The sequence below is a fragment of the Hakea prostrata genome, chromosome 11 (genome assembly GCF_041222555.1).
Source record: "Hakea prostrata isolate BN-2017 chromosome 11, UWA_Hpros_2, whole genome shotgun sequence".
NCBI lineage: Eukaryota > Viridiplantae > Streptophyta > Magnoliopsida > Proteales > Proteaceae > Hakea > Hakea prostrata.
Genome location: NC_142610.1, coordinates 4,330,180 through 4,391,127, shown reverse-complemented (window position 1 = coordinate 4,391,127; position 60,948 = coordinate 4,330,180). Strand labels below are relative to the sequence as shown.

Below are 60,948 nucleotides of genomic sequence, written 5' to 3'. Positions count from 1 at the left end.
TATTCGAGAAGGTCTTCTTCTTGCCTTTTCTCTTGGAGTTTCTTATTTACAATTATATTTTAATTATCTTTCGACAATTTTTCTTATAGGGTTTTCCATCTCCTTTAGACTGCTTATGTTTGTGTTTTGTACATAATATTCTGAGTATTTCTTCTCCTTTTATTAGGATTAGTTTTTATTCTATCCTTAGAAAGGGAAATTGCTTTGCTAATTTTCTTGTAAATAACGTATTTTTTTTTTTCTATCATTGGTGAGATCTTGATGGAATGTTCCATCTATGTTTATAGTTATATTTTTTTTACTTTATCATGGGCCTTTGGCCTTTGCTCATGCATTTAATGAAAAAGCTTTTTATATTTTGAAAAAAAATATTCAAAGTTGTTGGAATATCTAGTCATCCGTTTTGTCTGTTTGCCTGTGACATGTGATTGAACCTGGAAAAGTAAATATGTAATCAAACAAAATTTTGCTACTTTTTAGGTTAGCAAATTCAGGGTTTCCATCAAATGCGTCAGTCATTTGGGACCCAGATATGCTTTTAACCTTTTATAGGTAAAAAAAGGCATCTAGAGATGTGGATGTCTTGAAACAATTAATTTGGGTAGGGTTCGTACTTCGTATAGAGTTAACTTATTCGAATATTGTTTTTGTTTTTTTAATAAACTGAATAAAGCTCCTGATTAATCAAGTTTTATAAAGTTCTAACGTGTTTAAAAAACAGAGCGGAGTTATTGTAGCTCTACAGATATAATTTGCTATGGAATACAGAAGGGTAAAAATGTCCAATGGCCACGGTTTAACTGGTAGTCTGGTATCAGTAAGTAAAGTTTTCATTTCAAAAAATTAAAAACCACATTTTCCGACGAGATATGTTGGATTAGAGCATTACCAGAATCTAAGAAACAACGGCACATTTAAAAAGTGAAAGTGGTGATGGTTAAGCAGCTACTCCTACAAGAAAAAAAACCATCATTCTTGATGTCCTTCTATCCGTTCATTTCCTGTAAAAATCAAAGTTGGTTCAATAATACATTTAGAGCCCAACAGGTTGTGTTAAATCTTCTAATATTGAAATCTTATGGGTCTAATCCTAACTATTCTGCCAATTCAGGGTTGGTAGAGTGGTAAGATCTATACTTCTTAGTGGAGAGGTCGTGAGTTTGACTCTAGCGGATGACATATTAATTATATTAAAGTCTCCTCCAAAAATGTAGTTTAGATGCATGCACACTCGCTCTAATGAACCTTGGATCCATTCACAAGTAAAAAACAGATGCATAGTAGATTAGTGATTTCTCACCAAACAAACAACAAGGATTGGAAAGGGACCACTCACTTATGACTTCCCCACCTATAGGTAAGCCATTATGCAATAATCTCCAAAAGAAAGTATGATACCTGGGGATATTCTTTAGATGCCAAAATAGGCTCCACCAGCATTTGATAATCCTCGGTGGAGATGATATGGATTTAACCATTAGTATTGTGGTGAAATTACCTTGTTTGGATGGAGTAAAACACCAAGTATCACGTCCTTGAAAAATAAGTACATCGACAAGTCTTTGAGCAAAGTGAGTTGGTAAAAATTGAAGAAGCTTACATTCATCCCACTTGTTCTCTCTTACAAATTCAGGAACTCTAAGGGCAATGGACTTACCAGAGAGAATAGCATTGAGCGAGGGAAAATTAAATCCCCTTAACCAACGATCTGACCATAAGTAGTTTCCTTGCCATTTCTAATATTCTTAGATATTCTTGTGGCAAGTAGGGGAGCTATAGAATTTAAACTATTCAAATTCGTGATCCTAAAACCTTCTTTACTTTGGGGTGGAAAAAAAAAAAGGAGTTAAGAAAATACTTCTCTTTCAAAACCGCCCAAAGACAATCAGGCCCAGACACAAGTCTTCAGACTTGTTTGATAGGAAGGGAATGACTATGAATACAAGGTAAAGGCATACAAACCTTATCCTAACAAACTAAGGAGTGATTATAAGACTCACCAAGTATTGCCATTCCAGAATTTGAAAAATAATAGAATAAAGTTTTGTAGAGACTTGTTTGGGCACCTGGAACAAGTTCACATAGAAGGAAGGCATATGCATGCGCTAGAACAGATTTAGCATGCACCTTCCTTCCAGCAAAGCTAAGGGCATTAACCTTCCAGTGATCCAATTTGGAGGGCATTCTATCAATAAGAAAACGAAAAACCTGAACTCTGGAGTTTGGAAAAAAAAAAAAAAAACAAATTAGTACCCAAATATTCAGTGTTAACTGCTATAATAGGAATGGATAAAAGTCTTGAGATATCAGATTTAGTGCTTTCAGGCACATTAATTAGCACGTAACCACAACCCATTCTTCTAGTAATTGATCTCTTGCCTCGATAAGTTGGAGAAAATTTCAAGAGCAGCTTTAATTGAGTGAACATTTTCCTCCAGTGCTTTGTGCAAAAAAAACGATGAGTAATTTCAAGAGTTCAACAAGCAACTTTAATCCCTTTAAAAGATGTCAATTCATGATAGGCATTAAGGATACGGGATAGCACCTCCATAGCACAAAAGAATAAACAACGGCTCAAAGGGCAGCCTTGTCTAATCCCTCGAGAAGGGGAAAAACACCCAAGAGGGAAACCCTTTAACTTAACATAAAAGGTGGATGAGGTGATCAGAGCCTGAATAAGATTGATCCAGTGGGCTATAGAAAATGCGAATAAGAATAAATTACATTCTCACGTGCAATTATACGCAGACTTAATTTTCACTTTTGTTATGATTAAAAGAAATAATGTGGCATATAAATTTTCATTACTAATGTGACGTGTAGATTTCGGAAGGTAATGAAGGTAAAGAATTGGTGATGGAGAGAGAAAGAGAGGTGCTCATGAATGTTTCTACTTTGATTTGCAGTGAGATGAGGTACAATGGCTGGAAACACACAATACATATTCTCACTCTAACTGCATTTCTACACATCATAAGTGACATACATAATATCCATACCTTTACATTTAGAATATTGATCCATCTTTCAATGTCCCTTTTTGATTGAAAATATTCAGTCGAAATTGTCTGTACAAGGGGTATTGTTAGGTATTGCTAGGACTAAGTGATCGAAAGAAGATATATAAAGTCCAACTAAGTGGATAAAGTTTGAAGAGCGTGATTATTTTTGGAGAAGAGAATTTCTAAGAATCTCAACTAAAAGGCATATAAGCTTTCAAGTTAGTTCTTATAAAGAAGAAACCTGATTTCCAGTTTTTACCAGTTTGTTGTGCTTCTTCAATTCTTCAAAGCTCTCAAATGATGGCCCCAAATTATTAAATGAGAACTTAACAGTCTTATATTCGTTAAATTCAATAACCAAAGCTTGTAACAAAACCCCAGAAAGAGCCATGGCTTTTTGATTTTTATTTGCCTCTTTGTAATTTCTTCTCCCCTTAAAAAGGAAATACTAAAGAGAAAATGAAAGAAGTGAAAATAAGAAATCGTTAACGAGACAGCCAGATGAGCCATAACATGACTGATTCTGTAATCATACATTTGTCCCTTATTATTGGTAAGTACTTACATTATCAATTAGGACATTTTCCTCCCAAGCTCTTGTAACAAAGCTCTAGTCAATGCAACTAGGGGTGTAAATGGACTGGATTCGGATTGGATAGTGGTATATCTATATCCGCATCCTATTGTATTCGGACGGATTCGGATAATATCATATCGATTTTTGGACGGATTCTGTCGGATTCGGATGATAATCGGAAAATTATTTTCTTAAGTAGATCATTTTAAACAGTCATGAATATAGATTGAATACAAGTTTTTGACTACCTGTTTACATCTTTGCATTTTTATTTGTGAGGGCTAGTTTTGAAATTTAAGAATTTAACAACTTTGGTAGCTATTTTAGTAGAAAATCTAGAAAAATAGTCACATATTATAGGCAAAAATTATAAAAATAAGAATAATAAATCTAAATAAGTAATTTAATCGGATAATTTTATTAGACAGATAATATTCGGTAAGAAAGGGGTAATACCATATCTGCATCCTATTAATAATCGGACGGATTCGAATACCCCTAAGCGGATGTAGATGCGGATGCGAATTCGGAAGCGGATTTCGGTTATCCATTTACACCCCTAAATGCAACTTTTCTAATCATTAGAATTAGAATTTGTTATTTTTTATGGAACCGGGGGTAAGTTATAATGATGAAAGAGAGACAGCAAAACAAATTTAAACTCACCAAGGTAGCTTGTGGACAATCTACAGGCTTTCAATCTCTGCTTGGAACCTTTCTCCATACTCATCATTCTCAATCTCTTTTGGATTTTCTTTGTGGCGCATTGCTTCAGTAATTCCATGAGTGAGTACCTCCATTAAAGAGAACTTATTTGGGAATGAGTAACAGAAATTTCGCCAGGAATATGAGTGGGAATGAGTAACATGGTTGGATGAATAGAGTAGAATGTTGGAAGAAGGGCATTGATGGCCTGGGGATGGGAAGTCTGGTAAGTGAGATCTTGTCCGACTCATGCCTTTTGGTGCTTTGATTTAAAAGAATATGTTCACTCAAGAAAAGGTATATTGTTATTACCAAAAAAAAAAAAAAAAAAAAGAGTATATTGCATTGAGGCACTACAACAAAAACCCCTTATAGCTACAGATAATTAACTACGCTTTTTTTAACCGAAGCTATTAGTCTCTTCTAACTACAGTTTTTCCATGTGTAGTAATATTAAATAATTATTGCTGCAACATGTAGCACCTGCACTAACAAATATATTTATAGATGTGCTTGTAAAATTATAACTAAAAAGTGTAGTAATATGAACAACCTTTTACTACAGAATTAAAAACCGCATTAATATATTACTTTTAATTGCAAAAATATAACTACAGTTATCTAATGTAGTAATTTAAAATATTTTTAACTACAATATTCAAAATCATAGTAATAAAAAGACACTATAACTACGGAAACAAAACTAACACTAAAGAGTGTAGTAATATATGAAACTTATTACTATGGAATTAAAAGTGTAACAATGTCAACTTCTTTGGCTAATAAAATACAACTACAATTATGTATTGTAGTAATTTAAAATATTTTTAACTACGATATTCAAAACCATAGTAATAAAAAGACACTGTAACTACAAAAACAAAACTACAACTAAAAAGTGTAGTAATATATGAAACTTATTACTACAGAATTAAAAGTGTAACAATGTCAACTTTTTTGGCTACTAAAATAGAACTGCAATTTGGAATTGTAGTAATACAATTTATATAATAGCTGTATTATTTAAAAATGTAGTAACAATTTATTTTTAGTTGCGGAAACAACTGCGGTTAAAAATCGTAGTAAACATATTCCCTCTAACTTTAGAAATATTATTAAAGTTATGTATTGTTGTAATTTAAGACATTTTAGATTATAGTATTTAAACCACAACAATTAAATAAAAAAATAATAATAACTATAGAAACAACACTAAAATTAGGAATTCTAGTAATATGAGAAACATATTGCTGTGGTAATTAAAAATGTAGCAACATCGTAGTTTTTTAACTTTATACTAAAATAAAACTGCAGGCTCGAGGGTGGAACCCAAGCCCAACCAGACCCTACCAAGGTCAAGTATTTTGTAATAGACCTGTAAATGGATAGCTAAATTTTGCCATTGAATTCACATTCATATTCGTTTAAGGGTGTCTGTATTTGAAAATTTTCTTACCGGAAAATATCAATATCCGTCCGTTAAGCAACTAGATTCGGATTCAAATAATTGCTTATCGGATCGGATAATATCCGGATAAGAAATAGAATAAAGTATTCAACATTTTTTTTATCGAAAAATGGATGATAATCGGATTTGGAAACCGATAATTAGTAATCAGATAATCGTAAATCAAAATTATCCTATCAGAGTAAAGTATTTAGCAATTTTCTCTAAAAAAGGGTTGATAATCAGATTCAGAAACTGGTAATCGATAACAGGAAATTTTAAATAAAAAAATAAAAAAAGAAGACAATCACCAATCAATAATCGGATAGTTTATCGGATCAGATTATTATCGAATATTCGATAAAGTTCTGGATTTGAATTCTGATGCCTTCTTTAAATTTCTGTCAGATTATTCGGATTGGATAGCGGTTTTGCTAACCGGATTCGGATACTTGTGTATCCAATCCATTTACAGATCTATTTTCTAACCCTAACTCGCCCTTAAGGTTGACTCTGCCCGAGCTCGGGGGGGTTAGGGCTGGGCCTGGTCATGCGGGCTTTATTGACACCCCTATATTTCATACATGGAAAGAGGGTCAAAAGGAAAATTTTAAAATTTTTATAAGGGAACGGAGGAATATTCAAAACATTGGGTTTTTTTTTTTTTTGGGGGGGGGGGGGGGAAATGGTCCTCTTGCCCCAATGTAGCTTCACCCATGGGAGATATAGAAATTTCTCCTTTTCCTAGACCTGTAAATGGATAGCCGAAATCCGCCTTCGAAATCGCATTCATATTTGTTTAAGGGTATCTATATCCGAAAAATATCGGTGTCCGTCTGCTAAGCAACCGGATTCGGATTCAGATAATTGCTTATCGGATTGGATAATATCCGGATAGAGTAAAGTATACAACATTTTTTTTCTCTGAAAATGGATGATAATCAAATTCGAAAATTAGAGTGTATAAGTATTCAGAGTCTCCTTTCTTTCTACATCAACTTTTATTTTTTTTGAATTATGGAATTGTATTAAATTAAATTTTTTATAATGACAAATGAAAGGAGGAAAACCATAAAACATCAAACGAATTAAACAAAAAAATAAACAATAATTTTCTAGAAACAATGTTTCCCCTAAAATGAAAATATTTGATGATTTAAATTATTTAACAAAAACCCCCCAAAATATTTAAACTTAAATCTTGCTAGTACGAAAGAAATTATAATAAAGAAACAAAACGTATTTATAAGGAAAAATTATTGAAACATTAAGGAAAGAAGAAAAACTTGGATTTTATGTAATATTTTGGATTTAAAGTGGTATATTTGGATTCTTCTACCCAATAAAAATGGAAGAAGTTATATTTGGATTCAGTTTCTAACCGATTTTTTTGGGGAGAAATCGTTTTCTTTGAAAAAGATCAACATTTTCACACCCAAAAACCCACGTTTCCCTCCTACAAAAAAGAAAAAAACCCCACGTTTCCTAGCAAACCCATTCCCTCCTAATATTCCCGCCATCTCTTCTCCTCTTTGTGAATAGAATGGCGCAATGAGACAAGTAAACAATAGTTCGGGAAACATAGGTTTGATGTGGACAGAGCAGCAAGATTAGTCTGAGGTGCTTTCTTTTGATCCCTTTTTGCATTGTTTTTTCGGTAAATTGATCCCTCTCTACATGTATTAAAACGAAACAATGTGTTCTAGATTTTTTTTCTGATTATTCTTGCTACCAAGAAAGGTTGGAAATGGGGGAGGTCGTGATTGTGACTTCCAAAGGTGAGAGAGTGAGATGAAGAAGAGAAAGAGAACAACCTCTCCTTCCCCCTCCTCTGTCTCACAATTTGCACACTCGCCCTCTCCAGTCCCTCTCTCTCTCTGTCTCTGTCTGTGTCTCTACTTAAATCCTATCTTTATGCTTGTTCCAAAAAGGGGGTTTAATCTGAGGTTTGGGTAAAACCCACAAAAGGAATAGGTTTTTTTTAATATGTAAAAATATAATATTGTTTTCCTGCCTTTACTTTGCCTTTATTATATTCTTTTCTGAGAGAACATGGAGATGTATGTATAATATGTTCTTAATCCCATTGAATCTCGACAAAATTCACTACATTGCTCACTTTCCAAGACCATTTATTTGCATTTACACTCTTTCTTAAATACGGTGATATTTAAGGTAAAATGGTCACTTTTTTGTTTTGCTTTTTGTTTGTGTTTCATTTCATGGAGTTTCAACCATACATATCCTCAATGTTTTCTGTTTCTAATCATTGGTATATGTGTCTGATTGCACCCACTTTTCATTTTCATTTATTTCATTTGTCATGGTAAGTAGTACCGTGCTTATTTTTGTATGTGTCTGATTGCACCACATACTGCAGGTCAGAAGAGTTTTGCATGAATTCGCCATGAAAAGGTAATATTTGAAAACGCTAACTATAGAACTCTTACATTTTATATATTTATAAATGTTATAGTATCAAATATTTAACTATGATATTTATAATGTTAAAACAGTTGAAAGAAACTGGAGTACAACTAGACCGTGCTGGTTTGTACATAATCACTCATGAACATGCAGATGGACGTCCAATTGATGAGATTGCACAAAAAACAATTGTATGTTTTCCTTTATTTTTTATTTATTTTTGAATCAAAATACCAGTCAGCTACTTTTTTGTTTCCAAATAAAATTAAGCATAATAAATATGTATGATATGTATATTTTATATGTTAATTGCAGGAAAAAATCAAGGAAAAGAAAGCAGAAATTGATGCCTCTCAAGGTAATGGTGAGAGTAATAATTGGGACACCGACATCTTTTCTCAGGTGTTAAAGAAAGATAAACGTAGACGCATTCAAGGGCTAGGATTGGGAGCTAGGCTTGCCTCTAAGGAAAACAGAAGAGAAGATGATCCTGAACAAGTTGCTTTCCTGAAAAATAAAGTTAATATGTTAGAAGCTCAAGTCACCAAGATTTTCTCGATTGTTAAGCAATCAAATCCAGATTGTCAGATAGAAGATTTTTCAACTGAGGAATAGGTAATGTTACTAAAATTTTATCAATCTCTAAAGCTTATTCTATTCCTAAATTTTATGATTCTTCTTGTTATTAATTTTGCAAATACTGTATCCCTGTGATAGGAGCTTAATCAATTTAATAGTCATGAAGGAAATCACTTTTCTAGGAGCAATGATGCATCTTGTTCTCATGAAGGTAATGTGATACTCTAAGCTATGGGCTTCTTATGAAATTTTGTTATAATATTGTTAATTGTTATTTATTTATTTAATTTTATATTGATTGCAGGATAATTTATTAAGAAGCTGATTCAAGCACTGCAGAGTTCCACATAACATAAAGCACAGAGGCTTGAATCGACTAGTTGATTCTAGTGTTTTTTTTTTTTCAAGTACACTTGGAACTTTAGCATAGACCTGTTATCTAAAATTAAGTTTTAATTTGCAATTATTCTAGTTTGAGTCAGTTGGATGACAAGTAACTTTCTTTTTATTTTTAATTGATGTGTATGGATTTCAGATAATACTGAATTCAGTAAATATATATTTTGTTTCTATATATTTGTTGCGAAGAAATGTATATTCAATAGATGACCTGTGAATACATTTGTAGAATAAAATCTGTAGCCACATCTTCATTGTGGATGAAATACCTAGAAATAAATTTCCACACCTAAAGCATTATAGCAGAAACATTCGTAGTTAATATATCGTAGCTATAGATTAGCCACGAAAATATCAGTCGCTACAATGTGTATACCAAAAAGTGAGATGCAAAAACATCCGCAGCTAAAAGATATATAGCCATGGAAACATCTGGCGCTACAATATGTGTAGTTAGAAGTTAGCTGCAGAATATCCACAGTTATAGTTTTCGTAGCTATAGGGTAGCCGCAGTAACATATGTAGTTATACTTTCCGCAGATAGAGGATTTATAATCATGGAATTATATGTCGTTATAATATGTGTAGCTAGAAGTTAGATGCGAAAATATCCACGGTTATATTTTTTCGTAGCTATAGGGTAGTCGCGGAAACATCCGCAGTTATTTTTTCCGCAGCTAGATGATATATAACCACAAAAATATCCATCGCTTCAATATGTGTAGCTAGAAGTTGGATGTGGAAACATCTGTAACTAACAATCCGTAGCTATATATATAGCTACAGAAATACCTGTAACTAAAAAACCATAGCTATGGACAACCTTGTACATGCAGTATTTTATGTGTAGCTACTGCGTTTCCGACGGAGCCTGTTGCGATAGATAATAAACCGCATGTAATCCATAGCTATAAGCTATTACTACGGATTTCAGTACATTTTACTACGGAAAATTCCGCGGTTATATGCCCTTTTTGTTGTAGGGGGGGGGGGCCTTTTTTTTCCCCATTTAAAAAAAAAAAAAAAAAAAAAAAAAAAAAAAATTTTTTTTTTTTTTTTTTTTTTTTTTTTTTTTTTTTTTTTTTTTTGTTTTTTTTTTTCCTCCCCCTCTCCCCGCCCCTCCCCCTTCCTTAACCTTTTTTTTGGGGGGTTTTTTTTTTTTTTTTTTTTTTTGGTGAAGAAACTAAATTTATTTAAAAGAAAAGCCCTTGGAATACAAAGTACCAATTACATCAAAATGCAATAGCCAAAGAACAAAAGGGAGGGGGGGGGAGAGAAAGAAAAAGAAGAAGCCTGAGAAGCTGCAGCATAAGAAGCTAATCTATCAGCTACAAAGTTTCATTCTCTATGTGTATGATTCACAATTAGTACATCAAACTGATTGGAAAGATTGAAGATATCATGTATGTAATGGCTGATCATCCAAGGTGGAGTCTCTGATTTGTTGTTAATTAGACTAACAACAGCTTCATTATCACTTTCAATAATGACTTTCTTTAAATTAAGGGAGATAGCTAGCTTCATTCCTTCTCGAATCGCAGCAACTTCCATTTGGATGGCTTTTGAGTTTCCTCCTTTACAGTAGAAAGTGAAGAGAGTGTGACCCAAGTGATCACGAGCAATACCACCAAATCCAGACTGGAAGTTGTTGGAACCCTTGCTGATTGCAGCTCCATCAACATTGATTTTAATGAAATTCAATGAAGGAGCTCTCCATTTGATACTTTTGAACTCCTTTTTTGATCTGCTATGCTGATGAAGGGCGAAGTGCTCTGCTGCTATTGATCGAGCGGATCTCCATATATGGTATGGATTACTCACTGGTCTAGAGTAAACAACATTATTGAAAGCTAACCAAATGTGCCACAACATAAGTAAGTGTTGTAGGAGTTCCTCTAATGCTGAGCTGTTTCTTCTTGCTGATTTCAACCAATGAGAAATCTGATCTATAAGATTTGTGGATCGATTCCACCAACAAATTCTGAGCTTTGACCATACCTGTTTGGCAAAGTGGCAATGGAGGAAGATATGATTAATAGTTGCTCTTTCTTGTGCACAAAGTGAGCAAGTATCACTAATTCTACATCCTCTTTCAGCTAAAAGAACAGGTGTGGGAAGCTTTCCATGCAGCAATTTCCAAACAAAGTGAATGCATTTGGGGGGCAATGGGAGGTGCCATAAAACAAGCCATGGTATTGAAGAATTTTGATTATGATTTTCCGAAAAAAATCTGGAAGTCAAGCAACCGTGTGAAAATACCAATGGATGTTTTCTCCCATATAATTTTATCTTGACAATTTGAAAGTGATAATGGGATGCTAAGAATTTTTTTGCCAGATCATTTGGCCACCAATCTCTAACTTTGGTCTCATCCCATTTGGCTGCTTCTGTATTTATAAAGAAAGATACTAAGTTAGGAGACTCACCTTGAAATGGTAGTGGAGCTTGAAGAGCAGGAGTACCTGGGATCCATCTATCCATCCATGGATTGATACTGTTGCCATTGCCAACCATATTAATAATGCCAGGTAGCATCAAGTCTTTTGCTTTGATGATGGATTTCCATCCCCATGATGCATTAACAGGGGCAGTGGCTTGCAGAAAGCTACAATTTCTGAAGTATTTTTCCTTCATTAATTTGTACGAAATTGACTGCTTACCAATAATAAGTTCCCAAGCTCTTTTAGCTATTAGTGCAAGATTCCACATTTCCATATTTTTGATGTTAAGACCTCCCAACCTCTTAGTATTACAAATTGTTTTCCAGTTAATGGTGTGAAAGTGAGATTTTTCCCCATTTGACCAAAAGAAATTTCTATTAGAAGAGTCCAACTCATTGAGGTTTTTTTTTGGTAAGATGAAGCATGACATATAGTGAGAGGGAAGAGCTTGTGTGACTGATTGAATAAGAACTTTTTTTCCAGCTGAGCTTAAGAGTTTTGCTTTCCAACCCTGAAGTCTGAGATTCACTCTTTGAATTAAATTCTGACAATGATGCTTCTTGATCTTTCCACTAAACAATGGGATGCCAAGATAGATGTCAAGATCAGAAGTAGGAATGATGTTGAACTTTTCAGCAAGAAGATTTCTAGAATGGTTTGGGGTGCTCTTGCTGTAGTGAGCTCTAGTTTTCTGCCGGTTCAGTTGCTGACCTGAAGCTAGACAGTATCTATCTATGATATTCAGAAATTGGTTAGCTTCAGAGACAGTTGCTTGACCAAAAAGAATGAGGTCATCAGCAAATGCTAAGTGTGAGATGCTTTCTCCTCCATTACAAAGTTTAATACCTCTGATCTTCCTGCTTAATCTGGTTTTTTCTAAGTGACTTGAGAGTAGCTCAGCACATAGAACAAAAACATAAGAAGACAAAGGGTCTCCTTGTCTAAGACCTCGAGAGGGGTGGAAGAATCTGGATGGTTTACCATTGATAAGGATGGAGAATTGAGGAGTGGTTATGCAGAACATGATCCACTTAATCCATTCTAAAGGAAATCCATAAGCTTTAAGAACTCTCTCCACAAATGACCATTCCATTCTATCAAAGGCTTTCTCATGTCAAGCTTGATAGCCATTAAACCTTTCTTCCCTTTTTTCCTTTGATTGATCTTGTGCATGATTTCATGGCCAATCAATATGTTGTCTTGAATATGCCGGCCTTTTATGAAACCATTTTGATTTAAAGAAATGAGTTGGGGCAGGATTAGTTTGATTCTACTTACCATTAGCTTAGAGATGATTTTATATGTAACATTACATAAGCTAATGGGTCTGAATTCATTGACAGAAGTTGGAACATCAACTTTGGGGATAAGAGAAATGAAGGTGTGATTGATTTGTGCTAAGAAGGAAGCTGTTTCAAAGAAATGATTTACATGCTCAATAAGATCATATTTGCACAAGTTCCAAGTGGATTGAAAGAAGCCACTGGAGAAGCCATCAGGGCCAAGTGATTTCAGACTAGAGATGCTGTTGAGGGCTTCAAATATTTCACTTTCAGTGAAAGGTTTGGACAGGAGCTGAATGTGATCTGAGGTGATTCTGTTTTGAATCGGTTCAAAGTAAGAGTCTTCAAATACAGGATTGGATGAAGAGTAGACTTCTTTGAAATGATTTATAAAGGCAATTTCATTCTGATCATGCAAAGAGCTTCTTCAAAGAAGTCTACTCTTCATCCAATCCTGTATCTTCAATTTCATTCTGATCATGCAAAGAGCTTCCTTGATAATTGAGACATTTGATTCTGTTTCTAGCTCTTCTTTTCATAGTTGTGAGGTGAAAGAAATGAGTATTTCTATCACCATAGAGGTTCCATTGAATTCTTGATTTTTGTTGCCATTTGGTGCTGATTTGATTAAGAGTTAATCGGAGAGCAGCCAAAAGATGATTTTCTCTAATTTCCCACGATGTATCTCTTAAATTAGGAGGATATTTCATAAGGGCTTCAATATCCATTCTAATTTGAGATTCTCTTTTATGTAAGTCCCCAACAGTAGATTTGTTCCATATTTGTAATTTCTGTTTGAGTGTATGAAGTTTTGTGACTAACCGAAATGAGGGAGAGCCTCTCAGCTGAATATTCCAAAGTTGATTGACAAGATCAAAGAAAGTGGGCTCAAGTAACCAAAATTTTTCAAATCTGAAAGGTTTCTTGAATTTTGTTTCAGGAGGATCAAAATGAAGGAGCAGGGCATGATGATCAGATTTAGTGAAGATGATATGTTGAACAAAAGCTTCGGGAAATTGGGAGATCCATGAGGGATTGGCTAGAAACCTGTCTATAAGGCCTTCCACTCTCCTTCTTCCTCTTTGTTTGTTACACCAAGTGGTTTTAGAACCATGAGCTTGAATGGGGATCAGATTTGAGTTATTTGTGAAGTTTTGAAAATCAAATAATCTATTATTTCTTAGTGTTAATCCCCCTACCTTGTCTTGTGAAGAAAGATAAGAATTCCAATCCCCACCAATCACCCATGCATCATCAATGAAGTTTGCAAGACTGTGAAGTGTGTGCCATTGTATTTTCTTCAAGTGGAAATATGGACTCATGTAAACAAAAGTAATATTCCATTTCATCAAGTTATTGCACACAAGAGTATGTATACAACAGTTTGAAGACCAAATGACATCTAAAGAGATGGCAGATTCCCAACACAAAAGAAGACCACTACAATCAGAAGAAGGAGGAACAAAGAAAAAGTGATCAAATCCAAACTGTCTACAAATAATTCTAGGACATAAAATAGTGCTTTTGACTTCAGATAGGAACACAAAAGATGGTCTAAATTTTCTAAGATTAGCTTTAATTTCCTTTTGAGTCGAGGGGTGACCAAGCCCTCGACAGTTGAGACAAAAGGCCCTCATTTTTTTCTCTGATGACTGTTATATACGTTAGCCTGGAATTTAGACTAAAATCTAACATCTTACTAATAAGAGTTGATTATTGCCAACTGTGCAGACCCTTTAGGGTGGTCTTGATAAACGTGCATGTATAGAAGAATAATATATAGTTGCATTAGGTTTATCTGCAAGTCACAAGTTGCACGTTACCTCCAACTAGTTGCAGGCTTAATCATATGAGCCTCAAATGTTCATACCAACATGGATTGATTAGTATCGACCATATTGGTACTTCTCAAGATGTACTGATTTGTATCAATATGTATTAATCTATTGTGCTATATGATGATGAATCACATCTATATATACGTATCAACAATTGTATAAAGTCTTTAACATGCGTATTGTAAGTATATATATACATAGATAAATACCTAGTCACGTATAATTAGTAGTACATGGCTTCAGCACTCAAACAAGAATGGGTCATTTTGTCTTTCTATAGGAAAATACGAGAATCATTTTAATGACCCTATGTCTAGGTGCAAGAATCATGTGCCACATGAGGAAGAGGAAAACTCTCACTCACTCTCTTGCTCTTATTATTATCTATTTATTTTAAGCAAAAAACAAAGTAACTTGTGAAAGTAAATTTTGGTTAAGGCTCTCTTTTCTTGTAAAGCTCTACATTAATGTTAGATCCCAAACAAATTGACCATAATGAACAACATGGCGTGATTCTAACCGATAACAGTAAAGTTGTCCAAAAGGATGATATTGATAATAATTTAAGTTTTCAACCAAAAAAGATAATAATAATTTAAGTTAATTCTCTCTTAGGATAGATATTTTTGTTGAATTTCAAATCCAAATATTGTGGAGTCCTAAAAGGTTACTACATTTTATTTTTTATTTAGTATGAGAGATGGAAGAAAACCCAAATTACATATTTGGTATCATAAAAAACAGAATAGCGAATTATGTATTTAATATCATACAAAAGAAAAAAAGACAGTATGATATTTTTGAAAATTCAGAAAAGAGAAACTATCTAAAAACAGAATCAGACAATTATTCATAAAAAGACATTGGCTACATTAAAGAGGTCTATCAATAAATTGATCCCTGCATAACTGTAATCCATTCTTTAATTCTACTCATTACCTCTCAGGGGGAAATGATTCCACAAGCGAGCAAAGGAATTGTATGGTGACAGTAGCTAATAACATAAAACTAAAGTCATTCTTTGCAGAAAACAAATGTGAATCTTCCGTCGAAATCAATTGTTTTGAGAGGGATCAATCGGCAATATTGGAACCCCATTAAAACAAAAGTCTTCTTTCCGTATTTTTTGATATCTAAGAATTGATTGGATTCACCTATAACTATAGTAATAGGAATGGGCTCACTACAATTCTCTCAGTTTTTGCGTCATAATTATTAGAAAAGGAGGGATTGCAAGATTAATATATGGATTGTATACAGAGTGGTGTTTTAGTCACATATACTCAAAACAATTTTATCTTCAAATGGTAACCAGGTTTATCATACCAGCCAAGTAACTGTTGAAGTCAATTTGACAGATAAATATCAGTCAATGACAAACAATATAGGAAAAAAGATTTCTGAATTTCAGTAACTGCAGCCAAGCACATCAATAAATAGAAGGAGAATTATTCATAACATGTGTACCAATATCCTAGGAAATTTCATTTTTTTGGGGGAATCACAGGTGTCATTTCATACAACATTTTGTATCTGGGCATAAGAATCATGCACCTAATATTGATACCATTAGCTAGACAATTCTGCTTTAGGATAGTAAGATCCATGAATCCTAATATTTCAATTTTAGTGTAAAAATAAAGCCTAGGCTTTCCAAACTTTATAAATATCAGTTTTAAGTCCACATTTCAAATTGCAATTATTGAAGTTGGCTTCTTACATGCTTGCTAAACCCATTGTCCAAAATACAAGACAAGATGTCAAGTTCAATCTCTTAAACTGTTATTGACTTTATACTATTCTGTAGAAATTCTAACTACAAAATGATGAAATATGAGCACAATTATAAAGTTGGAGAAATCTTGCCTAAATTCAAACTAGATTCTAGATTTTAGACTTTTTAAAACAAGGTTCAAATCCTCCTTCAGTTGCCACCGTAAAATTGCCACATTGAGCTACTGATTCTGTTCAACTTCTTTCGTTTTCCCCCCTCACAATGTGAATCAAATGTGAATGCAAATTAGTAAATTCTTCTTTCTATCATGTACAGTCAAGGAGCTATACAAAACCAGTTTGATTACTTGGTTTGGACAGTTAGGAACCACGATTGGTTCTATGTTCAAGAAAAAGTTAAATCAGAGCATATATAAGGTGAGAAAGCTAGAGACATGATATTTGAACCCAATGCAATATGAGTAAGTTAAATTCATGTACAATTTGTTGTACAACGACTCAATAACATGAACTTCTTACCTAAGACTCACAAACCTTACAAAACCATGCAAGAGAAGCGTGAATCTTCACCATAGAAATCACCAAAACACACAGAAGAAGAAAGAAGACACCCTAGAAACAACACCCTAAACCCTTCAGTGCACAATGACTTTTTCTCCCTAAGAGGAAAAGCCATGAAAATGAAAATGATCCAAACAACTGGGTACTATACTTTGTTCAATCAAAATAACTTGAAAAAGGAGACCCGGAAACGATGATCCAAACAACTGGGCACTATATACTATGGGAATTAGGTGAAGCAGCCAATATGCTTTTGTTAATTGGTTGCAGCTTCTGGTTCTGTGCACCAAACTTCCACGAGGAGTTTGTAATTTCTTGTGCCTTTTAATTTGTACTCTATATCCATGATTGCCATTACCATCGCTTTCGTTAGGAACCACGATTGGTTCTCGTTGCAAGAACAAGATATATCAGAGCATAAGAAGAGAAAAAGAGACAATAGATTTGTTGGCGGAATTTGACGAATTGACCTACGTCTCCAAGACTCATGATTGAACCCAATGCACTATAAACAAATTCAAACCTACACAACCTTGTTCTACAATGACTCAATACATAAACATCTCACCTGAGACTCATAAAGCTAACAAAACAATGCAAGAGAAGCCATAAATAATCACTACAAAAGACGGGAAAAATCCCTAGAAACAATACGTACCCAAACTGTGTAATGAAAATGAAAAGACCCAAACAACTCGATAATATTGTACTCCACACTGTTCAGTCAAAATAATTTGCACGGGTCCATGATAGAGTGAACTAAGACAACCCAAGAAATAATAGCCTTCTAACAGAGGGTGCATTTACAAACTAGCCTTCTCACTTACCGTACAAGCCACTAGCTCCAACCATGCTAGCATTGGCAAAGTCCCTGTAACTACAAAAGGTTTAAGAATTATTAAGCACATAATTAAGCACACAACTAATTAACATGATGCAAGAAGGAAGAAGCTATCCCTATCTTTTAAAAAAACTGTTTACCTTGGTATATCAAAATGGGCTAGCCACATGCCTACATCGTTCATGCACATTTCCACTCAAGCATCTCGATCCATAAGAATAAAAACCTCCATATGTATCCATTGTTAATTTGTTGCTGAGCTTTGAACGACTAGAGCAACATAAGAGATGGAAGGACCAACAGAAGAGAACACAAAGCTTTACTGAATTATGCAATTGCATTCTTTGACCCGATTATCCCCATCACTCTGTCACTGTGCATTCATGTCGTCATCATATAAATATCAAGATCCTTCAATTCTATTGTCCCCTCTACCCTTGTAACTTCCTCTCGAACATCCTCTGAAGCCTCTGTTTTCCTATCCAATAAATCAAAGACTGAAACCAAGATCTTTCACCCTTTTAGAAGGTCTGGTGCCAACACTAGTATCTCTCCCATCGCCAGTGTTGTTACAATTAAAACCATGAATGGTTTTATCACTTTAGTTTTTGGATATTTCTGGAAGGGAATCAAAAACAGAAATAGCTCCATATCCCTCCATCTGGTCCATCAACATCATGGTCATTATCACAGCTTTATAGCCGCATGATCTCAACGTATCTTCTTCTTCTTCTGCACTTTCATGAAAAACAGAATCCAGTGGTAAACCAATTTGTGGTTCGGTGGACCACACTTCTTCTTCTGAAAGATCTAATGTTATTTCTCCACCATCTTCTTCTTCTTCTTCTTCTTCTGACCTTTCATCAAAAACAGAGTCCGGTGGTAAGCTAATTTGTTGCTGGTTGGGCCAAGAATATAATGTTATTACTCCACCATCGTCATCCATGTACGACCACTTCAAGGTATTAGGATAATTTTGGTAAGGCTTTGGCGTGCCAGTTACATCCCTGTTCTTGAACAAGACCTCCCAGAAATTTACTCTGCAGCCAAATCCTCTGATATTTAAAATCTCAATAGCATCAGTTTCCTGCGGCAATGGAACTCCAAACCAGGTAAAGCCTTCGAAATGACTAATATGGATTACATGGCTATCCATACGATATGAGTAAATTTCTGACTTGTCAACCCCTACTCTCAGCGTATGAGTACGCCTGATTTTTTTACCCTTTTGGTGGATGGAAGCATAAATGTGTAAGAATGCTAGAATTGGAAAGGTGAATTCTAGAACAAGGCATAAAAGAATCCCACTATCATAGATCCGTTGATTTGCAGTCAAGGAATAACCTGTTGACCTCTTGCACGGTGAAAGTATTCCCTGCAAATGATAAGAGACAAAGAAGAAAAGAAGCAAGACATCATCAATAATAAATTCTACAGATTGAAACATGACAGTTGGATTGACCTGCACGCACCTCTATCCTCTTATGAGTTGGTGTTGTTAAGTTATAAGATCCTTCTGTATCCAATTCGTCCAAGGATTCTACTATTTCCTCAAGGCCTACAACTTCCTCCAGCTTTATGCAATATTGAAGCTTTAATGTTTTCAACATTTTTAGCTTTGACAAATCAGGAAGTCGTACCAATGATTGACAGCATACGCAATGAAGTTCAACTAAACATAAGGGAAGCGCTGGGAGGTATTCCAATTGGTCGCAACAAATCTTCAATAGGCTCAAGGTTTTCGAGGCTGACAAATCAGGAAGTACCAATGATCGACATCTTTCGCAACGAATATCAACCAAGGTTTTCGAGGCTAAAAAATCTGCTGGGAGGGACTGAAGCAGAGGCAGATCAAAGACATCTAGCCTTACTTGATATGGGGACACCGGAAAATCATCATCAAGTTCAATGGTATCCATTTGGCCGGTTCTATTCAAACATCTATTTGCCCCCATTGATCTTGGTAGCTTGTGTAGGTGGATTCGACCTCCAAAATCTAATACCCCCGAAAGCTTTTCTAATATTGCAACATTAGGCAACTTCTTGAGTGACACACATGGGTTAAACTTAAGCTTTTTGAGAGAACTCATTCTGGAAATGCTGTCTGGTAGTTCTTCTATCATTGTACCAGACAAATCAAGCTTGATTAAGGATCTTAAATTGCCAATTGAGTCAGGCAACTCTTTGAGTGAAGTGCACCATCGCAAAATAAGACTTTTAAGTTGATTCAATTGCCCAATGGACTCGTCTAACTCAACCAAGGGACATTCATCAAAGCACAATTGTTCCAATTTGGGAAACCATGAAAAGTCCGGGGACATCCTTAGGGAGCGACATCTTTCAAACTTGAGAATTTTCAAATTTCGAAACCACTGTAGAACAAAGATAAAACATACGTATATTATGACCTATGAAACTTCATATTATAAAGGAATAAATAAAAAGTCTAATAATATACCTTATATTCATTTGGAGGCTTGACGTTCCAAAATTGATTACAATCGTTGTCTGATACTCTGAGATAAACTAATCTCCTATGATATAAATTGGGACATGTAATCTTCAAATTTGAAACATTAAGTAACCTTAAATTGGGCATCATCTCCAAGGATTCTGTAGTCAAATTAATAGGTGGTCTTGAAGCATAGGAGCGATTACTCATGCATCTTATTGTGTTAGTTCCCTATAATAAAAAATAATTCAATTAAATAGAAATTTATGGATAACAGAACTATATATACAGATAAAGAAAAAAATGAATAGTAATAATAGTGTAAACATTGGAGTCTGGATCCTTGTACAATGAAGTACATACCACCCTATTCCTCCAAAAGAGAAAAGTAGACATCACTCTATTACAGATCCAATGATTGATTCAGTGTGATTTGGCTTCTAGAACGTCATGTACCTCATTGTATAAATAAAGGATTCTGACAATATCATAGTATAACTAGTCGAATAATGTTCTTATTGCCCTCGATTACTGAGCACTTTTGTTATAGTGTTTCCACACATGCAAGAGATGGGGAGGGGCAGAGAGAGAGAGAGTGAGAGATCTGTTACCTTACGTTCCTCGAATACTTCAACGATGTCTTCATAAGACCATAGCCTACTACGCTTACCTGGATCTATGCTGTTTTCTTCCTTGATAATTTCTCTTCCCATATCTCGAATACAATCATGCATTTGTAGCAATCCATAATCAAACTTTAGAAGAGATCTTTCTATTAAAGTAGGTACTATTGATTTTGGCTCAAAGCCACAAGCTTTCCATATGGAAATTACATCTATTTCTTTCCATCCAATGAAAAAGCAAGCTGCATCAAGAAATATTTCTTTTTGAAATTTATCTTCTAGAGTGTCATAGCTTATTCTCAGCCTTTCTTGAACTTTTTTTGGAGGAATTTCTATCAACTTGTTTAACCTACTTTCCCACACATCTTTTTCATCTACACGTAATAGAGAAGACCCAAATACCTCTAGAATTAAAGGTATCCCTCCAGAATGGCATACCACATTATGCGAGAGTTGCATATAATCTTTTGGAGGTTGGCTAGTTTTAAAGGCATGCCAACTAAATAGTTGAAGAGAGTTCGCATGATCTAGCAATGGAGTCCTGTATATTTTATCTTCATCAACATTAGCCAAGTTCAAAATACCCTCATCTCTAGTTGTAATTATGACCCTACTTCCACAACCAAACCAACTGAGTGAGCCAGCCAAAGCATCTATGTGTTCTTGACTATCCACGTCGTCAAGAACAAGAAAAACCTTTTCCTTGCAAACTCTTTCTTTTATCAAATTTTTTCCTATATCAGAATGTTTTATGCTAAAGTCTTGTTCGAAAACATCCTTTAGAAATTGGTTCTGCAAAGACTCTAGACCATTTTTTGTTGCTTTTTCTCTAATATCTGAAAGAAAAGAGTGTTACGAAAAGTAGAAAGGATGTCATTATAGATAGCCTTGGCAAGAGTCGTCTTTCCAATGCCACCGGAACCGCAAATCCCCACAAATTGAACATCATTGGAGCCAAAATCTAGTAATGATAATAGATCATTTACTCTGGAATCCATATCAATAGAGTACTTGCACTTAGCAAAGCCTGTGCTATCGACCAGTTCCTGTCGAACCCTTTCAACAACTGATTCAACTAACTTTGCTTCATCCCTGTAGTTAATTCACATAAAAAAAAATCGCAAGAATGATCATGGGGATGAAAATATCACAAAATTTTTTCCTTTCTTTTCTTTCTCTGTCACCCTATACACATGGGCCCACGTATTTTTTTCACCCATTTTTTTCCACCGTACTTTTGCAAACAAATGCGCCCTAAATGGTTTGAAAAAAATTTGTTCATGCAATAGATGGTCAGGATCGAAATTTCAACACCTGTTTCGATCTGACCGTCGGCTGAAATCCCATTTTTAATAGCCCACTTGAATTTTATAATCATTGATATGTGTTTTGAGGTAGAATTTCAAAATCATTGATCACCAATCATAGTTCTCACATGGTATTTGTGTTCTTCTTATCTTTTAATAGTTAGATGGGACAGTTCGATAGACACCTGTTGCATGATAAGCAATAAAATAATGAATAGAGCATCGTTTCTATGTGGACCAATTTAGAAAATTAAAACCATGTATTAATTTAGATCAAACCTATAGTTATCCAACCCAATAATGATTTATTCGATAACATTATCGAAGAATTAAGCAAAACCAATTACATAATAGAATTCTAAAGATGGGAAAGCTCAGAATTTCGATTTCATCAATTTATCTTTCAATTAGTTAATTCATTCAGACATACAATTTTCGATCTCTCTCTTATCAGCAGTAGAATTCCCTTCATTTAATCATAATTTTTGGTTTAGCATCACAATCCCTAATTCAATCAACCCGCTTGTACTTGGATTGACATGGATGCAAGGTCCAACATGTTGGTGCATGTGTGTTGGTGGTTAGTAACAACACCGACGCGGTGACAATTTGCCGCCATGTCGGCGACTTTTTGCAGGGTGTCCATGAAAATTCGACCTAGTTCGAAAAGTATTTAGAGTTATTCTGGCTTGAATTTTATTGTTTAACCTAATTTGACGCTAATAAATACACTGGAAACATTATTTTGGCTTGAAACATCATTTAATCTAAAGTTTTTGATTTGCACATGTCTGGCTATATGCAGGCAAAACTGAGAGTTTGAAAAATTCATATAAACTAATGTAAATATGCAAAAATAATACAAATACACAACTAGTGAAGATATGTATTAAAGTTTAAAATTCATTATACAATAATGTTGAGTATGGCTCATGCTTCACATTTTGTTGCCGACGGACACTGGGGTCCGAACAAAATTCTGTTATATGGCGAATTTGAAAATTGTGCGATATATCAACTTTTCAGCGATATATCGCCAACATATTGTATTTGTCGTGTCGCTGGGGGATTTTGTTCCTAGGAATTTTGTCTTTCTATAGAAAAAAATAAGAATCATTTCACATGAACATATGAGCCACATGAAGAAGAAGAAAACTTTCATTCACTATATTATTCTTATTATATTTTTTTTAATAAAAAAACAAAGCAACATATGGAAAAAAAACTTTGGTTAAAGCTCTGTTTTCTAGTAAAAATCTACATTAATAGGAGATCCCAAACAAATTGACTATAATGACTAATGTGGGGTAATTCTAACTAGTGACGGTAAAGTTGTTCTTAATTGATAATTTACCCTTAGCATTTTGTTGGCTGTGGTGGCCCAGATTACAATATTATGACTAGGGATATAATTTCGCCTTGATAACTCAAATCCGTCCTTAACCCATATAGGGCTTGGGTTTTTTTCAACCCTAGAAATGCATTAAGGGTTGATAAATGTAAGCCTTGAGTCATGATTGATAGGGTTTGGGTTGAGGCCTTGGCCCAATTCAACCTGACTCAATGTGTACCCGATTTTTTATTGAATTTTCACATTAGCTCTGTAAGTTGTTAGTGGGGTCCTTGAACCTATTTACCATTAGAAAGGGTGCATTTTTCTTTATTTTTACAGTGCATATAAGTCAAATAGGACACCAAATATGTAAAGTGAATAAAAAAAAAAAAAAACAAACTAGGTCAATCATGACCACCCTAGCATGGCTAGATTAGAGTTAATCAAGATGTGGCTGGATGGATTAAGATTTTTCAACCGTAAGTCAGGATTAAGGTGGACAAAAGCTAAGTTAAAGGGTGTTAGAATTAGACTAAGATTTGGCATAACCCACCCAAATCAGCCCTTTTTTTTCCCCTTAATTCTAATAATTTGGAGATTAAGTGCCTTCCCTAGGTTGATTTGAGCCTCAGAAGCTTTTCTAACCATGTAACATCAGGCAACGTTTTTGAGTAACTAACAAGAGTTAAAAATAAACTATCTGAGAGTAACTAATCCTAGAATGTTGTATGTTTGTTTATTCTATGCTTGTATAGGATAAGTAAAGCATGATTAAGAATTTTAGATTACCAATTGAGTCAATCAACTTCTTAGGTGACTTGCACCACACAAGAATAAGCACTTATCATATAATAATGTCTTGAAGTTCTTCTATGCTGGCATCTCCCAGTATTGGTTCAAACCTCACATCTGATTCTTCCAAAGTCTAAACTCTCACATCACTAATGTACCATGAAAAGTGACAAAGTGAATCGGAGTTGGGAAGCTCGGGCTCTCAAGAACGTCAGGGGTTGAGAAGATATAGGGTGTGGTTCGAGTGATTTGACTAAGTCAAATAATGTAAACCAACTCAACTAAAAAGAGAGAAACTAAGTAAGTTATAACTATAGAGGGATAAGATGGGAACTTAAACATCAAAAGAGAAAGAGAGATGAAAGTTTGGATTTTTTAGGAATCAGATTTAAAATATAGGGCGTCAGAAATTTGCTCTTATTTTTTCTTAAGGAAAAACAAAGTAATGCGTGGAAGAGAATTTTGGTTAAGGCTCTCTGTTCTTGTAACACTCTATATCAATAAAAGATCCCAAACAAATTGACCATAATGAAGAATGTGGTATAATATAACCGATGACAATAAAGTTGTCCTTAATTGCACAAAACATTGATATTATCAAAAAATATTTAAGTTAATTCCCCTTATGATAGATTCTTTTTATCAGATTTCAATCCAATTATTGTGGAGTTTTATGACGTTATTATAATTTATTTTAGTGAAATATGAGAGATGGAAGAAAACCCCAGTGGCAGTATAGCTAAGTCGGATCATGATTTCCTGTACAAGCCACTGGCTCCAACCATGTCCTTGTAACAGAAGGTTTTAGAATTATTAACCACGTAAGCATATTAAGTAATTAACATGGTTCAATAAGCTATCCCTATCTTTGAAGAAAACTGTTTACCTTGTTATAGAGAAATGGGCTAGCAACTGCGTTAATTTTTCTATGACAGTAAGAAACTTTTCCATTCATATCGTCTAGGAATGGAATCAAATTTCTCCACTGTTACAGCTTGGAAGAACATCCAGAGTATATTACTTTGCAGAACCAGCCTTTCTTGGATTCCACAGCAAACATCCATCAATATCTACTTTCACCCACCCTGGAATGGAGGAACCCAAAACACACCTTTACTTTTACTAAAAACTAAAAATGCAGCACCGGTGTGCAATATAGAAGGTTAGAATTTGTTCTTCCAATTTAGGTGATAAGAGCAAATCAGGACATAGACAGATTCAACTAACCTTAACGTTTGGGGTTAAAGTTCCTTTCAACCCAGAAAAAAAAAAAGAGAAAGTACCTGGGGTTGACCATTGACATTTTGCCATTAAGAATAAAAACCTCCATATATATATATATATATATATATATATATATATATATATATATATATATATCTATTGTTTGTTGCTGAGCTTAAGAGAGATTGAACTCCGGCAACGTAAGAGATGGAAGGACCAGCAGAAGTGCACAAGGAACTCGGCCTCACCACATAAATCTTCACTGAAAGAGTTGCCGTAGCAATTCCCCCAATGCAATGCAATTGCATCCTTTGAACCACACAAATTAGGAAACTGTGCATTCATGTCGTCTGAAGTGGATTAATTAGGATCTGAAAAGCAGGGAACAAAGAAACATAAAGGGATGGAAACAGAAACAGCGTCCTCTATCTGGTCCCTCATCATCATCATCATCATCATCATCACCATCATGATCGTTATCACTGCGATGACCATGTCTATAGCTCTGCCTCAACAAATCTTCTTCTTCTGCCATTTCATCAGAAACAGAGTCCAGTGGTAAACTACTTGAGAAATCCTCTGTAGGGACATTGTTTACCTCTTCTTCTTCCAATGCATTAGAAATGGAGCTCAATCCTACACGACTCAGGAAATCAACTGTACGGACATTGTTTGCCTCTTCTTCTTCTTCTTCTTCTACTTGTGTATATTCAGAGAGAAATGCTTTCCCTGTCTCCTGAACAAGTGATGGATGTTCTAGCAATTTCTGGTTGGCCCCATCATCATTTAAATCCACCAGTATCCTCCCACTACGAGGTGGTGCCAAATCCAAGGTAAGGAGGGATGGAGATGTTTCTGCGTCCTCAAGGTCCTCATCAACAAGAAAAGCTCCGTTTTTGTAACCAGCCCTTAACAACATTTTATTCCTCTCTTCTTCCTCTTCTTTTTCCTTATTAGGAAGAGACTTGGCTCTTAGAACCTCCGCTCCTGGCCGACATGTTAAGCTCAGGCTAAGAGAATAAGGAACCAATGCCTGATCATCCTTGTCATGAAGACGAGCTCTCTTGCTGGGCCTTAACATTTCTCCATCCTTTCGCACTGATTCTGATGTTATTTCTCCACCATCTTCTTCTTCTTCTTCTGCCCTTTCATTAAAAACAGAGTCCGGTGGTAAACGAATTTGTTGCTGGTTGGGCCAATAATCTAATGTTATTAGTCCACCATCGTCATCCATGTACGACCACTTCAAGGAATTCAAATAATTTTGGCAAGGCTTTCGCGTGCCAATTACATCCCCGTTCTTGAACAAGACCTCCCAAAATTTTACTCGGCAGCCAACTCCTTGGATTTCTAAAATCTCAATAGCATCAGTTTCCTGTTGCAACGGAACTCCAAACCAGGTAAAGCCTTTGAAATGACTAATGTGGATGACATCTCTGTCCATACAATACTCATCATCCGCTACTCTCAGCGTATGAGTACACCTAATTTTTTTATCCTTTTGGTGGATGGAAGCAGAAATTTCTACGTACGCTGGATTAAAGAAGATGCTACCTCGAACAAGGCAGAGAATAATCCCAGAGTCATAGATCCGTTGATTTGCAGTCAAGGAATAACCTGTTGACATGTTGCACGGTGAAAGTATTCCCTACAAATGATAAGAGACAGAAGAAAAGAAGCAAGCATATATCAATAATCAATCCAAATAATAAACTCTACAGATCGAAACATGACAGCTGGGTTGACCGGCCTGCTCGCACCTGGATCCTCTTGTGATCAGTACCTGTTGTTAAGTTATAAGACCCTTCCGTATCCAATTCATCCAAGGATTCTACTATTTCCTCAAGGCCCGAAACTTCCTCTAGCTTTTTGCAATATTGAAGCTTTAATGTTGTCAACATTTTCAGCTTTGACAAATCAGGAAGTCGTACCAATGAATCACAAAATTCACAATAAAGTTTAACCAAACATGAGGGAAGCTTTGGGAGGTATTCCAACTGGCCACAGAAACTAATCTCTAATCTCCTTAAGGTTTTTGAGGCTGACCAATCAGGAAGCAGTACCAGTGATTGACAGTCACGGCAACAAAGTTCCACCAAACATGAGGGAAGCTCTGGGAGGTATTCCAATTGGTTACAGTAACTAATCTCTAATATCTTCAAGGTTTTCAGGGCTGGCAAATCTTTTGGGAGGGATTGAAGCAGTGGCAGAACAAAGACATCCAGCCTTACTGGATAATGGGACACCAGAAAATCATCATTAAAATCAATGTTATCCATATGTCCGGTTTTGTCCAAACATGTCTTTACCCCCATTGAACTTGGTAGCTTGTGTAGGATGATGTTATTTCCAAAACCTGATTTCCCCAAAAGCTTTTCCAACAGTGCAACATCAGGCAACTTCTTGAGTGACACACATGGGTAAAAATTAAGCTCTTTGAGAGAACTCATCCTAGAAATGTTGTCTGGGAGTTCTTCTATACTTGAATCCGACAAGTCAAGCTTCACTAGAGATCTTAAATCACCAATTGAATCAGGCAACTTCTTGAGTGACTTGCACCGCACAAGAATAAGCTCATTGAGAGAACTCATCCTAGAAATATTGTCTGGGAGTTCTTCTATACTTGAATCCGATAAGTCAAGCCTCACTAGGGATCTTAAATTGCCAATTGAGTTAGGCAACTTCTTGAGTGACTTACACCACAAAAGAGTAGGCTCTTTGAGAGAACTCATTCTAAAAATATTGTCTGGGAGTTCTTCTATACTTGAATCCAATAAGTCAAGCTTCACTAGGGATCTTAATTCGCCAATTGAGTCAGGCAACTTCTTAAGTGACTTGCACCGCCCAAGAATAAGCTCTTTGAGAGAATTCATCTTAGAAATATTGTCTGGGAGTTCTTCTATACTTGAACCCATCAAGTCAAGCTTCATTAGGGATCTTAAATCGCCAATTGAGTCAGGCAACTTCTTGAGTGACTTGCACCGCACAAGAATAAGCTTTTTGAGAGAACTCATCCTAGAAATGCTAAATGGGAGTTCTTCTATCATTGTATAAGACAAGTCAAGCTTGATTAGGGATCTTAAATCGCCAATTGAGTCAGGCAACTTCTTGAGAGAAGTCATCCTAGAAATGTCGTCTCGAAGTATATTTCTGATTTCATAGAAAAAGTCACCAACTGAGTTAGGCTTGAAAATAAGACATTCAAGTTGATTCAATTGCCCAATGGACTCATCTAACTCAACCAAAGGACATCCAAAAAAGTGTAATTGTTTCAAGGAGGGAAACCATGAAAAGGTTGGGGACCAAGATAGGGAGTGACATCCTTCAAACTGCAGAATTTTCAAATTTTGAAACCGCTGGAGAACAAAGAGAAAACAAACGTATATTACGATCTATGAAACTTGATATTATAAAGGAATAAAGAAAAAGGTCTAATAAAATACCTTGTGTTCATTTGTAGGATCGACGTTCCAAAGTTGATTACAATCCTCATCTGATATGCTAAGATAAACTAATTTCCTATGATATAAATTGGGACATGTAAACTTCAATTTTGGAACATTAAGTAACCTTAAATTGGGCATCATCTCCAAGGATTCCGTAGTCAAATTAATAGGTGGTCTTGAATAATTTAAGGGACAAATCATGCCTCTTATTGTGTCAGTTTCCTGTAATAAAAAGTAATTTAATTAAATAGAAATTTATGGATAATAGAAATATATATATATATATATATATATAAAGAAAAAAAGAGTAGTCATAATGGTGTAAGCATTGAAGTCTGGATCCTTGTACAATGAAACATCACTCTATTACAAATCCAATGATTGATTCAGTGTGATTTGGCTTCTAAAATGTCATGTACCTCATTGTATAAATAAAGGATCCTGACAATATCATGGTATAACCAGTGGAATAAATGTTTCTATTGTACGTCCTTGGTCACTAGGCACTTTTGTTATAGTGTTTCCAAACATGCAAGAGAGGGGGAGGGGTAGAGAGAGAGAGAGAGAGAGAGAGAGAGAGAGAGAGAGAGTTGTTACCTTACGTTCCTCGAATACTTCAACGATGTCATTATAAGACCATAACCTACTACGCTTACCTTGATCATCGCGGCTCTCTTCCATGACAATTTCTCTTCCCATGTCTCGAATACAATCATGCATCTTTAGCAATCCATAATCAAACTTTAGAAGAGATCTTTTTATTAATCTAGGTACTGCTAATTTTGGATGAAAGCCAAAAGCTTCCCATATGGAAATTACATCTTCTTCTTTCCATCCAATGAAAAAGCAAGCAGCATCAAGAAATATTTCTTTTTGATAACCATTTTCTAGATTGTCATAGCTTATCCTCAGCCTTTTTTGAACTTTTTCTGGAGGAATCTCTCTCAACAAGTTTAGCATACTCTCCCACTCATCTTTGTTGTTTACACATGATAGAGAAGACCCAAATACCTCTAAAATTAAAGGTATCCCTCTAGAATGGTATACCACATCATGTGAGAGTTGCTTATAATCTTCTGGAGGTTGGCTAGTTTGAAAGGCATGCCAACTGAATAGTTGAAGAGAGTACGCATGACTTAACAGTGGAGGACTGTATATTTTACCTTCATCAACATTAGCCAAGTTCAAAATACGCTCGTCTCTAGTTGTAATTATGACCCTACTTCCATAACCAAACCAACTAAGTGAGCCAGCCAAAGCATCTATGTGTTCTTTATTATCCACATCGTCAAGAACAAGAAAGACCTTTTCCTTGCAAACTCTTTCTTCTATCAATTTTTTTCCTTTATCAGAATGACTTATGCCAAAGTCTTGTTTGAAAATCTCATTTAGAAATTGGTTCTGCAAAGACTCTAGACCGTTGCCTTGTGTTGCTTTTTCTCTAATATCTGAAAGAAAACAGTGCTTGGGGAATTTTAAAAGGATGTCATTATAGACAGCTTGGGCAAGAGTCGTTTTTCCAACTCCACCGGAACCGCAAATCCCCACAAATCGAACATCATTGGAGCCAATATCTAGTAAAGATAATAGATCATTTACTCTTGAATCCATGTCAATAGAGTACTTGCACTTAGCAAAGCCCGTGCTATCGACCAATTTCTGTCGAGCCCTTTCAACAACTGATTCAACTAACTTTGCTTGATCCCTGTAGTTAATTGATATATAAAAAAGTAAAATCACAAGAACGATCATGGGAATGAAAATATCAAGTAAAGCGAAGAATAAACAAATTTGAAGAGTTTCTGGATTGGAAATCCTAAATTTCTAATTTCTATTGAATGCAAAAAAAAAAAAAAAAAAAAAAAAAAAAAACATTATGAGATTAGCTTAAGAAAAAGTTTCTAAGTTGAAGACTTACTTAGTGTCGTCGAGAAGTACATCTCCTTTCAAGTTCCCTACCACACTCAAAGCTTTCCTCCAATCGTCTACTTCGTGGGGCTGAAACTTCTTCTCGTGTTCTAGGAATGCGTTCTTAAAGCTTCCAGTTTGATGCCGAACATCCGATGGATCAACATAGTAGAATATGGGGAGGATTAGTCGATTGTTGGATTTGTGGCATTCAACTATTTGAACAAGTTCCCTAAGGCACCATTTGCTATCTGCATAACCTTTAGAGAAGACAGGGATCCAGATCTTGGATCCCTTAATGGCTCTCTCAAGGGTTTCACCAATTTTTTCTCCGGTCCATAGTTTTTCACTATCAAGGAAGGCATTGTTGATTCCTGCATCTTTCAAAGCTTTATAAAGGAAGCTAACGAAGTTATAGCGAGTATTTTCGCCTCTAAAGCTGATAAACACATCGTAACTAGAAGAAGATATAGCATTGGATCCAGCAGAGGAGGAGGAGGAGGAAGCAAAATCTTGTGTCGCCATGATGTTGGCTGTTAAAGAAGTGTAGTTGCAGAAGAATAGCAGAGAAGATAATATGTTCAAATAAGTATTTTTTCAGGATGTATTATTGTGGAGTTATGGAGCAGACCCATGTGATAGAATATTTGAATCTAGAAAAGTAATTAAATATTATGAAATCTAACAAAATCTTACTCCTTTTTCCTTTTTAGAGTTTCCAAAATTTAAAGCCATGAGTCAGTCATTTGGGTAGGTAGGGTCGTATAGAGTTAAGTTTGTCGCCGTGTAATCATGGTTCTCACATATGTGATATGTCATATGTGTGTGGAATTGAAAAGGTCAATAAAAACCCATCTCCCTGTTTGTTTGTGTAGCTCCAGACCTCGTAGCTGTTTTAAAAGATGATAAAAACAAAAAGAAGCCAAAACCCTAGAAACAGGCAAGTTAATATATTTTTTTTTTTTTTTGGTAAACAACACTTCTTTTAAATAATTAAAAAAGTACAAGCTGCATGAGTACACAAAGTTCGACACGAACCAAGGAGCGGCATATGACCAAACTGTCGTACATGCAATTGACAGGGCCAGCCAGGGTAAGGGTTGGGTCAAGCCCAAAATGGATCGCGTCCACAATACCCTTAGAACAAACACCCACATAGGGGGAGATACATATAATACCCACATAGGGGAACCTACAAAACGCCGCAAGGGCGGACACAAAACTCCTACAGGTATGGCGATGGTAGCAACGAAAGTGCGGAGAAGGTGTAGACCTGCCATCCGACTCTGCCGTATAGGCGTACTAGTCAAGCTCGACGCAGAATAACTTGTACCCAAAGTTGGAGTTGTTCCGCGTGTGAACCAAAGAAAACGCTCCTCAGCTACGTGCACAAGGAAACGCTGTACGCCTGTAACCAAAGGAGCTGTTATGAAAAAAAGAAAAAGAAAAAGAAAACAAGAAACAAAAACAAAGCACTGCAACCACAGATCTAAGGGAAAACCCTAGATCTGGTTATTAACGGAGAAAGCGGGAAAGAGGGAGGCGGAGACGGGAAAGAGGAGTAGGAGATGTCGGGAGAGAGAAACCGATAGAAACAGAGAAAATGGGAGAGAGCAATAGAGAGGGCGGGAGAGAGAACAGAGAGAAATAGAAAACGGGAGAGAGAAAAACAGAGAGGGAAAACGGGAGAGAGAAACAGCGAGGGAAAACGAGAGAGAGAAACAGAGAGGGCGGGATACAGAAAACGGGAAAGAGAAACAGAGAGGGTGGGAGAGAGAAACAGAGAGAGCAGGGGAGAGAAAGGGAGAGAGAAACGGGAAGGAGAAACAGAAAACCAAAGTAACCCTCGTCGCCGCTCTGCAACCCTCGTCGCCGCTCTGCAACTCCTCCCGATCGAGCAGCTTGAGGCGGAGAGACTCGCCTGAGTAGTCTCTCCGCCTCCCCCTGAAATCTAACAAAATAATGTTATATTTTTATGTAAGCAAATTCAGAATTCCCAGGATACCCGTTAATCATTTCGAACTCAAGTATGCTGGTCTTGAAGACCGACCGAGTAATTTCTTATTTTTCATGACATTTTTGAAACAGTTAATTTGGGAAGGTCGATTAAAAGTAAAATTATTCATATTTTTCTTAATTCTCTTGAATTTTCTAAAATAATAAAAACATTGATCACCATGTAATCATGGTGTTCTCGCATGAAATTGAACCCTTTCCCCATATTTAAATATAGTTATTCCTCAAAACCACCAAAAAAACCTATCATGGCACACAGAGCTAACAAGGCTTTACATGACCAAGCTATCGATTTCAATTGGTCAAGTTATGGCTTTGTCTAAGACATCCTTTGGTGTTCTCGTTCCCCTCAATTTGTCTATTTTCATTATATTTTGGGGTTCTAACAATCATACTGACTTCCTAACCCAAGGTGTAAAGAAATTTCAGCTAAATTATGTCTGATAGTAGTTTCTACCAGCTGGTTTTGTACTTTCTACTTTACTCGCTACTACTTATTACACTAGAGAATTTAATATAAAATTCCATGCTTCCCAACACAAAACAAAATAAAAATAAAAATAAAAATACCAATGTGCCAACCCCCCCCCCCCCTCCTCCCAACCATATCATTTAAATATTTCTTTTTGTGATGGATTATATATTCTCTCCTCTGTTTTTTTTTTTTTTTCCTTTTTTTTTTTTTCACCACCCCCCCCCCCCCCTTTTTTAGAAACGACACATTTTTTTTATTTTTTATGGGTGGGTTTTTTTTCCCCCCCTTTCCCTTCCCCCCTTGGGGGGGGTTGTGATGCTGGGATTTTGCTTGGGAGCAGTGCTTATGTGGCACTGCTCCAAGCAGTGAACGGTTGGATCTTATTTTTTAAGCTTGGATTAAATCTTCACCTTTGATTATCATCATGTGCAATAAAAGTCATTTTAAATGGTTTTGACTTGGTTTAAGTGACTTTAACTACGAACCGTAGGATCATCTAGTTCTGAACCAAAATGAACCAGATGATTATAGATTTGATTGATCCACCGTCTTTCCCAAGAGCTCCTGGAAGAAAGAGACAATAACTAGTTCATTAAGAAACAGAGCGTAGTTCCTTAAGAACAAAGGGGTGCAAGGATTTTCTTCAACCCTGTTCTTATAATACTCCTCAATTTGGGATCCTTCCTTGCGATCACCCTCGCCGAATCGATATGGACTAAGTCCTTCTAAGTTGCTATCAGAACGAGCCCTTTGAAAGCTTCTCGAGTTAGCACTTCCGGGTTCACGGTCGAGGTCAGAGAAGGTCACAACAGGGTGAGAAATTGGAGATGAGTTGCAGGTGAAGGCGCTGAAGTGGGGGGTGCCCACCATGATAGAGTGAGATTTCTCAGCTCTCCCATGCAGATGCATGTACAAATAAATTCTCCCAGCATGACGCACCTTAAATATGATTCTCGAGTGGTCTCTCTTTTATCTTTGGGTATAAAAATCTCGAGTGATTCAATATCTATTTCCATGGCTTCAGGTTTCTTATTTTCTGATGGCGATGCATGAAACCATGCGATAATCAGAATCATTGCCTTATACTTTGCGCTTGGGGTTGTCAGCGTAGTCCTCGTTTATCTGTGGAGTATTTACAGACACCGCATAAGAGAATATGCTGCTGCTGCTCCTCAATCAATATCTTCCATTAATGAAGTATTATCGCCTACAGGCTCACAAATGCTGCAACTTCGGCTAAAATCGCCTGTGGACAATGGTCTCGATCTGTTGGTCATCGCTTCATTACCCACACTCGTTTTCAAAATAGCCCATCAGACCCATACGGGCCACACCAGCATTGAAACAGTAGCCTGTCCGATTTGGTTAACAAGCTTTGAGGAAGGCGATATGACCAAACTAATACCCAACTGCAACCATGTATTTCACTTGGAATAAATATATATGCCCTTCAACGCCTCCCAGTTTCCCTTCGCTTATTTTGTTTCTCTTCCATTTTTCATTTTCTTCCTTTGTTTCTAGCAAACAGATCTTCAAGTCATCGGAGCAGACGGGCCAATGGTGGTTTAATCGAAAAACTGCAGATTATGTGAGGTTGAAAACAGGGTATGCGCCTTCAAATTGGGGAAAACTGGGGAAGGAAAAACGGTGGATCAATGCAATGTTGAAGTCCACCTAATCATCTGGTTCGTTGTGGTTCAGAACTAGCTGATCCAACAGTTCGAGTTAAAGCCACTTAAACCGAGTCAAAGTCACTTAAAATGACTTTTATTGCACATGTTGAAAATTAACGGTAAAGGTTTAATCCAAGCTTAAAAAATAAGATCCCACCGTTCACTGCTTGGGGCAGTGCCACATCAGCACTGCTCCCAAGCAAAAAAAAAAACCCAAAAAAAAGAAAAAAAAAAAAAAAAAAAAAAAATAAATTAAAATATAAAAAAAAAAAAAAATTTTTTTTTTTTTTTTTTTATTAAATTTTTTTTAAAAAAAAATACCTTGTTTTTTTATTTATTAATCCCGATCTTTATTTTTTTAACCCCCCCCCCCCCCTTCCCCCCCCCACCAGAGGGCCCCCCCCCCTAATAATAATATTGTGTGATAAGTAGTAGTCTCCCCGGGCTAGGGCGGTGGTCCTGCCTATTATATAACTCTATTTTTAAATTACCTCTTATAAAAGAAAATAATAAATAAAATATCATTTCTTAAGAAGGCCAATTCACAGAAATAAACCATGTACTAACCTGAATCAAACTTATGTTAGTGATCCAATCCAATAATAACTGAATCAATAACATTATCTAAGAATTAAGCAAGCCCAATTAATAAACTGACCAAAATAGAATTTTAAAGATAATCAAGAAAGGTTAGATTTGGTTTCACCAATTACCTCTCAACTCTTGTTCAAACATTAAATTTGCTCGATCTCTCTCTCTAGTAGAATTCCCTCAATTAGGTCACAACTTTTGGTCTAGCATCACAATTCCTAATTCGTTCAAGTCACATGTCTATGGATTGACATGGATGTAGATCGGCAAAGAGCATTAAGGTCCCTAGAACCCCTGGCAAATTTCTCTTTTGAAAAAAAAAAAAAAAAAAAAAACTGGCAAAACCGAATGGGCTACCGTTCAATGTAGAATAACCCACCGTGTATTACCTGTTTACACACACACACGTGAACTTAGACATACAACCCACAAGTCATGTTAGATGGATTTTGATGAACTCACAAGTTGCTAAAAAATAACTCAGATGCTAAGCTGATAAACTTTTTTGACATCTTTCATTCTTATTATTTATTCAATATGAAAAATAGAAAAATGAAGAGATCATCTGATTCAAAATCTCTTGGAGAAATATGAATTTCTCCCACCTCAAACCTAAATGAAGAGATCATCTTATTCAAAATCTCTTGGAGAAATATGAATTTCTCCCACCTCAAACCTCAGAACATGCATTTTCTCTATAAGAACGGCGCATTTATATCTTCCTAACCCAAAATGACTGAAAAGAGGAAATGTTCTTTTATGAGGACACTCTCTAAAATAGATCCAATAGAGACAGAGTGAGGCCAGTAACTCAGAATATTAGAGTATGTGGCTACGAACTACAGTGTTGGGAGTTCAAATCCCCTCCTCGTCTACAATAGGTTCAAAAGGAAATGGGAAGTACCTTTCCTTAACCTGTGGGATAGAAAAATCAAAATCACCATGTAAATCTTGCTCCTTTTTACGTTAGAAAATTCAGAATTATCATCAAATGCGTCAGTTTTTTTTTTTTTTTTTAGGGCAAAAGGAGGCAGAGATGTGGATGTCTTGAAACAATTAATTTGGGTAGGGGTCGTATAGAGTTAACTTATTCGAATATTGTTTTTGGTTTTTTTGTTGATAAACTGAATAAAGCTCCTGATTACAAGTTATATAAAGTTCTAAAGTGTTTAAAAAACAGAGCGGAGTTGTTGTAGCTCAACAGATACAATTTGCTATGGAATATAGAAGGGTAAAAATGTCCAATGACCACGGTTTAACTGGTAGTCTGGTATCAATAAGTAAAGTTTTCATTTCAAAAAATTAGAAACCACATTCTCCAGCGAGATATGTTGGATTAGAGCATTACTAGAATCTAAAATAACAACGCCACATTGAAAAGGTGAAAGTGGTTATAGTTAGCAGCTGCTCCTATCCGTAGGCTAATAACCTTACTTTTATGTACAACACAAAAATTCCATTCAAAGTTGGTTCAATAATACATTTAGGCTGCGTTTGTTTGCTGGAATAAAGGTGGAGTGAGAAAAAAACGTGAGAAAATTCTTGAAAAGAGTATATATTTTTTACTTTTCCCTTAAATCCCAAAATGTTAATTGTTTGGTTGCTTGGGGTGGGAAAGTGAGAGACAAGTTTTCTTGAATCAAAAAAACTTGTCTTGATGTGGCACCACAACTTTCCCACCCCAAGCCATTTTAAAACCCCATATATTTGGAAGGACTTTGTGGGAAAGTTGGAAAAAGTAAAAACTGGAACCCACCACCATTACTTTTCCGCAAAACCCTTGCATTTCTTTTTCTTCTCATTCACCCTACTACACATGGGACCCACATGTTTTTTTTTTTTCTACATTTTTTTTTCACCCCACCTTTGCAAACAAACGCAGCCTAACTCTTTTGTCAATGTAGAGTTAGTATAGTGGTAAGATCCATATTTTTCAGTGGAGAGGTAGTGAGTTCGGCCCTAACGCCTAGCAAAGTCTCCTATGAAGATGTAGTCGAGGTGCGTGCAAATTGACCTTGATGAACCTTAGATCCATTTACAAGTAAAAAACAAATGCATGGTAAATTCTACTGATTTCTCACAGAACAAACAGTAAGGATTGGAAGGAGACCACTTACTTATGACCAAGGTTTAAAGTATCGGTATCGTATCGGTCAAGTGATTTTAAGAGACGTATCATCCGATATTGAGTATTGTATCACTCTGGCTAATGTATTTTAGTGTAATTTAATGGAGAGACGTATCGAGATGTATCATATTGGTTGGGTCAAATATGGATACATATTGGCTAGTATCATGTGGTATTGTGGGATACCTTAAACCTTGCTTATGACTTCTCCTATAGGTAAGCCATTATGCAAAAATCTCCAGAGGAGTTATTAGAGAAAATAGCGTTGAGCGAGGGGAAATTAAATCCCCTTAACCAAGGATCCGACCAGAAGTAGCTTCCTTGCCATTTCCAATATTCTTAGATTATCTTGTGGCAAGTAGGAAGCTACAGAGCTTAAACCATTCCATGATCCTCGAACCTTCCTTATTTTAGGAGAAAAAAAAGTCAAGAAAATAATTCCCTTTCAAAACCTAGACCCAAACAGGCTCAGAGACAAGTCTCCAGACTTGTTTGGTAAGAAGGGCATCATTATGAACTGCTAGTTTCCTAAAACCTAATCTGCAACAAGATAAAGGCATACAAACCTTATCCTAATAAATTAAGGAGTGATTATAAGATTCACCAGTATTGCCATTCCAGAATTTGGAAATAATAGAACCAAGTTTTGCAGAGACTTATTTGGGCTCCTTGAACAAGTTCATATAGAAGGAAGGCATAGCCGCTACAACAGATTTAGCAATCACCTTCCTTCCAGCAAAGCTAAGGGCATTAAACAAATACTTAGTGTTAGCTGCCATAATAGAAAAAGATAAAAGTCTAGAGATATGAGATTTAGTGCTTTTAGGCACATTAGCACTAAACCACAGCCCATTCTTCTAGTAATTGATCTCTTGCCTCGATAAATTGGAGAAAATGTCAAGAGCAGCTTTAATTAAGAAAACATCTTCCAGTAGTGCTTTGTGCAAAAAAAAAGATGAGTAATTTTTAAGAGCTCGACCAGCACCCTTTGAAAGATGCCAACTCATGATAGGCATGAAGGATATGAGATAGCACCACCATAGCACAAAGGAATAATTAAATAGGAGTTCATCGGACAGCCCTGTCTAATCCTCGAGAAGGAGAAAAACACCCAAAAGGGAAACCCTTAACAAAAAATGTGGATGAGAAAATAAGAATCTCGATAAGACTGATTTAATAATAACTTATTCGCATTTTCTATAACCCACTTGAGTTTTTAAATGAAATTACACTCTCATGTGCAATTATAATGTGGCGTATAAATTTTCATTACTAATGTGACATGTAGCTTTCAGAAGATAATAAAGGTAAAGAATTGGTGATGGAGAGAGAAAGAGATGTGCTCATGAATGTTTCTAGTTTGATTTGCAGTGAGACGGGGAGGTACAATGGCTGGAAACACACAATATATATTCTCACTCTAACTGCATTTCTACACATCATAAGTGACCTACATACTGTTTTACCAAAAAGAAAAAGTGACCTACATGATATCCTTTTTTTTTTTTTTTTTTTTGGTAAACACCTACATGATATCCATACCTTTACATTTAGAATATTGATCCATCTTTCAGTAGCCCTTCTTGATTGAAAATATTGGTCGATATTGTCTGTGCAAGGGGTATTATTAGGACTAAGTGATAGAAAGAACTATAAAGTCTGAAGAGCGTGATTCTTTTTGGAGAAGAGAATTTTGAAGAGTCTCAACTAAAAGGCATATAAGCTTTCAAACGAGGAAACCTGATTTCCAGTTTTGACGAGATTGTGCTTCTTCAATTCTTCAAAGCTCTCAATGATGGCCCCAAATTATTAAATGAGAACTTAACAATCTTCTATTCGTTAAATTCAATAACCAAAGCTTGTAACGAAACCACAAAAAGAGCCATGGCTTTATTGATTTTTATTTGCCTCTGTGTAATTTCTTCTCCCCTTAAAAAGGGAACACTAAGAGAAAATGAAAGAAGTGAACAAGAAATCGTTACCGAGACAGCCAGATGAGCCATGACATGACAATTATTCCTTTGTGCTATGGTGAAAATTGTCTAGCCAGTTAAAGAGTATACATTTTTGAATGTCACAAGAGCAACCATCATGCTGAAAATTGTCTAGCCAGAAAACTCATTGAGCTTCCTCCCTCTAAAAAAAGGGGGGAAAAAAATTACGATAACATCTTGACATCCAACAATGTCACAAGACACTGTTGAGTCTTCTGGTCCGAGAACCAACTTTTAACTATGAAGAGAAAGACATAAATCAAATTTTAGGTTGCCAACAGATGACTAATGATCTAAGAAACAAATGTAGCTTTCTGACAAACAGATTCTTAAACTAGAAAAGTGGAAAAGAAAATTAGAGAATGAAGGATAATGATAATAGATTTTTATGTTAAAAAATGCATAATGCATTTAGAATCTTGAAATCTTATTCATCTGAAAAGAAAGGTATTTCTTTTAAGATGCATCAACTGCTTGATTCGGAAAAAATAGAATTTGAAGTGCACATGTAAAGGGAGAGAACGTGGGGCAAAATGCTTCAAGGGAATGGGAAACATGATTTGAGATATGCTTCATATAACGATTTAGCAGTCGTCTTTAATTCCATGTATTTGATGACTATTTGGAGGTACTGTTGCCTAATTAATACCGAATTCCAAAATATACAATTCTCAAAAAGGACATGAATTACCAACCAAGACGATCGATCTAACCCTAAATTACTGAAAACTTTGATTGGGGATCGAATGTGCATGGATCATCTCCTTTGACGGTGAGCACAGAGTATTCCCTTGACGGCTTTAAAATCACAAATTACGTGAGGCTCACAAATAAAAAATTATAAAATATTTAAAAAAAAAATCTCATCACCTAACCCTGTGAGGCCCCTTGTAATTTGTGGTCAACAGTCGTCATCTGCTTCTCGCCTTTCTTAACAAAACTAAAGTAAATCCAGCGATATCCAGTTTCATCCCCACTACCTCCCTCTCCCTCCAATGTCCACAAGAATTTTGGGGGAATCAGATGTTAAAGTTTGAAACGGTAATTTTAGTAAATAGAGCCTTAGTGTAGAAATTTGCTGATATCTTTTTTTGGGAAAAAACAAAGTAATGTGTGAAAGAAAATTTTGGTTAGGGCTCTCTGTTCTTGTAAAACTCTACATTAATAGAAGATCCCAAACAAATGGACCATAATGAACACTGTGGTAGTATATCTAACTCAGATCATGATTTTTTGTACAAGCCATTGACTCCAACCATGTCCCGAAGGTTTTAGAATTACTAGCCACACAAGAACGCAATTAATTAACATGGTCCAATAAGTTATCCATATCTCTGAAGAAAAAACTGTTTATCATGATATAGAAAAATGGGCTAGCTACATCGTACGTTCATGCACATTTTGACTTATCTGTCTCAATCTAACTATTTTGGCATAGTTTTAAGAAAGATAAAACTACGAATATGAATCCTCTTTATCCAGCCTATCCATATCGTCATACATTCACATTCATTAGTATAGGACCCACCCTTACTATTAGGGTAGGTCCCAAACTTATGTGAGTGTGGGTATATTACGGTATAGGCAGCTGGATAGAGAGGATATAGACTTAGTAACTACGTGCATATATATGGATAATAATAAATAAATTAGAAAAGTATGACCAAATAAAATTGAGAAGCTTATGGTTATTTTCCAAGTATCATAAGTAAATGAGAAAGCCTCAAATGTTTTTCGGTACTTTAATTAGTTAGTCCATTTGATTTGCCTTTTTTTTTTTTTTTTTTTTTGGTAAATTCCATTTCATTTGGTTGAGTAAAAGACCCAGTGGAGACCTGGTATTTATTTAGTAATTGATCACAAGTTAAGTAACGAGTTACTTTAACAAAAAAAAAAAAAAAACAAAAAATAAAAAAAAATCAAAGCATCATTTTTCTTTTTTCCATTAAAAGTTCATTTATATTAATACAAAGCGAAAGAGTTACAAACGTACCTTCACTTGGGTAAAAAAAAAACCCTCAATTCAAATAAGGAATCAAATCCACTGAAACTTGCAACATCAGTTGCCCAAATACGCCCAACCTCACTGTTCTTTAAAGATTACATTTACACTCCAAAAAACTGAAATCTATACTTCCTTAAAAGCATCTTACTGTAATTCCTTGAAAATCAAAGTAAACCACTGAGGGTCATATGACAACAATTCCGATCTTGCTGCCATCTTTGCCATATAATTAGCAGCTGTGTTGGTTTTCCAATAACACTAAAAAACTTTCCAATCCATACTGTCCAGGAATGAAGTCAAGTTTCTCCACTGTTAAGAAAGCATCCAAAGTATGTTCCTTTGGTGAATGATTACCATCACTGTGACGAAATAACACTCCACCCTTACCTTCAGAAGGTTCAAAGCCCATTTGAAACCATGAAATAAAGTGTCCATTTCTGCTACAAAGTTAGTCCGCAGGGATATACAAAGATTTGGAAAAGAGAAAATGACCCTTGCTGCCCTTTTTTGGAACATCCCACCAGCTCCAGCCCTTCTTGGATTCCACAGCAAACATCCATCAAGGTCTACTTTCACCCACCTTTGATTGGAGGAACCCAAAACACACCTTTTAGTACTTTCACTAAAAAAATAAAAATGCAGCAGCTGTGTACAATTAGGGGTGTAAACGGATCGGATTCGGATCGGATAGTGGTATATCCATATCCGCATCCTATTATATTCGGACGGATTCGGATAATATCCTATCAGTTTTTGGACGGATTCTGTCGGATTCGGATGATAATCGGATAGTTATTTTCTTAAGTAGATTCTTCTAAACGGACATAAATATAGATTGAATACAAGTTTTCGACTACCTGTTTACATATTTACCTTTCTATTTGTGAGGGCTAGGTTTGAAATTTAAGAATTCAACAACTTTGGTAGTTATTTTAATAGAAAATCTAGAGAAATAGTCACATATTATAGGCAAAATTTATAAAAATAAGAATAAGAAATCTAAATAAGTAACTTAATCGGATAATTTTGTCGGACGGATAATATTCGGTAAGAAAGGGGTATACCATATCCGCATCCTATTAATAATCGGACGGATTCTGATACCCCTAAACGGATGCGAATGCGAATTCGGAAAGCGATTTCGGTTATCCATTTACACCCTATGTACAATATAGAAGTTTAGAACTTGTTTTTCTAATTTAGGTGATAAGAACAAATCAGGACATAGGCTGATGCAACTAACCTTCATGTATTTGGGGTTTAAGCTCCTTCTTACCCAGAAAAGAAAAAAAAAAAAAAAAAAGGTACCTGGGCTTGACCGACGACATTTCGCCCATAAGGATAAAAACCTCTATATATATCCACTGTATGTTGCTGAGCTTGAGAGAATTGAACGACATGGGAAAAATAAGAGACGGAAGGACCAGGCAAGAGAACACAAAGCCTTACAAGATTATGCAATTGCATTCTTTGACCCGATTATCCCCATCACTCTATCACTATGCATTCATTTCATCCGTACATATTGGAATTAGGATCTGAAAAGCAGGGAATGAAGGAATCGAATGGGATGGAAATGAAAGCAGAAACAGAAACAGCTCCCCCCATCTGGTCCATCGCCAATTGAGTCAGGCAACTTCTTGAGTGACTTGCACTGCTCAAGCCAAAGCTCATTAAGAGAATTTATCCTATAAATGTTGTCTGGGAGTTCTTCTATCATTGTACAAGACAAGTCAAGCTTGATTCGGGATCTTAAATCGCCAATTGAGTTAGGCAAGTTCTTGAGTGACTTGCACTACTCAAGCCAAAGCTCATTGAGAGAACTCATCTTAGAAATGCTGTTTGGAAGTTCTTCTATGCGTGTACCCGACAAGTCAAGCATGATTAGGGATCTTAAATCACCAATTGAGTCAGGCAACTCTTTGAGTAAACTGCAATCGTGGAAAATAAGACCTTTGAGTTGATACAATTGCCCAATGGACTCGTCTAACTCAACCAGATCACATTCAAAAAAGTCTAATTCTTCCAAGGACGGAAACCATGAAAAGTCTATTGATAGGGAGCAGCATCTGTCAAACTTGAGAATTTCCAAATTTCGAAACTGCCGTAGAATAAAAAGAAAACATACATATATTATGATCTATGAAACTCAATATTATTAAAAGAATCAAGAAAAGTCAAATAATATACCTTATATTCATTTGAAGGCCTGACAATCTAAAGTCGGCTACAATCCATGTCTGATACAATGAGATAAACTAATCTCTTATGATATAAATTGGAACATATAAACTTAGATTCCTTAACACTAAGAAACCTTAAATTGGGCATCATCTCCATGGAATATGTAGTTAAATTAATAGACGGCCCCGAAGCATTGGAGGGGTACTGGAAATTTATGCCTCTTATTGTGTCAGTTCCCTATAATAAAAAGTAATTCAAATAAATAGAATTTATGGATAACAAGACTATATACTTATTTATATATATATATATATATAGAGAGGTGAGAAAGAGAAAGAAAAAAAGAGAGAGTAGTAATGACGGTGCAACCAATTAACATAACTTAAAGCAGCATGGATCCTTGTACCGTGAAGTACATACCGCACTATTCCACCATAAGAAAAATTTACACACCTCTTTGTTACAGATCCTATGATTGGTTCAATGAGACTTGGATTTTAGGATGTCATGCACCTCATCGTACGTGTAAGGATCCAGAAAACATCATATACAATTTGTCATGTTTTTATTGTCCTTAGTTATTGTTTACTTTGTTATAGTGTCCCAACACATAAAAGCATACTTTGCACAAACATGCAAGAGAGATGCGTTTAAGTAGTACCTTGGTTACTGGGCACTTTTGCGATAGTCTCTCCACACATGTATGCATATTTTGCACATACATGCAAGACTGAGGGAGAGAGATACGTTACCTTATGTTCTTCCAATACTTGAATGATGTCGTCATAAGACCATAGCTTACTACGCTTACCTAGATCTATGTAGTTTTCTTCCTTGACAATTTCTCTTCCCATGTCTCGAATACAACAGTGGCGGAGCCACGTTGGGACCGGAGGGGGCCATGGCCCCCTCCGGCTTTTTTGAAATTGTAAGTATCCTTATTTTTTTCCTTATTTCTCTATCTTTAAATGGTACCACTATTTGGCCCCCCTCCAAAAATTAAAAATAACAATTTAAGATAAAGATGATGGGTACAAATGTCATTCATAATCTCTATCTAATGGTTATCATTAAATTCCTAGTTTTAAGGAATAAAATGTTAAATTCTAATTAAAAACTAACTCACGATCCTTGAATTTCTCCTTATATATTCTCTCTTATTTTCATTTCTATTTATTCTCTCATGAATCTACTCTTTTATTCCTGAGAGAATCTCCTCTTTTATTCCTATTTTTTCTCTTTTTTTTCTCACACGTCTCACAAAATATTGAAGTAGTTAGCAAATTTTGGAATTTTCCTAAATCTTCTCCACATCAGTTATTCACTCTCTTTCTCAAATTATTCCTTTCTCTCTTTCACACTAACGAATTTTCTATTAATTTACCTAATTTTTAATGTAGACTATACATTAAAATATAATAATATATTCTGAGATGGGACCTACAGTGGGTCCCACATTGGCCCACGTACATTCGGCCCCCCTCCATTTTCCAATCCGGGCTCCGCCCTGGAATACAATCATGCATATTTAATTAGCAATCCATACTCAAACTTTAGAAGAGATCTTTTTATTAATCTCGGTACTGCTGATTTTGGATGAAAGCCACAAGCTTTCCATACGGAAATTACATCTTCTTCTTCCCATCCAATGAAAAAGCAAGTAGCATCAAGAAATATTTCTCTTTGATAATCATTTTCTAGATTATCATAGCTTATCCTTAGCCTTTTTTGAACTTTTTCTAGAGGAATTTCTCTCAACATTTTTAACGTACTTTTCCAGTCATCTTTGTTGTATACACATGATAGAGAAGACCCAAATACCTCTAGAATTAAAGGTATCCCTCCAGAATGGTGTACCACATCACATGAGAGTTGCATATAATCTTCCAGGTTGGCTAGTTTGAAAGGCGGCAAGCCAACTGAATAGTTGAAGAGAGTACGCACGATCTAGCAATGGAGGCCTGTAAATTTTATCTTCATCAACATTAGCCAAGTTCAAAATACGCTCATCTCTAGTTGTAATTATGACCCTACTTCCATAACCAAACCAATTGTGTGAGCCAACCAAAGCATCTATTGGTTCTTTACTATCCATGTCGTCGAGAGCAAGAAAAACATTTTCCTTGCAAACTCTTTCTTCTATCATTTTTTTTTCCTTTATCAGAATGTCTTATGCAAAAGTCTTGTTTGAAATATCGTTTAGAAATTGGTTCAGCAAAGACTCTAGACCCTTGGATTTTGCTACTTCTTCTCTAATATCTAAAAGGAAACAATGCTTATGGAAGGTTGAAAGGATGTCATTATGAACAGTTCTGGCAATAGTTGTCTTTCCGATGCCACCGGAACCACAAATCCCCACAAATTGAACATCATTGGAGCCAATATCTAGTAATGATAATAGATCATTAGCAAAACCTGTGCTATCAACCAATTTATGTCAGGTCCTTTCAACAACTGATTCAACTAACTCTGCTTGATCCTTGAAGTTAATTTATATTAAAAATAAATCACAAGAAACATCATGGCATGGGGATGAAAATATCAAGTGAAGCGAAGAATAAACAAATTTGAAGAATTTCTTGATTGGAAAACCTAAAACTCTAACTGCTACCAAATGAAAAAATAATAATAATAATAATAATAATTACATTATGAGACTCACTTAAGAAAAAGTTTGTGAGTTAGGGACCCAGATACGTTGACGTTAACGTTTCGAATCAATTAATTTGGGTGGGGGGGGGGGTCGTATAGAGTTGAAGTTAGTCGCCGTGTAATCATAGTTCTCATGACATGTGTGTGGAAATGAAAAACTCATTAAAAACCCATCAACATGTATTCATACTTTCTCACATTGGAATTGAAAAAATTAACAAACCTCACCTACAATTCAGAGAGATAATCAAACCTACATTGATTATCCAACCCATTATTAATAGTTGAATCAATAACATTATCTAAGAATTATGCACGACCAATTACTAAACTAACAAAATAGAATTTTAAAGATAATCAAGAAAGGTTAGAAATTGCCTGTGATGGTACCTTACCATGGCATATAACTTGTTAATTAGTTGCCGAGCCACTGTATTAATGGAATGAAGATGGCAGTTTATGCAAGTTAATCAGTTCTTGATCATGTACTTTTTAAAGGTTTTGTTGAGTGTTTTTATCAAATTAAGCTATAGATAGTGCCAAGAGAAATAACAACGGTGACTTGTTTCCGTTATCTCTTGTTGTTGAAGTTTTGATGTGGCTGTATATATAAGAAGACTTGTAATTACTGCTTCGTTTGATCATTTCCCAATTAATACGTACGCTACACAAATTGAACCAATTCAATGATATTATATATATATATATATATATATATATATATATATATATATATATATATATATATATATATATATATATATATATATATATATATATATATATATATATATATATATATATATATATATATATATATATATATATATATATATATATATATATATATATATATCTTGTCGTATCATATATTGTATTGTATTGGCTAATATGCTGTAGTGCAATCCAACATATGCTTTTTAAAAGGAAAACGAGACAGATCGACATGTATGATATTGATTGTATCCAACATGAATATGTATTGACTAATAGCATATATCATGTTGTGGAATACTTTGATAAACTTTGAGATAGATATCGTCCAATTCAAAAAATTCTACATATGCTACGTCTAAGTCATTCCCTGCCTGTGGTGAACCATGAATTAAGCCTCCCACTTCATGACTTCCACTAAATCAATAATTGGATTTCTTTTCTATAACATGATCATGAGTAGAAGAAAATTTGGGTTAAGGTTCTCTTTTCTTGTAAAAGTCTACATTAATAAAAGATCCTAAACAAATTTATCATAATGAACAATGTGGTGTGATTCTAACCAATGACAATAAAGTTGCACAAACGGAAGATATTGATAATAATTTAAATTTTCGACAAAAAAAAAGATGATAATTTAAATTAATTCCCTAAGGATAGAAATTTTTGTTGGATTTCCAATCCAATAATTGTCGAACTCTTAAAGGTTGCTTTTCTTCTTCTACTTTATTTATTTTCAAGCGAGAAATGGAAGAAGACTCAAATGGTTGTATAACTAAGTCAGGTCCTGATTTTTTGTTAGGAACCACGAGACAGAAAACGAGACAAGAGATTTGTTGGCGGAGTTTGACCAATCGACCCACATCTCCTGGACTCAAGATTGAACCCAACGCACTATAAACAAGTGCAAACCTACACAACTTTGTTGTACAATGGCTCAGTACATAAACATCTTACTTGAGACTCATGAACCTTACAAAACCATGCAAAAGAAGCTTTGAATAATCATTACAGCAAGCACCAAAACACAGAAGAGAAGAAGAGGAAAAACCCCTATAAACAATACCCCAAACCGTGCAACGAAAATGAAAAGACCCAAAAAACTGGATAATGTATATGCTCCCCACACAGTTCAATCAAAATAACTGGCGCCGGTTCAAGATAGAGTGAACCAAAGCAACCCAAGAAATAAAGGGTCGTACAAGCCACTGGCTCCAACCATGCCAGCACTATCAAAGTCCCTGTAACAGAAGGTTTTAGAATTATTAACCACATAATTAAGCACACAACTAATTAACATGGTGCAAGAAGCGATCCCTATATTTGAAGAAAATTGTTACCTCGAAATGGGCTAGTTACATCCTTCATGCACACTTCCACTAAAGCATCTCGATCCAGTTCTCCTGTACAATAGTCTCAAAGCTCTTCATCATCATGGTGATGATAGACATCTATATCATATAAACAACTCATGCTTTGCAACAGAACTCAGTTTGCAGATTATTCAACTAACCTTCATGTATCTGGGGTTGACCAAAAGGCAACAATATTTCACCATAAGAATAAAAACCTCCATATCCATTGTTTGTTGCTGATGCTGAGCTTGAGAGAGTCAAACGACTCCAACAACATAAGAGATGGAAGGACCAGTAGAAGAGAACACAAAGCTTTACTAAATTATGCAATTGCTTTCTTTGACCCGATTATCTCCATCACATCACTGTGCATTCATGTCGTCCGCACTGCAATTAGGATCTGAAAAACAAGGAACGAAGGAATATAATGGGAGGGAAACAAAAATAGAAACAGAAACAGCTCCCCCCATCTGGTCCATCATCATCATCATGGTCTTTTTCACTGCAAAGACCAGCTTTATAGCGGCAAAATCTTAACATATCTTCTTCTTCTTGGCGTAATATTAACCTAAGTTCTTCCTTTTCTTCTTCTTCTTCTTCTGCGCTTTCATCAAAAATAGAGTTCGATGGTAAACTAACTTCTTGCTGGTTGGGCCAATAATCTAATGTTAATACTCCACCATCGTCATCCATGTACGACCACTTCAAGGTATTCGAATAATTTTGGCAAGGCTTTTGTGTGCCAATTACATCCCCTTTCTTGAACAAGACCTCCCAGAATTTTACTTGGCAGCCAAATCCTCTGATTTTTAAAATCTTAATAGCATCAGTTTCCTGTGGCAATGGAAGTCCAAACCAGGTAAAGCCTTCGAAATGACTAATGTGTATTACATGGCTATTTGTACCATACTTATCATCCTGACTAGCTCTACCATACTCATCATCCCCTACTCTCAACGTATGAGTACACCTGATTTTTTTATCCTTTAGGTGGATTGAAGCAAAAATGTGTATGCATGCTGGATTAAAGAAGATTCTACCTCGAACAATACAGAGAATGACCCCACCATCATAGATCTGTTGATTTGCAGTCAAGGAATAACCATGACTAATAATCCTAGCCGGTGACCTGTTGCACGGTGAAAGTATTCCCTGCAAATCATAAGAGACAAAGAATAAAAGAAGCAAGCATCAATAATCAATCTAAATAATAAATTCTACTCATCGAAACTTGACAGCTGCGTTGAGCGGCCTGCACGCACCTCTATCCTCTTATGAGTACGTGATGTTAAGTTATAAGATCCTTTGGTATCCACTTCATCCAAGGATTCTATTTCCTCAAGGCCCCGAACTCCCTCCAGCTTTCTGCAATATTGAAGCTTTAATGTTGTCAACATTTTCAGCTTTGACAAATTAGGAAGTCGTACCAATGATTGACAGTCTCCGCAATGCAGTTCAACCAAACATGAGGAAAGCTCTGGGAGGTATTCCAATTGGTCGCACTCCCAAATCGACAATAGCCTCAAGCTTTTCAAGGCTGACAAATCAGGAAGTCGTACCAATGATTGACACTCTCCGCAAGAAAGTTCAATCAAACATGAGGGAAGCGCTGGGAGGTATTCCAATTGGCCGCACTTCGAAATACTTAATTGCCTCAAGGTTTTCGCGGCTGACAAATCAGGAAGTCGTACCAATGATCGACATATTTTGCAAGAAAGTTCAACCAAACATGAGGGAAGCTCTGGGAGGTATTCCAATTGGCCGCACTCCGAAATACTTAATTGCCTCAAGGTTTTCAAGGATGACAAATCAGGAAGTCGTACCAAAGATTGACATCTTTCGCAAGAAAGTTCAACCAAACATGAGGGAAGCTCTGGGAGGTATTTCAATTGGCCGCACTCCAAAATACTTAATAGCCTCAAGGTTTTCAAGGCTGACAAATCAGGAAGTCGTACCAAAGATTGACATCTTTCGCAAGAAAGTTCAACCAAACATGAGGGAAGCTCTGGGAGGTATTTCAATTGGCCACACTCCAAAATACTTAATAGCCTCAAGGTTTTTGAGGCTGACAAATCAGGAAGTCGTACCAATGATCGACATCCTTTGCAACAAAGTTCAACCAAACATAAGGGAAACTCTGGGAGGTATTCCAATTGGTCGCAATATCTAATCTTTAATTTCCTCAAGGTTTTTGAGGTTGACAAATCTACTGGGAGGGACTGAAGTTGCGGCAAACCATAGACATCCAGCCCTACTGGATACGGGGGCATCAAAAAATCATCATTAAAATCAATGGTATCCATATGTCCGGTTCTATCCAAACATCTCTTTGCCCCCATTGATCTTGGTAGCTTCTCTAGATTGATTTGAAATCCAAAATCTGATTTCTCCGAAAGCTTTTCTAATAATGCAACATCAGGCAATTTTTTGAGTGACTTACATGGGTTAAAATTAAGCTCTTTGAGAGAAATCATCCTAGAAATGTTGTCTGGGAGTTCTTCTATCATTGTTCCCGACAAGTCAAGCTTGATTAGGGATCTTAAATCGCCAATTGAGTTAGGCAGCTTCTTGAGTGACCTACACTGCTTAAGCCAAAGCTCATTGAGAGAACTCATCCTAGAAATGTTGTCTGGGAGCTCTTTTATGCTTGTACCCGACAAATGAAGCCTGATTAGGGATCTTAGATCACCAATTGAGTTAGGCAACTTTTTGAGTGACTTGCACCGCACAAGAATAAGCTCTTCGAGAGAACTCAACTTAGAAATGCTGTCTAGGAGTTTTTCTATAGTTGAATCCGACAAGTCAAGCTTCACTAGGGATCTCAGACCACCAGTTGAGTTAGGCAACTTCTTGAACGAGGTGCACCACTTGAAAATAAGACTTTTGAGTTGATTCAATTGCCCAATGGAGTTGTCTAACTCAACCAAAGGACATTCATCAAAGCATAATTGTTCCAGCTTGGGAAACCATGAAAAGTCTGGGGACGTCTTTAGGGAGTGACATCCTTCAAACTTGAGAATTTTCAAATTTTGGAACCGCTGTAGAACAAAGAGAAAATATACATATATTTACGATCAATGAAACTTGATATTATAAAGGAATAAAGAAAAAGTCTAATAATATACCTTATGTTCATTTGGAGGCTTGACGTTCCAAAGTTGATTACATTCCTTGTCTGATACGTTGAGATAAACTAATCTCCTATGATATAAATTGAGACATGAAAACTTAAATTTTGAAACATTAAGCAACCTTAAATGGGGCATTACCTCCAAGGATTCCATAGTTAAATTAATAGATGGTCTTGAATCATAGGAGGGATAACTCATGCCTCTTATTGTGTTCGTTCCCTATAAAAAAATAATAATAATTCAATTAAATAGAAATTTATGGATAACAGAACTATATATAGAAATAAAGAAAAAAAGAGTAGTAATAATAGTGTAACTATTGAAGTCTGGATCCTTGTACAATGAAGTACATACCACTTTATTCCAGTGAAAGAGAAAATTAGACATCACTCTATTGCATATTCGATGATTGATTCAATGTGATTTGGCTTCTAGAACATCATGAACCTCAATGTATAAATAAAGGATCCTGACAATATCATAGTATAACTAGTGGAATAAATGTTTTTATTTTCCTTGGTTACTGGCCACTTTTGTTATAATGTTTCCACACATGCAAGAGAAGGGGGGGGGGAGAGAGAGAGAGAGAGAGAGAGAGATCTGTTACCTTACGTTCCTCGAATACTTCAACGATGTAGTCATAAGACCATAGCCTACTATGCTTTCCTGGATCTTTGTAGTTTTCTTCCATGACAATTTCTCTTCCCATGTCTCGAATACAATCATGCATCATTAGGTGGCATCTTTCATCAAACTTTAGAAGAGATCTTTTTATTAATCTCGGCACTGCTGATTTTGGATGAAAGCCACAAGCTTCCCATATGGAGATTACATCTTCTTTTTTCCATCCAATGAAAAAGCAAGCAGCATCAAGAAATATTTCTCTTTGACAATCATTTTCTAGATTGTCATAGCTTATCCTTAGCCTTCCTTGGACTTCTTTTGGAGGAATTTCTCTCAACATTTTTAACGTACTTTCCCACTCATCTTTTTTGTATACACATGATAGGGAACATCCAAATACCTCTAGAATTAAAGGTATCCCTCCAGAATGGCGTACCACATCACATGAGAGTTGCATATAATCTTCTGGAGGTAGGCTAGTTTGAAAGGCATGCCAACTAAATAGTTGAAGAGAGTGCGCATGATCTAGCAATGGAGGCCTGTATATTTTATCTTCATCAACATTAGCCAAGTTCAAAATACGCTCATCCCTAGTTGTAATTAGGACCCTACTTCCATAACCAAACCAATTGAGTGTGCCAGCCAAAGCATCTACTTGTTCTTTACTATCCACATCGTCAAGAACAAGAAATACCTTTTCTTTGCAAACTCTTTCTTCTATCAATCTTTTTCCTCTATAAGAATCTCCTATGTTGAAGTCTTGTTTGAAAATATCCTTTAGAAATTGCTTCTGCAAAGACTCTAGACCACCCTTTGCTCCTTCTCTAATATCTGAAAGAAAACAGTGCTTACGGAATGTTGAAAGGATGTCATTATATATAGTTCGGGCAAGAGTCGTCTTTCCGATGCCACCAGAACCGCAAATCCCCACAAATCGAACATCATTGGAGCCAATAGCTAGTAATTTTAATAGCTCATTTACTCTAGAATCCATATCAATGGAGTACTTGCACTTAGCAAAGCCTAGGCTATCGACCAATTCCTGTCGAGCCCTTTCAACAACTGATTCAACTAACTCTGCTTGATTCCTATAGTTAATTTACATAAAAAAAAAATCACAAGAATGATCATGGGGATGAAAATATCAAGTAAAGTGAAGAATAAACAAATTGGTAGAATTTCTTGAAGGAAAAAAAAAAAAAAAAAAAAAAAAAAAAAAAAAACATTATGAGACTAGCTTAAGAAAAAGTTTGTGGGATGGAGACTTACTTAGTGTCATCGAGAAGTACTTCTCCTTTCAAGCTCCCTACCACACTCAAAGCTTCCCTCCAACCTTTTACTTCTTTGGGCTCAAACTTCTTCTGGTGTTCTAGGAATGCATTCTCAAAGCTACCAGTCTGATTCCGGACATTCGATGGATCAACATAGTAGAATATGGGGAGGATTAGTTGATTGTTGGATCTGTGGCATTGAACTATCTGAGCAAGTTCCCTAAGGCACCATTTGCTATCTGCATAACCTTTAGAGAAGACAGGGATCGAGATCTTGGAACCCTTAATGGCTCTCTCAAGGGCTTCACTAATCTTTTCTCCCATCCATAGTTTTTCACTATCAAGGAAGGCATTGTTGATTCCTACACCCTTCAAAGCTTTATAAAGGAAGCCAACGAAGTTATTGCGGGTATCTTCGCCTCTAAAGCTGATAAACACATCGTAACTAGAAGAAGATATAGCGTTAGATCCAGCAGATGAGGAAGAGGAAGCCAAATCTTGTGCTGCCATGATATTGGATGTTAAAGAACTGTAGTTGCAGAAGAATAGCAAAGAAGATGATATGTTCAAATAGATCTTTCATCAGGATGTATTATTGGACGCTGATCGAACTGCCTACAACAAAAAATCATTGAATATCTTACAGGCACCAATTTTTAATTCCACCTATTTACATAACGTCAAGCTTTCCACTTACTTTAACGAAATTACATGATTAATAAATTCACAGTGGTTGGAATATCTAGTCATCAGTTCTATTTACACCATTTCCTTGTGGAGTTATGCGATGATGCTGACCACCCATGTGATTGAATTTTAAAATCATTGATCACCACCGTGTATTCATACTTACCCATTGATGTGTGATTTAAGTGCACATGCAGAATCATTATATAAATCATATAATTAGTCCCTCCTGGCTTCTACAGTTCTACCCAAATAATATATATATATAGTCCCTCGAGGCTACGGCGGTGGACCGGTGCTCTGCCAATTATATAATTCCATTTTAATATAACTTGTCATAAAAGAAAACGAAAAAATAATAAATAAAAGAGATAATTACTGTTGCTCCCTTGTACTTTGATTTTATTACTACTTTATCCCCTGTGCTTATTAAAATTATTATTCCAACCTTTAACTTTGTCAACAATTACTAATGCCCCCTACTGTTAAGCTCCATCAGTTTACTGATGATGTGGCATCTATATATTTTTTCAAAATTCTAAAAATAACCCTACAATTATCTTTTTACTTATTTGCTCTTTTTTCAAGTTATAATACTACCCTTAATCGGAAAAAATTAACTTTAATTTCACTTTTCTTTTTTAAAAAGAAACCACTAAATAAAGGAAAGATGTAATTAAATAGAAACTAAAATATTAAGAAATATCAAATTTAATTCAAAACTGAAAATTGAAAATCACCTAATATATGCTGACCATTATGTATGTTACCAAATTTTTTATCAATTAGATCATATATGCTAATTTGTTTGTAAAACTTCCATCATGGTGATTATGAAAAATTTTAAGTGAAATGTGAAAGTTTCAACAATCATAAGTATGTGGTCCCACCAAATCTAAAACTAATTATAAAATATAAGATTTTAAGGATATAATTGACATGCAATATAGTTTTTATAAATGAGGGTAATGTCATATTTTTTATTTCTTAATTTTAAGGGCAAAATAGACATTTCATATTTGATGTTAACAGCCACTTAACACCTTTAGAAGTGAGGGGGCAATAGTAATTTCACAAAGAAGGGGGTTTGATTAGTAATAAAACCAAAATATAAGGGGGCAACAGTAATTATCCCGAAATAAAATCATCATTGCCGTCTAATCATGGTTTTCACAAGTTTTTTTTTTCTTTTCTGATAGAAAGATAGATTAACTAAAGGGAGCGAACATGTTCCTTCAACCAGATAGTAGAAAGTGGCCAGACTAACGCCGTCTCAAGCGTCTGGGCCTCCTTGGCCAAGGTATGAGCCACAGTGTTGACAACCCTTGAAATAAAATAAAAATATAAGAAATGAGGGCCTGTGATAGATGACGTATATCAGCTATGACATTCAACAAGTTGGTGGGAACTGGGAGGGATGGGTGATGAACAAGCAATTTGTGCTAAGCAAATTGAGAGTTTTTGCAAAATCCGTCAGTCATTTAGGACCCAGATATGTTGATGCCTGGAAACAATTAATTTGAGTAGGAACGTATAAGGTTGATCTCCACTTTCTTTTAACAGAGGTATTTGATCAATTAATTCCCAGGTGTGGAATTTTTAGTCACCCGTTTGTATTTATTTGCTATATTGAATTTTGGTGTTCTTTACGTAACTGTTTATAGATATTCTTCTAGCACAATAATGATAATTTCATAAATAAAAGCTATAAATTCAACGAAGTCTCTGTCTTTCGATATTTTCACTCTCCTTCTTCCCATCTCGTAGCTGTTTTCAAGATGACAAAAAACAAAAAGAAGCCAAAACCCTAGAAACAAGAAAGTTAATACACAATCTAGAGCAAATTGCACTAGTACCTCAAAATGAGGGCTTTAAAGTATTGATACCACAGTTTATGTTTAAAAAGCACAGAAATCTTAAAATTGAATTTTCATTGGATATATTTGTTAAATTTATCACTGAAAGCAATTAAGTCACTTTTTATTTTCAAAAATATCCATATAATAAACAATGTCTGAAAGGTTTGAAAATTCAATTTTGGGGTCTTTGTATTTTTTAAACATAAAGTGGGGTGTCAGTGCTTTAAGGCCTCCATTTTGAGATGCCAGTACAACTTGCTTTAAAATCTAACAATTCATACTACATTTTTATGTTAGCAAATTCAGAATTCCCAGGATATCCATTAGTCATTTGGGACTCAGGTATGTTGGTCTTGAAGACTGACTAATTTCTTATTTTTCATGATATTTTTGAAACAGTTAATTTGGGAAGGTCGATTAAAAGTAAAGTTATTCATATTTTTCCTAATTATTTTGAACTTTTCGAAAAAAAGAACATTAATCACCGTGTAATCATTGTTCTCACATGAAATTGAAAAAGCCAATGAACCCTTGCCCCATATTTTAATCTTGTTATTTCTCACCCTCTCACCTAGCTTAGTGATCGTTCAACTTATTTGCATTTTCTATGGCTTATTGGAATTTTCCAGTCATTGATCTTTGTTTTTAGTATCAAATTTTAAAATCATTGATCAACAATCATGGTTCTCACATGGCCTTGTGTGCTTTCCCACCCCCGAAAGAAGAGTTCTGGGTCCTTTTACCATTGTACCAACTTTATCTTTTTTCTGACAAAAAAAAAAGTTGATACAATATTAAAATTGATAAGAGCAAATTGCACTAGCACCCCCGAAATAAAGGCCTTAAAGCACTGACACCCCACTTTATGTTTAAAAAACACAAAAATTCCAAAATTAGATTTTGATTGGATAAATTTGTTCAACTTGTCACTGAAAACCTTTTTAACACTATTTATTATAGGAATTTTTTTAAATATAAACAGTGATTTAACTGTTTTTAGTGATAAATTTGACAAATATATCCAATAAAATTCCAATCTTGAGGTCTATGTGCTTTTTAAACATAAAGTGGGGTGTCAATGCTTTAAAGTCTTCATTTTGGGGTGCCAATGCTATTTGCTCAATTGATAATGGTATCAACCTTATCTTGTTAGTATAAAATAGATATTCAAAGTGCATGGAATCTTGAAAAGTAATAAAATAAATAGAATACCGTTCCCTGTGAGGACCAGTTTAGAGAATTGAAACCAATAGTTATCAAACCCAATAATAATTCAATCGATGACATTATCTAAGAATTAAGCAAAACCAATGACTAGACTAACAAAATAGAATTATAAAGATAAGAAAGGACAAAAGTTTGATTTCACCAATGATCTTTCAGTCAATTAATTTATTTAAACATACAAGTTGCTCGATCTTTGACTTATTATTAAAATTTCCTCGATTAAATCACAACTTTTGGTCTAACATCACAAACTCACAGTCCTAGGACATCTTTTGGTATTTTCGTTCCCATCAATATGTTTGTTTTCGTTATGTTTTCAGGGATTCTAACGGTCATACTGACTTTCTAGCTAGCCCGAGGTGCTAAGAAATTCCTGCTAAATTGAGTCTGCCAGCTGGTTTTGTATCTTTTACTTTTCCCGCTACTATTTTGACAGTAGAAATTTAATATAAAATTTCATGCTTGCACCCAAAAAAAATACCATGTGCCAAACACTCCACTTACAATGGTTGGAATATGTTCAAAAATAGCTCTTTCACGGTGGTTAGAATATCTAGCCATCAGTTCTTGTTTGTTTGCCTATATAGTGGGGTTGAGGTGCTCACCATGTGATTGAATCTGGAAAAGTAAATATTAAGTCTAACAAAATGTTGCTCCATTTCATGTTTAGCAAATTCAGAATTTCCACGAAATCGGTCGGTCATCTGGGACCCAGATATGTTGATGTCATTAAATAATTAATTTGATAGAGGGTTGTGTAGAGTTAACTTTCATGTCATTAATTAATTAATTTGATGTTCTAGGTGAATCAAAAGGAAATATTCATTCTTATAGAGAGACGTGGTGATAGGATAGTGAGGTTTAAGCTGCCATTAGGAATCAAAAATCTAGTTTTAAGGCATGACAAAGAACTAAAAATGTTGAGGATCTGCATAGGTATAGGTTGGATAGAAATGAAGCTAAGAAAATTGTAGGAAAAGCAAGGGAAAGGAAATATGAAGAGTTGTATAATAAATTGGGCACAAAGGAAGGGGGAAATCTATTTATAAGATAGCTAAGATGAGGGATAGGAAGAGTAGAGATCTTGACCATGTTAGATGTATTAAAAATAGAGATGGTAAAGTATTAATTTGTGAGGGGGATATTAAGAAAAGATGGGAAACCTATTTGTCTAGTTTACTAAATGAGCATTCTTCAAGTACTTATGTTTCGGACGATTACACTTTTCACCAAGGCACCAAGGTCCGAACTTATATACGTAGAATTTCGATGTCCGAAATAAAAGAAGCTTTAAGGAGGATGAAACTCGGCAAGACACAAGGTCCTGATGAAATCCCAATTGAAGTATGGAAGAGCTTAGGAACCCATGGACTAGTTTGGTTGACTAAGTTGTTTAATAAGATTATGAGCACAGGGAAAATGCCAAATGATTGGAGGAGAAGTGTTGTGGTTCCAATTTACAAAAATAAAGGAGATATTCAAAATTGTAATAACTATAGGGGCATTAAATTGATGAGCCATACGATGAAAGTATGGGAGAGAATAATTGAAACCCGTTTGAGACACTTAACTACAGTTACGGAGAACCAATTTGGGTTTATGCCGGGAAGATCTACAACGGAGGCTATTTACTTAATTAGGAGACTTATGGAAAGGTATAGAGAATGTAGGAAAGATTTTCATATGGTATTTATTAACCTAGAAAAAGCTTATGATAGAGTCCCTAGAGCGTTAATTTGGCAAGTAATAGAGAAAAGAAGTGGTGCAAGTAAATATATAGATATAGTTAAGGATATGTATGACAGTTCGGTGACTAGTGTTAGAACAGTGGGGGGACAAAGTAATGAATTCCCGATAACAGTTGGGCTACATCAAGGGTCAACTTTAAGCCCATATCTATTTGCACTGGTAATGGATGAATTAACCAAAGACATTCAAGATGAGGTCCCTTGGTGTATGCTTTTTGCGGATGATATTGTGTTGATTGATGAGACCCAAGTGGGGATTAATACCAAATTAGAATCATGGAGATTAGCTTTGGAATCAAAATGCTTTAAACTTAGTAGATCAAAGACAGAATATTTAGTTTGTAACTTTAGTCATGATCGGCCAAATGATGAGGTGGTGATACTTGACGATAAAGAGATTCCTCAGAGTGATTGTTTTAGGTACCTAGGTTCAATCATAAGTAAAAGAGATGATTTGGAAGATGAGGTTTCCCAAAGAATTAAAATAGGGTGGATGAAGTGGAGAGGTGCGTCCGGGGTCTTATGTGATCGGCGTATTCCATTAAAGCTTAAAGGAAAATTTTATAAGACCGTTGTTCGACCAACTATGATGTATGGTGCAGAGTGTTGGGCTGTTAAAAAGAATCATATAGATAAACTTAGTGTAGCAGAAATGATGATGCTAAGATAGATGAGTGGCAAAACTAGGATGGATAAGATAAGAAACGATCATATTAGATTTGGGCTGGGAGTTGCTCCCATAAGTGATAAGCTTAAAGAAAGTCGTTTGAGGTGGCACGACCACGTTCAACGAAGACCTATAAATGCTCCTGTACGGAAAAGTGATATAATCCATATTGAATGAACTAGAAGAGCTAGGGTAGACCTAAGATAACCTTAGGAGAAGTGGCGAGAAAGGATATGTATAGCTTAGGCCTTGCATCTAGTATGGCCTCGAACAGAACTGATTGGAGGGCAAGAATCCATGTAGCCGACCCCATTTAGTTGAGACAAGGCTTATTATTGTTGTTGTTGTTGTGTAGAGTTAACTTATTCACATTTTCTATAACCTACTTGAGTTTGTCTGTCATTTGAGACTCAGATATAAAGTTTAACTTATTGGCATTTTTTGTGTTGATGGTCGTGTATGCTTTACCACCTCAAAAGAAGAGTTGCGGATCCTTCACTCATTTTATGCCCCTTATATTCTTTTTTTTTTTTTTTTTCGTAGTATATGCCCCTTATATTCAGCGGCGGAATTAGGATTCAATATGGGGGATTGAAAAATGAAAGTCCAGATTGGAAAAGCACCAATGGTTTTTCGCCACACATATTGTGTGGGTTCTTATAAGACCTATTGGGGGTCTCATCTATGAATTATTTTATTATATTAAATACTAGACTCACATATATTTTGTGGGGCTCACACATTTGATAAAAATAGATAAATTATTGATAATGATATTTTTTTTAACAAGATATAGGTAAATTAAAGCATCAATATAAAAAATATTTTAAAAAAACACACATGACTTCAACCCAAAAAAGTCAGATGCAAACCAAATTTTTTTTCTTCAGGTAAGAGATGCAAACCAATGGTAGTTAGTTACCTTACTAACTATAGACATTTTATTTATAATATAAAATCAAATAACAAAAATTGTAGAGGAAATAAAGAAACAAAGAATATAAAATCAAATAAAGAATAAAAAAATA

The 60,948-nt window shown here is 35.4% G+C and overlaps 3 protein-coding genes across 3 annotated transcripts; all 3 read right to left on the bottom strand.

The window, feature by feature from the left end:
• Positions 1-18,097: 18,097 nt before the first annotated feature.
• On the bottom strand, positions 18,098-20,335 carry LOC148999661 (uncharacterized). Its single transcript, XM_089140956.1, has 2 exons — positions 19,307-20,335; positions 18,098-19,209 (listed from the first exon to the last, which is right to left on the bottom strand). Exons 1-2 carry the CDS (start codon positions 20,153-20,155, stop codon positions 18,436-18,438), a joined length of 1,623 nt encoding a protein of 540 aa, XP_088997082.1. The 5' UTR covers positions 20,156-20,335; the 3' UTR covers positions 18,098-18,435.
• Positions 20,336-21,712: 1,377 nt separating this feature from the next.
• On the bottom strand, positions 21,713-31,531 carry LOC148999660 (uncharacterized). The gene is made up of 8 exons (XM_089140352.1): positions 30,930-31,531; positions 29,609-30,716; positions 29,009-29,233; positions 27,635-28,921; positions 27,326-27,502; positions 25,983-27,213; positions 25,363-25,426; positions 21,713-22,001 (listed from the first exon to the last, which is right to left on the bottom strand). Exons 1-8 carry the CDS (start codon positions 31,442-31,444, stop codon positions 21,713-21,715), a joined length of 4,896 nt encoding a protein of 1,631 aa, XP_088996478.1. The 5' UTR covers positions 31,445-31,531.
• A 16,847-nt stretch (positions 31,532-48,378) lies between these two features.
• On the bottom strand, positions 48,379-54,295 carry LOC148999659 (uncharacterized). Its single transcript, XM_089140351.1, has 7 exons — positions 53,731-54,295; positions 52,445-53,549; positions 51,832-52,056; positions 49,969-51,744; positions 48,865-49,858; positions 48,692-48,754; positions 48,379-48,592 (listed from the first exon to the last, which is right to left on the bottom strand). Exons 1-5 carry the CDS (start codon positions 54,240-54,242, stop codon positions 49,100-49,102), a joined length of 4,377 nt encoding a protein of 1,458 aa, XP_088996477.1. The 5' UTR covers positions 54,243-54,295; the 3' UTR covers positions 48,379-48,592; positions 48,692-48,754; positions 48,865-49,099.
• Between the last annotated feature and the right edge of the window lie 6,653 nt (positions 54,296-60,948).

Coding starts and splice junctions, on each gene's coding strand:
- LOC148999661 (XM_089140956.1), bottom strand. CDS start 20,155: ATGTCCCCGGACTTTTCATGGTTTCCCAAATTGGAACAATTGTGCTTT. Junction 19,210..19,306: donor CAACTCATAAGAGGATAGAG/GTGCGTGCAGGT, acceptor TATCATTTGCAG/GGAATACTTTCACCGTGCAA.
- LOC148999660 (XM_089140352.1), bottom strand. CDS start 31,444: ATGGCGACACAAGATTTTGCTTCCTCCTCCTCCTCCTCTGCTGGATCC. Junction 30,717..30,929: donor GTACTTCTCGACGACACTAA/GTAAGTCTTCAA, acceptor AATTAACTACAG/GGATCAAGCAAAGTTAGTTG. Junction 27,214..27,325: donor CTGATCACAAGAGGATCCAG/GTGCGAGCAGGC, acceptor TATCATTTGTAG/GGAATACTTTCACCGTGCAA.
- LOC148999659 (XM_089140351.1), bottom strand. CDS start 54,242: ATGGCAGCACAAGATTTGGCTTCCTCTTCCTCATCTGCTGGATCTAAC. Junction 52,057..52,444: donor AAGTATTCGAGGAACGTAAG/GTAACAGATCTC, acceptor ATTTTTTTATAG/GGAACGAACACAATAAGAGG. Junction 49,859..49,968: donor GTACTCATAAGAGGATAGAG/GTGCGTGCAGGC, acceptor TATGATTTGCAG/GGAATACTTTCACCGTGCAA.